This window comes from Malus sylvestris, chromosome 12 (assembly GCF_916048215.2).
Source record: "Malus sylvestris chromosome 12, drMalSylv7.2, whole genome shotgun sequence".
Classification (NCBI taxonomy): domain Eukaryota; kingdom Viridiplantae; phylum Streptophyta; class Magnoliopsida; order Rosales; family Rosaceae; genus Malus; species Malus sylvestris.
Window position 1 is genome coordinate 23,059,591 of NC_062271.1, and position 56,491 is coordinate 23,116,081.

The window sequence follows — 56,491 nt, forward strand, 5'->3', positions numbered from 1 at the left end:
TAATATATATATATATATATAATTATTATAGTTTTTAGGGGTATAAAATTGTTAAATTAATATATATAATTATTATAGTATTTTTTTAGGGTTATAAAATTATTAAATTAATATTCTGCTTATCGTGTATCGTGTTGCCCACGTGTATACCCGAACCAACCCGTTATCTTAACAGGTGCTTATCGGGTTACCTGATAACGACCCGTTTTGTTATCGTGTCGACTCGAATACCTGTTAATTTCGTGTCGTGTCGTGTCGGGTTATCGGGTCGTGTCAGGAATTGCCAGGCCTAGTTCAAGGTAAAGTGAAGCTTAGGCTTATTGTTTAACAAAAAGGAAATATTTGCACAAGTTTAATGTGTTGGGTAAAAATTTGAGGACAAAATTAGAGAATAAGAATCTTTACAAAATGATGGAAGATTGGATCTTTTTATTACCTTAAAGGTAAGGTACTACTAGAAAACGACATGAGAAATATGAAGTTGACCATTCGTATCAAGGTTAGTGTACGAGTTCAATAAGCTATGAAGCCGAGGAAACAATTTGGGGATGAGAATCCGACATTTAGATACCCATATACATTTGTTGAGTAGTTCACTATTCAGTGGAATGCACATGCAGTATAAAGACTGGAAAGTATTAGCTATTTGTTTCTTTTCTTATTCATGTAATTATTGTCATTCACTCGAGTTAAGGGACCGATTGGCTACCAGATCTTTGATACTCTACAGTGGAATGTTCATTGGTTCATGGAATAAGAAATATGATAGATAGCATGATGAGGAAATTGTGCAAAGGTACACACAATTTTCTTGGGATTTTGTGTATTCGACTAAGTACTAGGTATGAGCACTCATAATCACTAGGCTTAAGATTTCGAACTCAACTTGGAGAATTACATGAATCGTTACTCTACATGCAACCATGGATTGACTTGGATATTAGAGTCCGACATGAGAAAGAAAAGTTTGCACTTGTTTGAGTAGCTTGGGTGTGTTGAGTAAATTTCGAGGACGAAATTTTTTTTAAGGAGGGTAGATTGTGAGATCCCGTATTTTAGATATATATATATATATATATATTTATATATTTAAAGAGTTTTTAAGGTTTTCCTCTTAGTATCCACGTGGCAACAATGTTTGAAAGGATGTATGATGTACTCGCAAAGCTACTTGGAGAACACTCCAATCTAGCAGGAGCTGGCTTACAACGAGTTAACAAATAAATTATTTATTAAATATCCTTAGTTAGTCGGCAACTTGCTCGTCATTATCCTTCAACCCAACCGACTGAAGCTATGTATTTATAAGCAGAGACCTTCAGACTGAAACGAGAGGAAGACAAGAAAGAAGAAACCGAGAGAGAGAGAGAGAGAGAGAGAGAGAGAGTAGAGTAGAAGTAGCAAGAAGTTTATATATGTATAAGAGAAAGGAATAAGAAGCTGCAAACTGACAGAAGGCTTGTGGTGTTAACCAATAGCATGTTATGTATGGAGGTATTGATCCCTATATTTTATATCCTTCTCATTCGTAGATTACTCACTGTTATTCAAATTAGTTTTTTGAGCAGATTCCTATTTTGATCACACATAAAGAGATTTAGCTTTGAGTATATAGGGTTTATGGCTGTTATGGTATACTGTACCGTAGGTGGGTTCAAATACCAATAATATCGGGTTCTGTATATTTTGGGATTGTGCGATAAGGAAGGAAGAGAATGGAAAGTTTTCCTACAGGTTTGTATTATAAAACAAGAGGGAACAGAATGTTTCGGATGAGTAGATAAATGGAATGGGTATAAGGAAGAAAGACAATGAAAAATAGAGAGATTAGGGACACTAATATGAGAAATACATCTATTGAGATTTGTTTGGCTAAAGTGCTCTTACTGTTGTTAATTCAGGATTATGGTTTTGTTCTTTGGTTATTGAATGCAGAAATGAATGTGGAAAATAAGAAGAGAACATCGAATTCCATAAGGTATGACCCGTGTGGTTGGTTGGTACATGGAGCTAACTTGTAGTATGACTAGCTTTGGAATCCAGGTAGGGGAAATAAGGCAGACTTTTACAGAAATTGATTTTATTAAATTTCGTAAAGTACTATAATATTCTTGATCTTTTTGGTTGATTTATATGATTGAGTTTAATTCGCTAATTGCTTCAGTTAAGTGTTTACTTGTTATTGGTTATGGAATTATTGCTGGAATGCTATTCGTTGAGAATATATTGTGAAATATGTGAAATATAAAATGACATCATTTGTGCATCATTCATATTGATGTGGTTGGAATTTCAGTGTTCAAATTGAAAGTATGGAAATGAGGGTAGTTGGAAAGGATCTTTTGTGTAGTTGAATCTATTCATTGTGAAATCAGTTCCAGGCGAGCCCGATGTGCACAGTAGAATAGGATATCGACGGGAATTGTCGATGTGGGTGATTTGGGCTGGAGATCAATGAATTAGATAAGATGACTAGCAAAAGGGGTTTATGAACTTGGGATATCATATGGGGGTTAGTTTCTATAATAGAACATTCGAACCACCTCTGCAGGGGTAAAATGCATGGTATGGGACGTGCAGGTTCGCGTGTTTTATTTTATAAATTAACGGGGGTAACTGAAGAGGTTGCATGGCATTCATGCATCGTTATAATTGCTGTTTTGAGATTTGGCTATATGATTTCATGATACTTAATTTAATATTGTCAATTTACTGTGATAAGGTTATGTCCCTACTGAGCTGTTGAAGCTCATCCCTTTATTATTATGCAGGTTTATGAACTAGACATTCAAGAGAATAGGCAAGACGAGATCGGATTAAATTGGAGAATATAAAGTTTATTCATACTTTACTGTAGGTTGTAAAGAATTCTTGAATTGTTTGATAATCATGAATTATTTTTAATAAGAGGAGTTTATTTTCCAACCCGTGTCAATTTCCTTTTATTTATTTCTACTTTTACTCATGTTTCGGATTCGGAGTTATTTTTCCACCAACTCCGGGTCCGGGGCCGTGACAGCTCTATCCCTGCACTTCAGTGTATTGTATAAGCTAGTGAATGATGTGATAATTGGATGGTGTTGGAACGCTTATGTGTGGATGAATGACGAGATGACTACAAAATTATTATTGTGCTTGGTTAAATTTTCCTTGAGGTGCTACATGATTGAATTGTGGTATTATGTTGAGACATAGTGGTCTATGTGATGAATGTTCAAGTGTAGTAAAAAGGTGAACTACGAATGGCTTGATCCCTATTGAGGGTACGTAGGCAGTCTAACGAGGAGGTTAGATGCAGTCATAAAGTAAACGAAAAATTACTTTGCAATTTGATTCTCGAATTGTGATTTGCCATATCCCGGAGGCGGGGTATGTGAGATATACGAGTATTTGGTGACGTCCTGAACGTATGTCGGGATCGGGACGTGACAAAACCCCCCTAAAACAAAAAAAAAAACAACTGAAAAGGAAAAAAAAAGAATATAATCTTCAAGGGAATTTTCGCACAAATACATATCAAATAATTAAAGAAAAAAAATTAAGGAGATAAAAACCGATGGCAGTTAACCGAAGCCAATCCTGCGACTCCACATGAGGGGAGGATGACGCACAGCGCAATTGTGCTTCTCTAGAAAAAAACAAACCAGCCCTCGCGTTACTCCGGAGGAAGAACCCACTAGTGTTTAAGGGAAGATGGGTCCCAGATAATTCCTTTTTTTTTCAAAAAGAAAAAGAAAAGAAAAGATCATCCCCTTTTTCAAGAGATTGGTGGTTTAACTGTGTAACTACAATCCTCTTGGATTATGATTATGTTGTCTAATAGTATTGAGAATTGAGAATGATTGCATATACCCAAACTAAGGTATTCGTGGAGATCTTGAGAGTATTTGTAGAAAAAGTAATCCGTATTAAATCGAGAGAGTATCTAGGATAAGACATAATCCTCTTAGATTATGATTATGTTGCCTAATCACCAAGATATCTTAATTTGACATGAACTAGGGTTTTCCTAGTTGGTAGACAAGTAACATCTATAATGGGCATAAGCCTAGTCTTACTGACTAAGGCTGTTTGACTATGCTTGGTCACTACAGGAAAAGGGGCCTTTGGGCACAAAATTATGGACACAATTGAGGGATTTGTGTGTCTTTCTTTCAACACAAGTAGATAAAAATGCGTTTAGGTACGTGGAATATAGGAACGCATTCTACTCTCTATATTCCACGTACCTAAATGCATTCTACTCTCTATATTCCACGTACCTAAACGCATTCTACTCTTTTGAACTCTCTTGAACACAATTGTGGGCACACGAGAAAGGATAAGATTAGGAATGAGGATATCCGAGGTAAAGTAGGAGTAGCCGAAATTGTAGGAAAGCTGAGAGAAAATCGGTTACGGTGGTTTGGACATGTGCAAAGAAGGCCTACTGACACTCCGGTTAGAAGATGCGACTACGGGACAGAGGTTCAGGGCCGAAGGGGTAGAGGAAGACCTAGGAAAACTTTGGAAGAGACTCTAAGAAAAGACTTACAGTACTTGGATCTAACGGAGGACATGACACAGGACCGAGCACAATGGCGTTCTAGGATTCATATAGCCGACCCTACTCAGTGACTTGGATTTTTCAAGTCTCCAACTGAGAAGTTTTCTTCACTCGAGAAATTAAGGGAACACTACCTCAACCTACATGCTTCACTCACAAAGCTTCAACATACAAGCTTTAACAAAAGAAAAAATTCAAAGAACTTAGTGAAGAAGGCAATGGTGTATTTAACACAATACGTTGAAATGAAGCAAAGCTTATTTATTGATATCTCTGATAAGTTACAAATATGTACATAGTCAAAATAAACAAACAAGAGGGAGCCTTCACAAAGGTAGAGCCCTAAAAAGAGAAGGTACCGGAGGAGGCATCGAAGGTTGATCATTTGGAGTTTCATTACGCGGTACAGCCCCAGAAGACGAAGGTAAATGCCTTTGGAACAAACCCACAAACCTTTGATGATCAAGTAAAATCTGACCATCAAATTCCTGCATCTGGTCAATCTTCCTCTTCATGTTTGTAGCATAGTCATGTGTGAGCCTCTGCAACTGTTTATTCTCATGCTTGAGCCCTCTAATCTCCTGTTTGAGACTCATCACTTCAGCCGCCAATGATTCAGCTTGACGGGTTCGAGCAAATAGGCGTTGGGCCATATTAGACACAGAACCTGCACACTGCACACCGAGAGCCAAAGAATCCTTAACAGCCAACTCATCAGACCGTTTGGAAAGTAGTCTGTTATCTTTGGGAGTGACAAGGTTCCTGGCCACCACCGCAACGGTTATATCATTCTTCATCACCGAATCCCCAACGGTAAGAGGACCAGTAGGGGATATGAAGGATGGGCGCCATATGTTGTCTTGAGGAGGCATGTCCGCCTCTTCACCAAAGTTCAAGTCAAAACGACGGTTGGAGGGGCCAGACATTTTCCTAAGGTGTTGAAGAAAAGGTCAGACAAATCAAGTTTTCAGAAGTGCAAGAAGGGAATTTCTACAGGTGGCAATGCAAGTGTGCTTTGAAACGTAATGCATACCTCTATAAAAAGTAGCACGCGACGGAGCTTCAGAAATTGAAGAGGCACCTGCTTTCTCAGAAGAGGAGTCTGCTCAGAAATCGAAGAGACGCATGCTTTCTCAAAAGCTGGGCCTGCTTAGAAACCCGTCACATGCATACTTAGCTTTGCAGAAATCACGGGCAATTTGTCGAGGAGCTGATCTCAGAAATCGAAGCGGCGCTTGCTTTCTCAAAAGCTGGGCCTGCTCAGAAACCACGAGGGCCGATCTCAGAAATCGAAGAGGCACCTACTTTTTCAGCCTTGTCAGTACCTGTCACATGCATACTCAGCTTTGCGGAAATTACAGGCAATCTGTCGAAGATTTTTGGTGAAGTATAAAGCACGTGACACGCAACATGGACGTTGGTTCAAAAATTGAAGAGGCACCACACGCAACATCAGCTCATGGGTACCACATATAACTTTGCCAAAGATCTCTGACAAAGTTTAGACACGTGAAGCTTGCAGCTCCCACTACATTGCTATGACCAAGAAGGGTAAATGAATAGCAAAGAAAGAGCCACATGGCCGTTGGTTCAAAAATTGAAGAGGCACCACTTTCCACACGCAACATCAGCTCTTGGGGTACCACAAATAACTTTGCCAAAGATCTCTGGCAAAGTTTAGACACATAAATTTTGAAGGTCTAGCTACCATATTATTACCCACAAGGGTAAAGGAACAGCACCACTGCTTGATAACTGGAAAGTCCCTATGTGTGTCAACCTCTGTGCTCCGTGGCAAGGTAGACTAGCAAAAATGCCCAACCTTTACTCACATTCGAGAAAACACTCCCAACAAGATTACTTGCTCTAAAATCGAAGAGACACCGCTCTCCGAATCTCAAGAGCCAGACTCCCAACAAGATTGTTTTCTCAAAAATCGAAGAGGCACTGTTCTCCGAATCTCGAGAGCCAGATTCCCGACAGGATTGCTTGTTCGAAAATCGAAAAGGCACCACTTTCTAAACTTCGAGAGCCAGATTTCCTTGGATAAAGCTTATCTGTAATCTTCACACGCAACATCAGCTTTCCAGATACCACAGACCACTTTTTCAAAGTGCTCTGACAAAGTTAAAACACATGAAGCTTGCAGCTCCCACTACATTGCTATGACCTCAAGAACCAGACTCCCAGCAAGATTGCTTTCTCAAAAATCAAAGAGGCACCGTTCTCCGAATCTCGAGAGCCAGATCCCCGACATGACCACTTTTTCAAAGTACTCTGACAAAGTTAAAACACGTGAAGCTTGCAGCTCCCACTACATGGCTATGACCAAGAATAGTAAAGGAATATCATTACTACTTGTTGTTAGGGAGGCTCCTATATATGTCGACCTCCATCCCCAACGGCCAAGCAGACCTGCAAAAATGCCCAACCCTTTCTCATATCTGAGAAGGCACTCCTAACGAAGCCTCTCGAAATACTCAGCTTTCTTTCCCCCTGATAATATCTCTGCAAACAAGCTACACCAGAGAAAGAATATCTCATATCATCAGGGTTAAAAGCAAAAGTATCCCATATCATGCTTTTTCCCTGTCTTTTCCTTTGGCCTTGTTCTTACCTGCAAGACAAGGAGAAAGAGAGCAATCAGTCAGCACTTGGACTCAAGCTTCCAGTCAGGAACTGACTGCCTGGAACCCCTTACCTGATTACTTACCTGGCATTACTCTCGAGTACTCATCTTCAACATCTTATGCTTCCAGAGAAGATACCACATCTGCCTCAGGAACAGATAGGACAAGTGAGAAGCATACAAGGAAACATGTGGAGATAAGCGTAACAGAACACGTGCCGATACATCCACTACTTTGTCAACAACAAAAGTATCCCATATCATCAGGGTCGAACGTACTCTAGATTTGATGAACTTGTTTTGACCCTCAAATTCTTCATTCGGCCTTATACTTTGGAGGAAACTAGAAAACCCTCCAGCCCAGTTCAAGAATAAGCCTGTGGAAAGTTACTTCTTCAAAAGAAAAAGTATCTCATATCATATCTCCTCCTTTTTCTTCTCTTTATCCTTCATGCTGCCTGCAAGATAGGGAGAATGAGAATAATCAGCCGGAACTCGAAATCGAACTTTTGATCTGGGACTGATTGCTTGGAGCTCTGATTGCTTACCTTGTCTGCCGCCTCTTTTAGCAGATCTCCTAGCTCGGCGACTTAGGGAACTCCTACTACATGGTTTGTATCGCGCTTGACCAAGCCTAAAACTACAAGTAAGCTTCAAGTGAAATTGATACATTACCTTGTGCATCTCCACCGGTTAAAGATACCACCCCTGGATGGAGGAAGAGTACTTCCAGAGAAGATCTTGCAAGTCCCCAACCGAGGAGCTTCCTTCACTCGGGAACGTAGGGGAGCACTGTTTGTACCATACTTGACCAACCCCAAAACTACCGAGCACCGGTCAACGTTATACCGTCAAGGACCCAAAAGAGTTTCCCTCCAACCAGGAGGCCAATCATAGAGTGACACGTGTCGACATCAAAAGCCAATCATAACATGACACGTGTCAACATCGGAAGACAATCACAACACGACACGTGTTAATGTCAAAACAAGGCTAGAAACTCTCTTCTATAAAAGGAGATCATTCTCCCACAATATTTTCTAATGTCATTTGTACTAAATCATTCACTTGTTCTCACTAAAGGAGAGCTTGAACCTATGTACTTGTGTAAACCCTTCACAATTAATGAGAACTCCTCTACTCCGTGGACGTAGCCAATCTGGGTTAACCACGTACATCTTGTGTTTGCTTTCCTGTCTCTATCCATTTACATACTTATCCACACTAATGACCAAAGCAATCTAGCGAAGGTCACAAACTTAAATACTTTCTGTTATACCAAAGTCCTCACTGATTTTGTGCATCAACAATCCTTAAGTCCTTACCTTTTTGCATTGGTAATGGATGAGTTAATAGGACATATTCAAGATGATATTCCTTGGTGTATGCCTTCGTAGACGATATAGTGTTGATAGATGAAACTCAGGAAGGGGTAAATGCAAAGCTTAACCTTTGGAGAGAAGTGTTGGAATCTACAGGTCTTCGCCTAAGCCGATCAAAGACAGAATATATGGAGTGCAAGTTCAGTGCAAATGGAAGCCAAAATGAGTTAGGGGTGAGGATCAGAGATCAGGAAATACCAAAAAGCGACCGTTTTCGCTTCCTAGGATCTATCTTGCAAAAGAACGGAGAATTAGATGGAGACCCTGTATGGCATAGAATGTTAGGCGGTGAAGCATCAACACGTACACAAAATGGGTGTAGCGGAGATGAGGATGCTTTGTTGGATGTGTGGGCACACGAGAAAGGATAAGATTAGGAATGAGGATATCCGAGGTAAAGTAGGAGTAGTCGAAATTGAAGGAAAGATGAGAGAAAATCGGTTACGGTGGTTTGAACATGTGCAAAGAAGGTCTACTGACGCTCCGGTTCGAAGATGTGACTACAGGACAGAGGTTCAGGACCGAAGGGGTAGAGGAAGACCTAGGAAAACTTTGGAAGAGACCCTAAGAAAAGACTTAGAGTACTTGGATCTAACGGAGGACATGACACAAAACCGAGCGCAATGGCGTTCTAGGATTCATATAGCCGACCCCACTTGGTGGGAAAAGGCTTTGTTGTTGTTGTTGTTGTTTACAACTTAGATGAAACCCTAACGATTTCGTTTTGATGTAAGTTGTGGTGCTTTGTTGGCACTTCTATTTTTTTTCTCTCTTGAAAATGGTATGAACTCTGATCACTCTGTCTCGATCAAATCTTACAAAGTTTTCAGCTTTTTCTGATTTTAATTTCTGGGTTACTATTCTTTGCTAACTTCCTCATCTGGGCAATCTCCAATTTTCATTTGTATTTTCATCTGGGAAGAGTTCTTGAATGCTAATTAATCAATGTTAGTAGATTGTTAGCTTTGTTGGGGCTTTCCCGGCTAAAAAGTACTTTGCGTTTTGGTTGCTCAATTAATAAATCTGAGATTTGCTAGCACCTGTGATGCTGCTGGTTATACTTTGGGTACGTTTTCTGTCCTCCTGCTTTTATCCAGTTTGCATATGCATTGATAAGTGTTGGATTAAAATGGATTTGTTTTTTTTTTTGGGAAGAAATGAGAAGAAGAAGAAGATATTGAAAAGGTAAAGCTTCATACTTTGGTGTATAATTAGTTGAAGAAAGAGAAAATTACTTGGTAAAGATTTGAGCTTTAGCTATTGCATGCAGATTCAGCTTTCCTTTGCATTTGAATAAGTTGGAAACTGAGTGGAAAATGTTGAGAGAGAGAGAGAGAGAGAGAGAGAGAGAGAGAATTGTGTTGGGATTTTGGTAAAGATTTGAACTTTGGTGGTAAGCTAGCTGATAGAGATTTTACCACTTGTAAAACAAATGGTTAAACCATAGAAAATTCTTGCAAGAGAACAAGTGTTGTAGTATAAAATGGCTCAAGCAAGGTCGATCTCCTCAGGGACTGGTATAAACAATTTATGAGCTTTTGTGTATTTAACTTAGTTAAATCTAAGAACTACACTAATTCAACAAAACTAAATATTATTGGATGTGAATTAAACAAATATCTAAAATGGGAATTTGCTTATAGGAACAATGATTTAACTTAACAAAACAATTAAAAATATAAACTCAAGATAATACAATTAATTTAAGAAAATTAGATTGACAAGGTAATAGAGTTCAACCTTTACCAACAACACTCCTACGTAGCTCTTCCAATTGCTTAAATAATTGAAAATACCTATTCTTTGAAGGTTGGATTTTCCTTATGTATGTTTTACTTGTGACATTCAAGCTAAAACGCATACCACTACATGCAATTTATCCATGACATTTGGATTAAATATAAACATGAATGATTCATTAATCTTGATGAAAATCCTTTTGTTAAACCATGTAATCCCTAAGAGTATGATATTTACCTTAGGAGAATTTACAATCCTCAATCACAAGAAGCATAACCAATTTTAACGTGACATTCGTTCAAAATTGCATCTAATGACTTTTCTAAACATCTTAACGGTGATCAAGCATCAAGACACATAGATAGTTTAATTTAGAGATTGAAAATATCAAAGCAAACATTTAACAACACTTAAGCAATTGAAAGAGAAATCTACATAATCATGTTGCGGCTCATGACCTCACTCTAGCAAAATAAATTAGTTACACATACTTATATTAATACATAAGAAATTATCCATAAAAAAATAACAAAGAAAGAAAACATCCGTTTTTACAAGACGAGCTTTCCGTTCGTCTGCCTTCCTCTTCCTGCGCACTTCTTTGTCCGTGTGCCTTCTGCTTGCGCACTCCTCTCTTTTTCTGCTCCTCCTGCTTCTTGTTTTTCTTTTTTTCTTTTTTTTTTCGCACTGCCCTCCTCTCTTCTTGTATTCTTTTTTTTCTTTTCCACGCTTCCTTTTCTGCCGTGCCATCTCTTCTCTCTCCATGCTAACTTCTTTTTATTTTTTTCTTTTCTTTATTCCTTCTGTCAGTCCATCCCACTATGTCAGTCTCCATTTCTTTTGTTATTCTTTTCTCCTCTCTTTCTCGTGTGTCCTCTGCTTTCTTCAATCTTTATTATTTTTTTATTCTTATCCACGCTTCCTTTTCTGCCGTGCCATCTCTTCTCTCTCCATGCTATCTTCTTTTTATTTTTTTTATTTTTTTCTTTTCTTTATTCCTTCTGTCAGTCCATCCCACTATGTCAGTCTCCATTTCTTTTGTTATTCTTTTCTCCTCTCTTTCCCGTGTGTCCTCTGCTTTCTTCAATCTTTATTATTTTTTTATTCTTTCCTTTTCTTTTCTGCCGTTCCTACTCTTTGTTAGTCTGCATCTCTCCTCTTACTTGCGCACTGCCTCTCTTTCTTGGACTTGGATCCTCTCCTGAGCCCAAGGAGAGGATCCTCCTGACCCAAAGAGTTGGACCGTACGATGAAAATCCAACGGCTACAATTATTATAACTTTAAATGAATCTCCTGTTTATAACCGTTGAATTTTCATCAAACGGTCCAAGTCCTTTGGTCAGGAGGATCCTCTCCTTGAGCTCAGGAGAGGATCCAAGTCCCTCTTTCTTATCTGTTTTCTGTCCGTTCAGTCCATCATTTCTTCATTTTAATTATTATTTTTTTTATTTCTTTTCTTTCTATCTGTTCTGTGTCTGCCATTTCTTCCTGTGTGCCATCCTCTCTGTCATCCTTGGTCTGTGTCTTCTCTTTTCTTCCTTTTAATTGAAATTGATCCTAAAATAAATTTAACTGCACACTAACACAAGGTAAGGTAAAATACCACAATTTTAACACAAAAACATCACAAAGACTTTAGAAATGGATGGTATAAATACATGAAATATATGAGTGATCAAATACCCCCAAACTTGCATTTTTCCTAGTCCTCTAGGAAAACAAAACACAAAACAAAACCACTCAACTAAGACTGGATTCAACAACTTAGTAGCCAACTTCTCAATTTCGATTTCAGAGATAAGTGCTAATCATGAAACAAACAGCCAAGAACTAAGCAAGAGCTCAAAACATCATCCAATAGTTAACCAAATTTCCTTCAAACAAAACGTTGAAATGTCATATGTGAGCTAGCCATGTCAATGCAATTCCAAGCTCCTTTAAATCATCATATGCAAACATGTGAGCTTCTCACAAGACATACGCTCATTCACTCATCAGTTTTGGTTAATGTGTTTCACTCAAGTGATCTCATTGTACATGCCGCCATATGCTTGCTTGTCCACCTAACTCGATATCAATATTTAAGTAATACCTTGGATCAATAGGACTTTATTACGGTTGTAATGGGGCTAAAGATGATAGGCTAATGAAAGAAAGGATATGGAAATCAAGAATTTTGAGAAAGTACACTTTGGTAGTTTTCCAACACCTCAATATCACACCACCTCAAATTGAAAGCAAAATAATAAAACCTCGAGCACCTGTTACTCTCCAAATTTAACTTCAAAAGGAAATTTATACTCTGCAGACACATTTTCAACAACTCAACACTCTTCATTTATTTTTATTTTTTTGAAACTTAGTTTAAAGAAACAAATCTGCAGATTTCTGCATAAATCTGCAAAAGCTACATCACCCATCAAAATCACTTTTTTTTTTTTTTTTTTTATACACATGCTCCATCTATCTTTCTCATAAATGAAACCCCCAAAAGCACAACCCATGTAATACTTTCTCAAAACAATAAGGAATCGATTTTTGTGTATGGGTTCAACTCCAATATCGGAGCAAAGTAAAGAGATGTGTCTAATAAAGAAATAGCTTAGTTAAAGGCTCAACTGGCTACTACGAATAAACATAGCATATAAGGTAGGCATGAAAGGCTCAAACGATCCAAAGATGGCCTATATCACTTCCAAGTTATTACATGAATTGATGAATGAGATGAGAAGTATAAAGCAAGTTCTAGAGATACATGTACAGTGAGATCATACGCACAAGAAAGAATGAGATTGATGCATAATGGTTCAATCATGTAAAGGCTCAAAAGCTCACAAGGTTTACAAATCTCACATGTTTCACATATGAAAGGTTAAAGGTATGTTTTGAAGTTTCATATTGACAAGACTAGGCATATTTATTTTTCAAGTTGATTGCTGGAAATCACAGTTAACACAAAGACAACGAAAATAACTTAGCCTTCTTGAAAGTAAGAAGGAAATTAAGATCAAATCTCATCATTAAATTGAGAAGTAGCTACAAACAACAACACTATAAACACTTAAACATCCAAACACACTATAAACACTTAAACAGTGAAAAACAACATTGTAAGTGATAGGTGAATAAAACCCACGAAAATCATTCAAAATAGCTTGTTTACCCCCCCCCCCCACACTTAAACTAAACATTGTCCTCAATGTTTCAAACATAGACTAACACTCAAATAAGCAAAGAACACAACTAATCGAACATGACAAGTATAGCAAAGTAAAAACAAGAAAAAGTAGAGTTTAGGAGTGCAAATCTGGTTATGGAGGTCTGTAATTTCTGCAAAGCCGAGTGTGCTTGTGACAGGTGCTGACGAGGCTGAAAAAGCTGGCGCTTCTTCGATTTCAGAGCAGACGTGCTTCGACAAATTGGCCGTGATTTCCGCAAAGCCGAGTTTGCGGATGACGGGTGCTGACGAGGCTGAAAAAGCTGGCGTCTCTTTGATTTCGGAGCAGACGTGCTTCGATTTCTGAGTTGGCTCCTCTTCGATGTCTGAGTTTTTATAAAGCCATGCATGGCGTTCCCGAACACACTTGAATTATTGCCTGTAAAAACTCCCCTCTTGCACATCTTAGATCTTAATTTGCCCAACCTCTTCATTTTCTTCAACACCTTCTGAAATGTCTCTCCCATCTGACCGTCATCTTGACTTGAATATCGAAGAAGATATTGACATGTCTTCTCAAGGTAACATTTGGCAGCCGTCCTTCGCATCCTCTAACGGTCTTCTTACAGTTGGGGACACTGTGATGAGGAATGATGCAACGGCTGCAGTGGTTGCTAGAAATCTTCTTACTCCAAGGGACAGTAGGATGCTTTCCAAGCGGTCTGACGAGCAGGCTGTTCAGGATTCTTTGGCCTTCAGCGTCCAATGTGCAGGCTCATTATCAAACATGGGCCAACGTCTTCTTGCTCGATCGCGTCAGGTTGAGTCGTTGATGGCTGAGGTGGCTAGTCTTCGGCAAGAGATCAAAGGGCTTAGGCACGAGAATAAAGAGCTGCACTTGCTCGCAACTAGTTACTCAACGAGCATGAAGAGGAAACTGGACCAGCTGCAGGAGTCTGAAGTTCGGGCTCGGAGTGATCATCAAAAATTTATGGCGTTACTCCCAAGGCAACTTTTGTCTTCGTCATCTGGCACTTCACCCAGTTTTGAGGCTCCGGAAAATCAAACTCTGGCGCTTCGTCTTTCTGATGTTCCATCGACTGCTGTGGCACCTCTTGACCAATGAAGGCTCATTCTTGTTTGTATGCACATCTTTGAATTTTTCTACCAAATGTTCCTTTTCTACTAAAGATAATGCAAAAACCTTGTTTACCTGTCAATGTTTCAAACAAAAATCCACACAAAAAAAAATAATCAAACAAGCAACAAATAAAAATGACAAATAAAATTTTTTATTTTTTTATTTTTTTATTTTTATTGTTTTTTTATTTTTAAACAAGAAGTAAACTAACGAAATATATTTCCGCCCCAAACTTAATTATAGCACTGTCCCCAATGATAATGAAAGGAATTTTGAACAATACGACATAAAAATGGAAGGAAAGAAATACAAAATAAAATCAAGACACATAAAGAAAAGGAAAGAACACACCAATTTGTATAGGTGAGGAGAGCAGCAGTAAAAATGCATTTTTGTTCCATGATAGAATTCCAAATCATCCCCAAACTTGTTTCAATACGTCCCATTATGCATAACAAATGTGTGAGTAACCCGTGGGATTAAGAAACTTTGCAAGAAGTTGTGGTGGAGACTGCAAAAGCAGTACCTGCATAAGGGAGCAAAAGTAGGATTTAAACACACAAACCAGAAAACAAGAGAAAAATAGAACAAGAACATTTAAAATTATTCAAACTAAAGATGAAAGATAGAAAGCTTGGGTTGCCTCCCAAGAAGCGCTTTAGTTATTGTCTAGAGCTAGACATTCTGTTGACAGTTTGATTCAAATAACAGGTTCCTTCAAAGTGATGGAATCCTTAGCAAGATCATATGGAGACTCTTTGTATAACTTCAAGCGATGTCCATTAACTTTGAAGACAAAACCAGTTTGCATGTTTTGGATATCCAAAGCCCCATGAAGATGGACCTGTACAACACAATATGGACCATTCCAACGTGATTTGAGCTTTCCTGGGAATAGTTTCAATCTCGAATTAAAAAGCAAAACCTTCTGACCCGGTTGAACTCTTTACGAAGGATGTGCGCGTTATGAAATTTCTTGGTCTTATCCTTGTAAATCTTTGCATTCTCATAAGCATCATTCCTTATTTCTTCCAGTTCATTCAACTGCAGCTTCCGCTTCTCTCCCGCTGCTTGGTAGTCAAAATTGAGGTGCTTAATAGCCCAATATGCCTTGTGCTCAAGTTTCATAGGTAGATGGCAAGCTTTCTCATACACCAAACGAAAAGGAGACATCCCAATTGGTGTCTTATAAGCTATCATATATGCCCACAAAGCATCAGTAAGCTTTAAACTCCAATCCTTTCGAGATGAACTGACAGTTTTCTCAAGAATCCTCTTGAGCTCACGATTAGATACTTCAACTTGTCCAGATGTTTGTGGAAGGTATGGGGTGGCTATGCGATGGTGAATATGATATTTGGCACAAAGGGCAGCCATGGTGCGGTTTAAGAAATGCGTACCTTCGTCACTGATGATAGCACGAGGTACTCCAAATCGAGGAAAAATAGTATTCTGCAAGAAACCGAACACCACAGAACTTTTGCATGTTGGAGAAGCTATTGCCTCCACCCACTTAGAGACATAATCAACCGCCACCAAGATGTAAAGATTGCCATGTGAAGAAGGGAAAGGTCCCATGAAGTCTATACCCTAAACATCAAATAATTCAATCACCAAAATACTTTGTTGGGGCATCTCATTTCTCTGAGAAAGATTTCCAACTCTTTGACACTTATCACAAGCCTGGCAGAATAGGTATGCATCTTTGAATAAAGATGGCCAAAAGAAACCACTCTGTAAGATCTTGGCCGCTGTCCTTCTTGGTCCAAAATGACCACCACATGCATAGTGGTGAGCAAACTTCAAAATGCTTTCTTGTTCTTCTAAGGGGACACACCGACGAATGATTTGTTCTTGGCAATGCTTGAAAAGGTATGGCTCATCCTAAAAGTAGTGTTTTACAGTGGAGAGGAACTTCTTCCTCTGTTGGTAGCTGAACTCTGATGGTATTTCTCCAGATGCCAAATAATTTGAGATGTCAGCATACCATGGTACTTGATGAGTAACCGCTAGAAGTTGCTCGTCTGGAAAGCTCTCTTGCAGGGGTAATGAATCTGCCTCATCAGTGCTTGCATTTACTAGTCTTGAAAGATGATCCGCCACAACATTCTCACGTCCCTTTTTATCTAGGATCTCCAAATCAAACTCTTGCAAGAGAAGGACCTATCGAATCAATCGTGGTTTTGCCTCTTTTTTAGACAATAAGTACTTGAGAGCAGAATGATCAGAATACACAATGACTTTAGCACCAACTAAGTACGATCGAAACTTTTCAAGAGCAAATACCACTGCAAGTAATTCTTTTTCTGTAGTGGCATAATTCAGCTGAGCATCATTCAAAGTGCGGCTGGCATAATATATAACATGGGGGAGCTTGTCACGTCGCTGACCAAGGACAGCACCCACAGCGTAATCGGAAGCATCGCACATGAGCTCAAAAGGAAGGGTCCAATCTGGAACTGTTATAATTGGGGCTGATGTGAGAAGATCCTTCAATTTGTTGAAAGCATCATGACAATCTGCATTAAATTCAAAACAAGCATCTTTAGCAAGTAAATTACAAAGAAGACGACTAATTTTGGAAAAATCCTTGATGAATCTTCGATAAAAGCCAGCATGTCCCAAGAAAGATCTCACATTCTTCACAGAAGTTGGTGGTGGTAATTTGGCGATCACCTCAATCTTTGCCTTGTCAACCTCTATCCCTTTGCTTGAAATTAGATGTCCTAGCACAATGCCATGCTTAACCATAAAATGGCATTTCTCCCAATTTAACACAAGATTAGTCTCCCTGCATCTTTCCAAAACCAAAGACAAGTTATCCAAACATATATCGAAAGAATCACCAAAAACAGAAAAATCATCCATAAAAACCTCAACAATATTTTCAACCATTCCGGAAAAAATACTCATCATGCATCGTTGGAAAGTGGCAGGGGCATTGCACAATCCAAATGGCATTTTTCTGTATGCAAATGTACCAAAAGGGCATGTAAACGTTGTCTTCTCTTGATCCTCAGGGGCAATTGGAATTTGGTTGTACCCTGAATAACCATCTAAGAAACAATAGAAAGAATGACCAGCTAGTCTCTCGAGCATCTGATCAATGAATGGCAGCGGAAAATGATCATTTCTAGTGCTGTCATTGGGCTTTCTATAGTCAACACACATTCGCCATCCGGTGGTCATCCTTGTAGGCACAAGCTCGTTGTTATTATTCTTCACCACAGTAATACCAGTTTTCTTTGGAACCACCTAAGTCGGGCTTACCCATTTGCTATCCGAGATTGGATAAATGATACCTGCATCAAGCAACTTCATCACCTCAACTCTTACAACTTCCTTCATGATCGGATTTAGACGTCTTTGAGCTTCAACAGTTGGTTTAGTCCCAGCCTCCATAAAAATCCTATGCATGCACAAAGTTGGACTAATGCCCTTTATGTCAGCAAGTGTCCACCCCAAAGCATCTTGATACTTGCGAAGAACTCTTAGTAATTTGTCTTCCTCCGTGTCATTAAGATCAGCAGCAATAATAACAGGCAAGGTCTCATTCACCCCGAGATGAGCATACTTGAGGTTGCTCGGCAGTAGCTTGAGCTCTAACTTCAGAGCTTGCTCACTTGAAGGAAGAAGAGGCTGCTTAGGCACACCAAGGCTTTCATAAACATGTTGCCACTTTGGATTATGAATTGGTGCACTATCTAATGCAGCAATGATGTCCACCACATTTTCTTCCATAGATAAAGTAGCATCATGGTTGGTGAGGCAAGTTAACAGCTCATCGTTAGATGATCGTGAGGCAAAGTTTGCATGCACAATCCCATCCAAAACATCAACAGGAAAACACTCTTCAGGTTCGAAAGGACGCTTGACAGCTTCAAAGAGTTTGAATACAACTGACTCTCCTTGCACTCTTAAGGTTAAAGTACCTGCTTCCACATCAATAAGTGTCCGGGCGGTGGCCATGAATGGTCGGCCTAAAATGAGAGACACTTCCTTGCCTTCCTCCATGTCAAGTACAATGAAATCAGCTGGAAGATAGAATTTATCCACTTTAATAATCACATCTTCAAGAATACCCAAAGGATAGGTCACGGACCTATCTGCCAATTGAAGACTCACAGATGTGGGCTTGAGTTCTCATTCGCCTAATTTTTGAAAAACAGAATAAGGCATAAGGTTAACACTTGCTCCTAAATCAATCAATACTTTATGAAAATTAAGACTACCAATAGTACAAGAGATAGTGAAACTCCCCGGATCTTTCTTCTTGGGTGGTAGCTTATGTAAGAGGACAGCACTGCATTGCTCAGTTAAAATCACCTTCTCGTATTCCAAGAACTTTTTCTTTTTAGAACATAGCTCTTTCAGAAATTTGGCATATGATGGGATCTGTTTAATAGCATCTAATAGAGGCAAATTAATTTGAACCTTAGCCAACGTCTTCATGAATTCAATGCATTGTTGATCCTTGGAACGTTGTTGCTGCCGTTGTGGAAATGGCAAAGGTGGCTTGTATGGTGGCTTGTCAGAAGGTGCAAATAAACTACCAAAGCCTTTTTCCTTGTTTGCATCAGAGTTGGGTCGAGATTGCATTTTGTCACTTGCACTAGGATCTGGAGTACCTGTTGCAGAAATAGCCTCTAACCGAGACTTTGCAGCTAACGGTGCACTTTCAGTAAGCTCTTCTTCTTCCACTTTGTCTTCATGGTGCACCATTTCTCTGTTGTCATAACTCTTGCCACTTCTCAATGTCCGTATTACTTTGCAATGCTCCATCCCTCTTAGATTTTGCTCAGATTGGCTCGGGAATTTTCCTTTCTCTCTTTCATTGAACATGGTAGCAAGCTGTCCAACTTGAGTCTCCAAATTCCCCACTGATGCCGTGAGATTCTGAATGCTAGTTTGTGTGGATTGGACAAAATTGTTGGTGGTATTAGAGAGAGCAGACATATGTTGAGCTAGTTGTGACATTTGGTCTTCAAGTGATGGTTTCTTAGTCTCACTAATTGATTGGTAAGACTGTTGGTATTGACGTGGCTGTTGGTTGCCACCCCAACTGAGATTGGGATGGTTCTTCCACCCAGGATTATATGTATTGGAATAAGGGTCACTTCTGGGTCCAATGAAATTATTCACCATATTCACATGCTCTTGCACAAGCTCAGGGTAGCTATCCTTGTTGGGGCATTGAGTGATGTCATGAGTTATCTCACTACAAATGATGCAAGCTTCTTGGGCATTGGGCATGGAAGAGACCTGCATTAAGGCAGCAAACTTGGCATTAAAATTCTTTTCCATGTTAGCAATTTGAGCAGAAACATTAGGAGAACTCTGAGAAATCTCAAAAACTCCACTCTTTTGTGTTTGTTCTTCTGTCCATTGTTGGGATTCAGAAGCCATCATATCAAACAACTCAAATGCTTCCCTTGCTGATTTTGACATTAGTGACCCTCCAGCAGATGCATTCACTTGACTCTTGGTGGTGGCATTGAGACCATCATAAAATATGTTCATTTGAAGATTAGAATCAAACCCAGCATGAGGACATTTTATGTACATCTCATTATACCGTTCCCAAGCTTCATGGAAAGACTCGTTTGGCTTTTGAGCGAAAGCCAATATCTCTTTCTTAAGTGCAAGAGTCTTGGAAGAAGGAAAAAACTTAATGAGAAATTTTTCTTGCAATTCTATCCATGTTGTAATGCTATTTGCAGGCAGAGAATACAACCACGCCTTGGCTTTGTCCTTCAAAGAGAACGGGAACAAGTGTAACTTGATAGCTTCAGAAGAGAAACCTCTGATTATGGTGTTGTCACATGCCTCAATAAAATCAGTCAAATGCATGTTGGGATCACTGTTTGGCAACCCATGAAAGGATGGCAATATGTTGAGGATGTGAGGTTTGATTTCAAAGGTTGTCCCATCTTCCACGTCTGGATATATAATGCACCTTGGCACTGCATTGACTCTCGCTGCCAATGAATTCCTTAAAGGTTGACCTGCTGCAGGTAAGGCTAGGGCCATGTGTGCAACTGGTACCAAAGGTTGGAAAATAGATATGCTGCTCTCAGGATCACGGAACAAATCCTTAAGAAAAGTATCACCAAGGTTGCAATCTTGTGCTAAATATTTTTCTCTAGCTAACTTCCTTGCACTTCTCTCTGGTTCAGGGTCGTAAGGAATAAGCACTTGATTCTTGGACCTTGTTCCAATCACCATATACTACACCTGAACAAACAATAGCAATATTAAGCCACAAAAAAAAATAAAAATAAAAATAATAAAAAATAATAAAAAATAAATAAAATAAATAAATAAATAAAAATAAAATAAAATAAAGCTTAACAGAAACTAACTAAACAACAAAAAGGAAAAGAAAGTAAGTAAACCTAGATGAATCAAAAACACAGTTTATGAAAGTTGGCAACCATTAGTTAGTTAAACGAAGACAAAAATCTCCCACTACACATCCACTGCACTTAATCAAAGATAGAAACTTAACTAAATTAATTGCTGTTTTTTTTTTTTTTTTTGGTTTTTTTTATATATATATTTTTTTATTTAATGATTAATAAAAATAAGACATAAACATAAGCATAAGAAAAATAAACACAAAAGCTCGGGAACTGTTGGCACAGTCCCCAGCAACGGCGCCAATTTCTTGATAGCGATTTTACCACTTGTAAAACAAATGGTTAAACCATACAAAAATTCTTGCAAGAGAATAAGTGTTGTAGTATAGAATGGCTCAAGTAAGGTAGATCTCCTCAGGGACTGGTATAAACAATTTATGAGCTTTTGTGTATTTAACTTAGTTAAATCTAAGAACTACACTAATTCAACAAAACTAAATATTATTGGATGTGAATTAAACAAATATCTAAAATGGGAATTTGCTTATAGGAACAATGATTTAACTTAACAAAACAATTAAAAATATAAACTCAAGATAATACAATTAATTTAAGAAAATTAGATTGACAAGGTGATAGAGTTCAACCTTTACCAACAACACTCCTACGTAGCTCTTCCAATTGCTTAAATAATTGAAAATACCTATTCTTTGAAGGTTGGATTTTCCTTATGTATGTTTTACTTGTGACATTCAAGCTAAAACGCATACCACTACATGCAATTTATCCATGACATTTGGATTAAATATAAACATGAATGATTCATTAATCTTGATGAAAATTCTTTTGTTAAACCATGTAATCCCTAAGAGTATGATATTTACCTTAGGAGAATTTACAATCCTCAATCACAAAAAGCATAACCAATTTTAACGTGACATTCGTTCAAAATTGCATCTAATGACTTTTCTAAACATCCTAATGGTGATCAAGCATCAAGACACATAGACAGTTTAATTTAGAGATTGAAAATATCAAAGCAAGCATTTAACAACACTTAAGCAATTGAAAGAGAAATCTACGTAATCATGTTGCGGCTCATGACCTTACTCTAGCAAAATAAATTAGTTACACATACTTATATTAATACATAAGAAATTATCCATAAAAAAATAACAAAGAAAGAAAACACCCATTTTTACAAGACGAGCCTTCCGTTTGTCTGCCTTCCTCTTCCTGCGCACTTCTTTGTCCGTGTGCCTTCTGCTTGCGCACTCCTCTCTTTTTCTGCTCCTCCTGCTTCTTGTTTTTCTTTCTTTCTTTTTTTTTTCGCACTGCCCTCCTCTCTTCTTGTATTCTTTTTTTCTTTTCCACGCTTCCTTTTCTGCCGTGCCATCTCTTCTCTCTCCATGCTATCTTCTTTTTATTTTTATTTTTTTTCTTTTCTTTATTCCTTCTGTCAGTCCATCACACTATGTCAGTCTCCATTTCTTTTGTTATTCTTTTCTCCTCTCTTTCCCGTGTGTCCTCTGCTTTCTTCAATCTTTATTATTTTTTTATTCTTTCCTTTTCTTTTCTTCCGTTCCTACTCTTTGTTAGTCTGCATCTCTCCTCTTGCTTGCGCACTGCCCTCTCTTTCTTATCTGTTTTCTGTCCGTTCAGTCCATCATTTCTTCCTTTTAATTAATTTTTTTTAATTTATTTTCTTTCTATCTGTTAGAGGTCGCACTTGGTGCGATGGCAAGTGCCTTCGTCCATGAGCGGTAGGTTTCGGGTTCGAGACTTGGGAGCAGTCTCTCCATAAAATGGGGGTAAGGCTAGCCGATATTCACCTCTCCCAGACCCTGCGTAAAGCGGGAGCCTTGTGCATTGGGTACAACCTTTATTTGCTTTCTATCTGTTCTGTGTCTACCATTTCTTCCTGTGTGCCATCCTCTCTGTCATCATTTGTCCGTGTCTCCTCTTTTCTTCCTTTTAATTGAAATTGATCCTAAAACAAATTTAACTGCACACTAACACAAGGTAAGGTAAAATACCAAAATTTTAACACAAAAACATCACAAAGACTTTAGAAATGGATGGTATAAATGCATGAAATATATGAGTGATCACTAGCTGCTTTAAACTCGCACAGGAAAACCCAACAGCATGTAGGTAAAATACCAAAATTTTAACACAAAAACATCACAAAGACTTTAGAAATGGATGGTATAAATGCATGAAATATATGAGTGATCACTAGCTGCTTTAAACTCGCACAGGAAAACCCAGCAGCATGTAGATAAGTAGACTGAATTGGCCTTTTGAATAAGTTTGAAATGAGTTGGAAACTGAGTAGAAAAATGTTAGATAGAGAAACAGAGAATGTGATTTGATAATTGGTAATATGATCAATCCTTGGTGACATATATACTATATCAAATTAGATTAGAACTTTTTGATTAAATTAGATCAAAATTTGTTCATATAAAATAAAACAGTTTATACATATTGGAAATAGGCATTAAAAAGTTTAAGTCTGACATTACATGGATTAGAATGACTTTCCTAGATGCTTAAATGCTTTTTGCTGAAGAGTGTTTTGTGTTTCTACTGCTGATAACCAAATGTTATAACGTAGACCTTAATATATATTATGACAAGGATGTGTACATCTTCCGTCCTCTTTAGTTCAATACTCTGCCAGTTGTGAAAACAGCAACCGAGCCACTCAATCCATGTATGCTGACAAAGATGGTGGAAGGACTAAGAAAGATAAGCAAGAATTATACTCTTGCAATCACTAAAGTTGAGGAGTCTGGGGAGAACACGATATTAGGGACAGGAGAACTCTACTTGGATTCAATAATGAAGGACCTAAGAGAGCTTTATTTGGAAGTAGAAGTGAAGGTAATTGTTTGCTCCCAATCCTCATCCTCTCTTCACGTTATTTCTTTTTAAAGTAACTTTTCCACCCCTTAAGAATGTAAATTTAGGGTTTTTGAAATTTAATTTTCGAATTCTAGATTAAGGTTTCTAAATTTAGGGTTTGTGAAATTTAATTTTCGAATTCTTGAAATTTTGGGTTCACAGATTCTATTTAATTGATCTAATAGTTCTTGGGTTTTTGCAGATTGGACCATCTTTGACTCTTGAGGTTCAAAGTATTTGTGAAGGTTTGATGCGAAATATATAAGCACACAAATTAAACCCTCTTTTTATCAAATGTAGTAAAGTATGTAAGTAGGGATCGTTCTAGGCCGGGGATTAGGAGGGATTGCTAAACACTTGAAAACTGACTTAAAAACATAAAAATAAAATTTAAAACACTAACTAGACTCAAAGAATGCAAAACTATACTTTAAAATACTTAAACAAACATAAAACTCAAAACAGCAACCTAATGACTCAAAACTACCTAAAAACCACTTTCTGGGCAGTTTTGAGAACCTAACAAGAACTTGGACGAAGTTGGATAAAAACTTGAATAAAAACACTTAGAAACACAAATCAAAACACTTTCTAACTAATCTAAGACTTCAAAATAAAGGGGGATTTGTTTTGGACGAAAATTGAAAACAAAACAGAAACTTTAAAACAAAACAGATTGTAAAACGTTTTTGGATGAAAAGGATGGATAAAAGGCTAGTTAGGAGGTTCTTCTCCACACATGACACACTTGCAAACAAAATGATTTCCAGTTGTTCTTTCAATAAATTATGAAACTCAACACCCCAAGTTAATTAGATACGCTTAAATTAACCTTCAAGTTCTCCTTAAGTTAATGAATTGGATGGAAAAGCGCATACAACAATTCAAAGCATTCCTCAAAGGTTCCTTACGTGATGAGCACAATAAAGATACAATCAAGAATCATGAAGCACAATGAGAACTATAAGTGTTGACGAGGCATTCGTTACTATGATGAGCATGAAACTAGTGCCAAGAATTCATTCAACGCGATCGTTTTCAAGCGACCTTCACTACTTGTGATTATAAGATTGTAACTATTAGGTGAAACTCCCTCATAATCTAGCATCATATTCATGCATGAAAACTAAGCGTGCACTCTCAATCAACATACACAAATAAGTTATCAATCAAGTAGATGAACGAATTGAATCCGCAACTTATGAAATAACAACTGAATGTAATCAAATCATATTGCAAGCATGTACATGGTTTCAAATCACCCCCCAACTAAGGGGGTTTAGTTCCTCATTCTTGCAATACAAAGATACATAAAATTAGACATTAAAATCAAAGGAAAGAAAACACCTAAAATGCTCCAACTTGGAAAGCAAGTGCATCAATGGATCTCCCTTCCTCCTTGTTGCGGCATGAAGCTTGTGGACAGATTTTTGGGTGGATTTATGGTGTAGAATGGATGGGGAATGATATGGAGGGGTTTAGGGTGAGTGTGGAAGAGTGTTTGATGGTTAGAAGGTGGTGGAAAACTAGGCAAAGAGGGTGGAAGAAGGTGGAGTGGTTGTTATGTTTTCTAGGCACTAGAATGGTGTTTTTGGGGTGTTTTGCTTCCTAGGGTGTGTAAGGACGAATTTCTGTGATAAAATGATGAATATGGGGGATTGTTCTTTGGCCAAGGGGTGTAAACATGTATTTATAGGCCCCAAAAACCTTAGAAAATAAGGTTAGGTTAAGGATGAAATGCATGGCAATTTGTGTGTGTGGTGTGCAATGGTCCAAGGGTGAAAATGAAGTAATGATGCAAAGTGTGAAGGGTAAAATGGAGTGGTGTTGTAGCTAGGGAGCATGAATGATTGTGTACATTGCATAGAGATGGAAAGGGAGGTGAAATGTGTCAACAAATGGGTCAAAGGTGCAACAACATGTGTTGCACATGGCATTGGATTCCAAATGTGAATGATGGAGCATCAATTGGTGCATGTAATGGATGTAAAGGTTGTCTAAAATCTAATGGGTGAAGGGAACAAGAGGTATCAAGCAATTGAGTGAAATAATTAAATGAATTAAAGCATGAAATCAGAAATTATGTAGGGGACAAGAGTGATCAAGCATGGCATGGAATCCAAAGGGAATTCTATGTGGTTTGCATGGCAAGGAATGCAAGTTGGGGTGACAGATTTTTGGGCTGTTTTCTTCATCTTTTGGACCATAATTCTTCATATTCTTGGCCTCTTTAGTTCTCAAATTCGTCCATCCACTTGGCCCATGCATTTGCTATCCATTCCAAGCCCGAAACATGCTCCAAAGGCCTCCAAAATGCATCTTCTTGCATACTTTGTACTTAGAGTCTTTCACTTTGCATGTGGGCTTCTTTGCATGTGTATGAGTTGTCATTATTTATCCTTGCAATTACACACACACACTTGCACACACATATGCCCAAAACGTCCATCCTCATGCATGCAATCCATTTGAGCCCAATATTGATCCAACATGCACCAAAATGCACTTTTCTTGCCAAGGTTGTTATTAAGACCTACAAACAAAAGAAAATGGCTTTAAACACTAAAATAACTAAAGAAACACAACGTAAACGCACAAGAACAAGCCAATTAAGTCGCATAAATATGCTCCTATCAAATTCCCCCACACTTAGCTTTTGCTAGTCCTCGAGCAAAACAAAGAAATAAAACGAAACAAAACAAATAAAACACAACCTAAACCTTCCAACATTTGCCTCAGGGATTTCCAATGCACATGACATGTTAAAAATCATTATCCCCACAGATTTGAGTCATCTTTACACTTAAGCACATACTTAATCATAGTCACCACTTACTAGTTCACAATTAATCAATTAAAACAATGTTTTTGATGTAGTAACATGCCTTAGAGAATTCACTCAATTCCTTACAAGATATGCACTCAATTTTCACTCAGATTTTCCAACTACACACCCTATACTAGTTATATGTGAGAAGATTGATGTAGATATGAAAACGAATGCTCACATATATGTATCACAAAGAAAGCAATTTCTGGAGTTAATAAGCATGTTTAGATATGATCTCATGAATGGAATGCTATTACTTAGACGCGAGAACCAGTGACACCATATGCTCATACCAAATTCAAACTCCACAAATTGAAACACATAACACTCAAGATTGAAGTCAAAGGTTGTAACGGGCTTGGGGTGTTGGCTAACAAATGAAGGATAGGGATAACAAACGTTCTTAAAGCAATAGCAAGAAAAGTAATGAAATGAAAACTTAGAATTCACTTAGATTGCAGTAATCAACTTTTAAACACGAAGGGAAGATTCAAGCAATATTTAGGGCCGAATTCAATGTTTTGGACCCTTTCTTCAATAAGCAACACTTTAAAACTCTTTTTCACATATTTTTCAACTCCTTTTCTCTTCACAGCTCTTCTTCTTTTCATTCTATTTTTCACGAATCTTTCTTTTCTACTCGTGCCTTATGAATGATTTTGGCATACACACACACAAGAATCACTTCCCCCACACTTGTTTTCTGCCATACATTAATCAAAAGGAATTCAATTTGACTCATACTTTACTATGCTTCAAGAACAAGGGTATGGATGGTCCTAAACTAGGCTAGGTAAGGATAATGTGGTTTAACAAAGAATGTAGGCTATCAAGGCTCAATGGGGTTAACTTAAACATATAACGATATGGGATACATGGCAGTTTGGCTTTGGTGGTGGTAACTACACAACTTCATCTTGAATATGTGTTATGCAAATCAATAGCATGCTTTGAATGAAATAGGCATGAGTTCTAGCATTTGGAACTAAATGATGAAACGCCTTCTAAGTAATAACCAAGCAAAGAATAATGAGATCATGCAACGACTTTAGAAAACAATAATGCACAGATTTTAACTCTCCAAATAAATATTTAGGCTCAATTCTCACAAGGTTGTAGCGTTAGTTTGAGTTCTTTCCTTCAAGCATGTTACAAAAAACTAATTTTTTTCTTTTATGATTACATGTGATTTCATAAGTTATAACCACAATCACGCATAAATAAAGAGTAAATCAAACTTTCATCCATGTTTATAACTCTCTTTAACAGTCATGCAATTACAAACTGAATCCTCATCATTGTGTTGGAAGGTACCCTAAGACACAAATAAGCGCACAAAAACAACTCTTTTTTTTTTTATTTTCAAAAACAATTTTTCAAATTTTTATGAATTTTTGGATTTTTATGTCAAAACACACTGAAACACTCCAAAACAGCTTAAAAATACTTAAAACAACAAGGAACAACACTAGAAGTAATGGGTGATAAATTTCTACGAATTTCATGCAAAACAATGGTTACTCCCCCCACACTTAAATCAAACATTGTCCTCAATGTTTCAAGCATATACTCACACCAAAAACAAGCAAATAACAAACGACAAATAAACATGACAAATATGGCAAAGTAAAAACCAGACAGAGTAGAGTTTAAGAACGCAAATCTGGTTTTGGAGATAGTTGATCTTGTTGACTTTCCACAGCTTTGAACTTGAACTGGATTGGAATTGTACGGCGAAGCTTTGCTGTTCATTTCCACGAAGTTTAATGTTAAAATCCTTTGCATATTTGTTAATGTTTCAAAATAGAAAGTCATAACCAAAAATAATTAAACAAGTAATAAAATAGACAATCAAACAGAATAAATGGGTTGCCTCCCTTAAAGCGCTTGCTTTAACGTCTTCCAGCCGGACGATGAACACCTTCACTTCTCCTTGGAACCCACGGCATGCAGTGGGATCTCCTCCACAACATGCTCCACAAAGTTCTCGTAGTATGGCTTCAAGCGATGTCCATTCACCTTGAATTCTTGCCCGGTTCTCAAGCTCTTAATTTGGACTGCACCATGTACAAAAAGATTAGTAACAACAAACGGGCCAACCCATTTGGAACGTAACTTACCAGGGAATAGACGAAGGCGGGAGTTGAACAACAACACTTTCTGCCCAATTTCGAAAGTCTTGCCTCGAAGCATCTTATCATGGAATGCCGTGGTCTTCTCTTTGTAAATTCTAGCATTCTCATAAGCTTCATGCCTTATCTCATCAAGTTCACTCAATTGAAGCTTTCGATGAATTCCAGCTTGGTCCACATTCAAATTGAAGGTCTTGATGGCCCAATGAGCTCTATGTTCTAATTCCACGGGAAGATGGCAAGGCTTGCCATACACAATTCGAAAAGGAGACATACCAATGGGGGTCTTGTAAGCCGTTCGATACGCCCATAGTGCATCATCCAGCCGTAAGCTCCAATCTTTTCTATTTGGCCCAACGGTCTTCTCCAAAATCTGTTTGATCTCACGATTAGATACCTCGGCTTGGCCATTGGTTTGGGGGTGGTAAGGTGTGGAAACCTTATGTGTCACATGATACTTCTTGAGTAATGCCCCAATGGTACGGTTGCAAAAATGAGACCCTCCATCACTGATTAGCACCCTAGGCATCCCAAATCTAGAAAAGATATTAGTTTTCACAAAATCTGCCACAACTTTAGAATCGTTAGTTCGAGTGGCTTTCGCTTCCACCCACTTTGAAACATAATCAACGGCAAGTAATATGTAGGTGAAACCAAAAGATGAAGGAAAAGGACCCATAAAATTGATACCCCAAACATCAAAGATTTCAACAACAAAGATGGGTACCTGCGGCATTTGATCTTTTTGGCTAATATTACCTGTCCTTTGGCAGCGATCACATGTTAAACAGAAGGTTCTAGCATCTTTAAACAAAGTAGGCCAATAAAAACCACATTCAAGAACCTTAAAAGCTGTCCTTTGGGTGCCAAAGTGACCCCCACATGCATATGTGTGACAAAAACTTAAAATTGAGTGAAAATCTGATTCATGCACACATCTTCTTATAACCTGATCTGAACAATATTTCCACAAGTATGGGTCATCCCAAACATAAAATCTAGCATCCTTTTTAAGTTTATCACGTTGGAATTTGTTTAGGGTGCTAGGAACTTGTTTAGTCACCAAATAATTCACCAAATCCGCGTACCAAGGCTCACTTACCTGGATAGACATTAGTTGCTCATCGGGGAAGGTTTCAGAAATTGGCGATGCTTCCTCATGCACCATTCGACTTAGGTGGTCAGCCACCACATTCTCCACGCCCTTCTTATCCCGAATCTCAATGTCAAACTCTTGTAGAAGCAACATCCATCGAATTAGTCTAGGCTTGGCCTCCTTTTTTGTGAGTAAATACTTGAGAGCTGCATGATCAGTAAAAATAATAACTTTAGTACCAAGTAAGTATGATCGGAACTTAGCTAATGCAAATACCACAGCAAGTAATTCTTTTTCAGTGGTGGAGTAATTTAATTGAGCATCATTTAGTGTCCTAGAGGCATAATAAATAACATGAGGTTGTTTGTTCTTTCGTTGCCCCAAAACAGCACCAATCGCATAATCCGAAGCATCGCACATCAACTCAAATGGAAGGCTCCAATCTGGAGGTGTGATAATGGGAGCCGAAGTAAGAGCTTCTTTTAATTGCTTGAATGCCATGGAGCATGCATCATCAAACTCGAAAGCCACCTCTTTTTGAAGCAATCGGCATAGTGGTTGTGAAATCTTGGAGAAATCCTTTATGAAACGCCTATAAAAACCTGCGTGACCAAGAAACGAACGAACCTCTCTAACCGAAGTTGGAGAGGGTAAGTGACGAACAAGGTCTACCTTAGATTTATCCACTTCAATGCCTTCTTCAGAAATAATATGTCCTAGAACAATACCTTGCTTAACCATGAAGTGACATTTTTCCCAATTAAGCACAAGATTCGTTTCAACACAACGTTTCAAAATTAAGGTCAGATTACTCAAGCAATGATCGAATGAATTACCAAACACGCTGAAATCATCCATGAATATCTCAATAATTTTCTCCACATAATCAGAAAAGATACTCACCATGCATCGTTGAAATGTCGCAGGGGCATTGCACAAACCAAATGGCATGCGCCTGTATGCAAAGGTGCCAAAGGGGCACGTGAACGTTGTCTTTTCTTGGTCCTCCGGAGCTATCACAATTTGGTTATATCCGGAATATCCATCAAGAAAGCAATAAAATTTATAACCGGCTAACCTTTCTAACATTTGATCCAGGAATGGCAACGGAAAGTGATCTTTCCTTGTCATGGCATTTAACTTCCTGTAATCAATACAAACACGCCAACCGGTCACCACACGAGTGGGTACAAGCTCTTGTTCTTCATTCTTCACCACCGTGATCCCGGACTTCTTTGGAACAACCTGCACGGGAGACACCCAACGACTATCAGAAATAGGGTATATAACACCACAGTCAAGCAATTTTATAACCTCCTTCTTTACTACTTCCAACATGGGTGGATTAAGGCGACGTTGAGCCTCCCGAGATGGCTTAGCTCCCTCCTCCAAAAGGATGCGATGCATGCACGTGGTGGGACTAATGCCTTTGATATCCGCCAAGGTCCATCCAATGGCAGATTTGTGCTCCTTTAACACCCTTATCAACTTGTCTTCTTCTTGGGCCGTGAGTGAGCTAGATATGATGACGGGTAGTGTTTGATCTTCTCCCAAGAAAACATACTTCAAGTGACTAGGTAATGGCTTCAACTCAAGTGTAGGTGGCTGCACAATGGATGGAAGTAACTTGTTAGCCAAAACCGAATCTAAAATTGAGAGTGAAGACTTACCAGAATGTGATGTCAATGACTCGAGGGCCGCGACCATTTCAAACACTTCACCACAAGGGGGCACGGCAATATGGTCAGATTCCATGCCGTGGGTTGCTTGGATTCCCCCACACTTGTTTCTTGCTCCTATGCCGTGTACTAAGGCTATTTCAAGTGCATCGTCGTTCATTCGATCCAAATGTACCTGTGCCAAAGAATCAACAATGTCAATAGCGAAACAAGAATGGTCCTCCATTGGATATTTAATGGTTTCAGAAAGATTAAAACGAATAATGTCTCCATCAAACTCCATGGTTAATGTTCCTATAAACACATCTATTTTTGTTCTCGCTGTTTTCATGAATGGTCGGCCTAGCAAGATTGGCAATGATGGAGCATGGCTTGAATCCTCCATTTCTAAGACATAAAAATCTGCAGGAAAGATAAGATGATTGACCTGCACTAAAACATCCTCAAGGACTCCCTTGGGATAAGCGTTAGAACGATCGGCCAATTGAATTATCACGCCATCTTGTTTTAACTCACCAAGGTTCATTGATGCATAAATGGAATATGGCATAACATTAATAGAAGCACCTAAATCTAACATGCATTTTTCAAATCTAGTGTTTCCAATTACGCATGGGATAGTAAAGCTCCCTGGATCCTTACACTTTGGAGGTAACTTCCGTTGCAAAACCGCAGATACATTTTCACTTACCTTCACAACTTCTTTGTTTGAAATTCTTTTCCTAGTTGTGCATAATTCTTTTAAAAACTTTGCGTACCTGGGCACTTGCTTAATAGCATCAAGTAAAGGAATGTTCACTTGGACTTTTCGAAAGGTATCCAAAATGTCCTTTTCGCTTTCTTCTTTCTTCGATTGTGCAAATCTACGAGGGAAAGGAACATTGGGCAGATTAGTGTTCGAAATCACAACATTTGGAACATTCTTACCTGAGGTGGACGGATGGGATGTCTTAGATGGCTGCGGCATGGGTGATGGTACCCTTGCCGTGGGGTAGGTGTTCTCATCTTCCTTGAGTTGTATCTTCTCATCTTCCTTGTTTCTCACCTCTTTTCCACTTCGTAATGTGATAGCCTTTGCAGATTCGAAGCCACCCTTTGGATTGACCACCGTAGTGCTTGGTAACTTACCATTTTCACGGAATTGCCCCAAAAATTCGGCCATTTGTCCCATTTGCTTCTTCAGCTCATTAACCTCCTTTGCTTGGTTCTGCATTCCCTGCGCCATGGTGGTTAGTAACTGATATGTTTTATCATCATTCATAGACGTACCTGGGTTGGTTTGGGAAGATTGTGCCTGAGGAGGTGGTTGTGGTTCCATTGGCCTTGGAAAGAAACCCGGGGGTTGTCGGAATCCACTTTGTTGGCCATATTGTGGTGCATCTCTCCATCTGAAATTGGGGTGGTCACGCCATCCCGGGTTGTATGTATTGGAGAAAGGATCATTCCTTGGTTGGTTTTGATTCCCATAACCCACAGCATTGGCCGATTCCCATCCTCCATTCTCAATTAATTGAGGGCATTGATCAGATTGGTGTCCTTGAATGGAGCATACACCACAGATTGTAGTTCCTTGCGTTTTGGGGCCTTCAACCAACTGCGATAACATAGACGTAAGGTTAGCCATTTGGGATTGTAACTCAGAAATAGAACTTACCTCATTGACATGATGTGGCCGTGGGGTGTCTCTTTGCCCAACACCTTCATATTGTTGTGCATTGAGTGCTCGATTCGCAATGAGAGTTTTGGCATCCCTAGGTGTCTTATCCACTAGAGCTCCTCCCGCGGAAGCATCCAACATTTGCCGTTCAAGTGGTAAAAGACCTTCGTAAAAGTATTGAAGAAGTAACTCCTCCTTCATCTGATGCTGTGGACAAGAAGCAACAAGTGATTTAAATCGTTCATAATAAGATGGAAAAGATTCACCTTGGCTTTGCTGAATTCCACTTATTTTTTTACGAAGAAGAATGATACGAGAAGTTGGGAAAAACTTCTCCAGAAACGCCCTCTTCATACTCTCCCAAGATGTAACTGTACCGGGAGCCAACTCGTATAACCAATCCTTGGCTTTGTCCATTAAAGAGAATGGAAAAGCCTTCATCTTTAAAATACTTCCGTCAACGGTAATCGGAGTCATACTTGAGCACACCACTTCAAATTCCTTCAAATGTTTGTTCGGATCCTCCATGGAAAGCCCATGGAACTTTGGAATGTGGTGGAGCAAACTTGACTTTAACTCGAACTCTTCGGTTTTACCTTGAGCAGCCATGGGATATTGGATACACAATGGTGCGGCATTATCCAAACCCGAGGCGGCAAGCTCCTTGAGTGTACGGTTGTCCATGGCTATACCTTGCTCTTCTAATTCAGGCTCGGGACTAAGAGGATTAGACTCTTGCAATTTCTTTTTCCTTCTCAAAGTCCTCTCAAAATCACCGTCAAAGTCGGAGATATGCTCACGAACAGGTTGTGAGCTACGGGTCATAAACTAGTACCTAAAAACAAAGAAAACAAAACAAATCAGCAACTTAAACAGAAACTTAAACAAAATACAATAATTCGAAAGAAAACAATCCAAGAGATTAGCAAAGTTGCTAATCCCCGGCAACGGCGCCAAAATTTGATGCGAAATATATAAGCACACAAATTAAACCCTCTTTTTATCAAATGTAGTAAAGTATGTAAGTAGGGATCGTTCTAGGCCGGGGATTAGGAGGGATTGCTAAACACTTGAAAACTGACTTAAAAACATAAAAATAAAATTTAAAACACTAACTAGACTCAAAGAATGCAAAACTATACTTTAAAATACTTAAACAAACATAAAACTCAAAACAATAACCTAATGACTCAAAACTACCTAAAAACCACTTTCTGGGCAGTTTTGAGAACCTAACAAGAACTTGGACGAAGTTGGATAAAAACTTGAATAAAAACACTTAGAAACACAAATCAAAACACTTTCTAACTAATCTAAGACTTCAAAATAAAGGGGGATTTGTTTTGGACGAAAATTGAAAACAAAACAGAAACTTTAAAACAAAACAGATTGTAAAACGTTTTTGGATGAAAAGGATGGATAAAAGGCTAGTTAGGAGGTTCTTCTCCACACATGACACACTTGCAAACAAAATGATTTCCAGTTGTTCTTTCAATAAATTATGAAACTCAACACCCCAAGTTAATTAGATACGCTTAAATTAACCTTCAAGTTCTCCTTAAGTTAATGAATTGGATGGAAAAGCGCATACAACAATTCAAAGCATTCCTCAAAGGTTCCTTACGTGATGAGCACAATAAAGATACAATCAAGAATCATGAAGCACAATGAGAACTATAAGTGTTGACGAGGCATTCGTTACTATGATGAGCATGAAACTAGTGCCAAGAATTCATTCAACGCGATCGTTTTCAAGCGACCTTCACTACTTGTGATTATAAGATTGTAACTATTAGGTGAAACTCCCTCATAATCTAGCATCATATTCATGCATGAAAACTAAGCGTGCACTCTCAATCAACATACACAAATAAGTTATCAATCAAGTAGATGAACGAATTGAATCCGCAACTTATGAAATAACAACTGAATGTAATCAAATCATATTGCAAGCATGTACATGGTTTCAAATCACCCCCCAACTAAGGGGGTTTAGTTCCTCATTCTTGCAATACAAAGATACATAAAATTAGACATTAAAATCAAAGGAAAGAAAACACCTAAAATGCTCCAACTTGGAAAGCAAGTGCATCAATGGATCTCCCTTCCTCCTTGTTGCGGCATGAAGCTTGTGGACAGATTTTTGGGTGGATTTATGGTGTAGAATGGATGGGGAATGATATGGAGGGGTTTAGGGTGAGTGTGGAAGAGTGTTTGATGGTTGGAAGGTGGTGGAAAACTAGGCAAAGAGGGTGGAAGAAGGTGGAGTGGTTGTTATGTTTTCTAGGCACTAGAATGGTGTTTTTGGGGTGTTTTGCTTCCTAGGGTGTGTAAGGACGAATTTCTGTGATAAAATGATGAATATGGGGGATTGTTCTTTGGCCAAGGGGTGTAAACATGTATTTATAGGCCCCAAAAACCTTAGAAAATAAGGTTAGGTTAAGGATGAAATGCATGGCAATTTGTGTGTGTGGTGTGCAATGGTCCAAGGGTGAAAATGAAGTAATGATGCAAAGTGTGAAGGGTAAAATGGAGTGGTGTTGTAGCTAGGGAGCATGAATGATTGTGTACATTGCATAGAGATGGAAAGGGAGGTGAAATGTGTCAACAAATGGGTCAAAGGTGCAACAACATGTGTTGCACATGGCATTGGATTCCAAATGTGAATGATGGAGCATCAATTGGTGCATGTAATGGATGTAAAGGTTGTCTAAAATCTAATGGGTGAAGGGAACAAGAGGTATCAAGCAATTGAGTGAAATAATTAAATGAATTAAAGCATGAAATCAGAAATTATGTAGGGGACAAGAGTGATCAAGCATGACATGGAATCCAAAGGGAATTCTATGTGGTTTGCATGGCAAGGAATGCAAGTTGGGGTGACAGATTTTTGGGCTGTTTTCTTCATCTTTTGGACCATAATTCTTCATATTCTTGGCCTCTTTAGTTCTCAAATTCGTCCATCCACTTGGCCCATGCATTTGCTATCCATTCCAAGCCCGAAACATGCTCCAAAGGCCTCCAAAATGCATCTTCTTGCATACTTTGTACTTAGAGTCTTTCACTTTGCATGTGGGCTTCTTTGCATGTGTATGAGTTGTCATTATTTATCCTTGCAATTACACACACACACTTGCACACACATATGCCCAAAACGTCCATCCTCATGCATGCAATCCATTTGAGCCCAATATTGATCCAACATGCACCAAAATGCACTTTTCTTGCCAAGGTTGTTATTAAGACCTACAAACAAAAGAAAATGGCTTTAAACACTAAAATAACTAAAGAAACACAACGTAAACGCACAAGAACAAGCCAATTAAGTCGCATAAATATGCTCCTATCAAGGTTCTGGTTCAGTGCAATAGGAATAAGGTAGAAGCTAGTTGAGAGAATTTCTGGCATTTTTGTATAAGATTTGTGAAGTAAGATTCTTCCCCTTTTTTCTACTTCAAAGTTTGAATTTTGTGAGAGGTTCAAATATTGCACATGTTATCTTCATTAATTTGTTTCTGGAGCAGCAAAGGTTTGATGAAGTGCAAGGCTTGTTGGGGAAGATGCATATGTCCAAAATTGTTTGTTTTCAAGTCTTTTTGTAGTGGAGATCACACTACTACAATATTAGCTTTAGGTGTCGGACGATCCTGACGGTTAATAAGTCATTCTGACAGATAAAAGATTTTCGACACATAATTTATTTACTGTCGGATTAAAGTTACTTTCTGTCGGATATAGCCGACATAAATTCCTGACGGATTTTTCCTGGCGGATTTAACCGCCATAAAATTATTATAACCCTCAGTATTTTTGAATTCTTTTTTTTTAATATTTTAAAATTAATCTGATGGTTTCTAAGTTAATTGTGGCGGTTATAACCAACATAAATTGACTATTTTATTATTTTAGATTCTGGTGGTTATTATTTTAGAATTCTGCCGGTTATAACCGACAGAAATTGACTATTTTATTATTTTAAAATGTTACATTGATTAAAAATAAATAAACAAATGGTGTGAATATTTTTTTTTCACTCACGGTCCCATTACCTAATCTCTGAATGTTTTTTTTTTTTTTGCGATTTTTTACACATGCTATCTCGGAGTATATACAAACATATTTGGCAGTTGAATCGTTGAAACTAGTTTCGTAGAATGCATATCCTATCAAATTGATAGATTTAACAAACACTTAAGAGTTAATGTTAGAGTTCCATTAAGTATAAAAAATTATCCACTAGTGCAAATATTTTAAATTGAAGATTGAGGAGTGTAGCTGTAAAAAATCATCAAAATCGAAGCTAAAATAACTGTTAAATTGTGATTTTTTGTTTATAACCATCGAAATTTTTTGTTTCGTTACCTAATCTCTGAATGTTTGTTTTTTACAACTTTTTACGTATGCAATCTCGGAGTGTGTAAAAATAAGTTTGACGTTTGGATCGTTGAAAAAAGTTTCATAGAATGCATATTGCATCAAAACTATAAATTAAACAAACTTTAGTTAATATTATACTTCTATTAAGTATAAAATAAGATTTTGTGGTATCTACTAGTGTAGATATTTTAAATTGAAGATCAAATTTATTCATTACATTCTTATAGGGTTCTGGAGTGTAGCTGTAAAAACTCATCAAAATCGGAGCTAAAATAACTGTTAAATTGTGATTTTTCTTTTATAACCGTCGAAAACTTTTGTTCCGTTACGTAATCTTTGAATGTTTGTTTTTTACGATTTTTGACGTATGCAATCTTGGAGTGTGTATAAATAAGTTTGATGGTTGGATCGTTGAAAAAAGTTTTGTAGAATGCATATTGCGTCAAAACGGTAGATTAAACAAACACTTAGTTAATATTATACTTCTATTAAGTATAAAATAAGATTTTGTGGTATCCACTAGTGTAAATATTTTAAATTAAAGATCAAATTTATTCATTACATTCTTATAGGGTCGAGGAGTGTAGCTGTAAAAATCATCAAAATCGGAGCTAAAATAACCGTTAAATTGTGATTTTTTGTTTATAACCGTCGAAAACTTTTGTTCCGTTACGTAATCTCTGAATGTTTGTTTTTTACGATTTTTTACGTATGCAATCTCAGAGTGTGTACAAATAAGTTTGACGGTTGGATCGTTGAAAAAAGCTTCTTAGAATGCGTATCACATCAAAACAGTAGATTAAACAAACACTTAGAGTTAATGTTATACTTCCATTAAGAATAAAATAAGATTTTGTGGTATCCACTAGTGTAAATATTTTAAATTAAAGATCAAATTTATTCATTATATTCTTATAGGGTCGAGGAGTGTAGCTGTAAAAAAATCATCAAAATCGGAGCTAAAATAACCGTTAAATTGTGAATTTACTTTTATAACCGTCGAAAACTTTTGTTCCGTTACCTAATATCTGAATGTTTGTTTTTTACGATTTTTTACGTATAAAATCTCGGAGTGTGTACAAATAAGTTTGACGGTTGGATCGTTGAAAAAAGCTTCTTAGAATGCGTATCACATCAAAACAATAGATTAAACAAACACTTAGAGTTAATGTTATACTTCCATTAAGAATGAAATAAGATTTTGTGGTATCCACTAGTGTAAATATTTTAAATTGAAGATCTAATTCATTCATTACATTCTTATAGGGTCGAAGAGTGTAGTTGTAAAAAATCATTAAAATCAAAGCTAAAATAACCGTTAAATTGTGAATTTTCGTTTATAACCGTCGAAAACTTTTGTTCCGTTACGTAATCTTTGAATGTTTTTTTTTTACGATTTTTTACATATGCGATCTTGTAGTGACGGTTAGATCATGGAAACTAATTTCGTAGAATGCATAAATTTGCCAAAATTTTGTGCTAAATTTGTGCTGAATTGAAGTGGGAAAAGTAATTTGTGCTAAATTTTTATTTATGTTTTTCAAGTATTAATTAGACAATATTTAGTTCGTGTGAAGACATTTTCATTGTACAATTCTCTTTTTGTTTATTTATCGCATATTTTACATGGATTATTATGACACACCCCGATCCTAAAATCAAGGCGCTCACGTGACGGCCAGCATGCCTTGATTTTAGGATCGGGGTGTGTCATATTATCTATTAAACTAAAAATGTAAAAATTATCTATTAAACCAAAGAATTATTTATTTAATTTTGAAAAACATATTCTATTTAAATACATATTATTTATTTATTTATTAAACCAAACAATTATTATTTTATTTTTTAAAATTGTAACAAAATTTGGGGGTGGGGGGGGGGGGAATTTAAAATTTGGGGGAAAGTTTAAAATTTTTGCCGCCATTTTGTTTCTGTCGGTTATAACCGACATTAATGAAAGTTTCTGTCGGTTTTTATTAAAAAAATTTTTGTCGGTTTTTATTAAAAACACTTCTGTCGGTTTTAACCGACAGTAATGAAACATTTCCACGTTATAACCCCTCCATCTCTCCCTGCAGTCGGTGCTTCTCCCTTCCCTATTTTCTCCCTTCCCTATATGTGACATTATTGAGACTTAAACTTTACAAATTTTGGAATTATCTTAAGTTGGATTGTTTGTGTGGTTAAGGATCTAAGATGTTAATGGATGGTGAGGATTTGGTGTTGGACCACACATACACTCCCTGCTTTCTCCCTCTCCCTCGTATCTCTCTCTCTCTCCTCCCTCACGACTCTCTCACTCTCTCTCACCCTCGGACGTACGGACATCACCAAAACCCTCCAAAACTTTGTGGATCGAAGCAAATAAGGTATGATTCTTCATCCTTGTGATGTTCTGAGTCGATTGGTGCTAGTTTTAGGAAGTGAAACCCTCGGAATCGTCGTGAAACCCTAACCCCGAAAATATGCACTGTTCATGCACACGTGAAATCTTGCATTTCAGGGAATTTCAAGCTCACAGTGAGCTTAAGGACATCCTCACGAGCTTCGGGGTGATTCGTTGGTGATATTTGGACGTCGGAGGACCGAGAACGGAGGTTCTCAAAATTCCCGAACTATCGTGCTTCCCCAGGTAAAATCTAGTGAATTTTAGACCTTGAAACTTGTCTATCGTGATTCTACATGTTGAGGGCTTCAAATTGATATAAAATTCGAAGAAAACGGTTAAGAAACGAAGGAGAACAAGGAAGTACAAAACTCGCCGGAATCTGGCCACCGGAAAAACCAGTCCGGCGACTGGCTGAGGAAGATGGTGCGCGTGGGGGTGCGTAGACCCGTGCCACCCACGGCGCGTGGGGGCGCGTGGCAAGCCTAAAAATTTTTCTAAAAATTTCTCGACGTCCGTGACGTCGAGTGGGTCGCTGTGGTATATTTATTTACCCAAATTGAGCACCGTATGAGAAGTTGTTACGAATTGTTGGTGATGTGCTTTAAATAATGTTATTTTAGTTGTTTCGCATATAGGTGACACCTATCCCAAGGACAAGCGTATCCAGGGACGTCACGGGGGTTACGACCCATCGACTTACCAGAGAGTGGGCAGTTTTGTTTTCGTATTACCTATATACTACTGTTTTTCCCAGAAAATGCATTTATATGAAAATATGTTTTTAAATGCCATGCATGCAATTGATGAGATATTTGAATTGATAATTGATACATATATATGTGAATTGACGCGGTGGACGCACAGGTGAGTTTTTACATTATTCATACGATTTATTTATGTGAATTGCATTGAAAGCTCATAACCTGCACCCTAGGTGTTAGTGCTTATATTATTCACCACACCGCACGCTCGTCTTGGATCCAAGTAGGTGGATGTCGTACATACCATGTGAGGGTTCCGACATGCTAGTCGCATAGATCACTAGATGTGATTCCGACTAGTGGGTGACCTTAGTTATGCGCGCTGATGATTGATGAAAGAAGCACTAGAGCGTATTTTTACACCTTTCATCGTACAGACTACCTTACGTAGTTCCGAGTGATGTGCAGAGTAGGGCCGTATAAGTCACTGTGGTGACTCCGGCTGAGTGGGATATTGAGCTATAGAATTAACCGTACAGGACCAACTGCAGGGTCTCCGGTTGATTCATTATGTCACCTGTTATATTGATGCATCCATATTCTGTTATTGACATTTATGGCATGGCATATTTTCTGGTTTTGATAAAGATGGATGATTTGAGATATTTGAGGATTTATATACTATTATGTTATTTTCTGGGAAAGTATACAGGTTTTACGGTGAGGGGTTAGAAATGTTTTAAATGAAATGTTTTGGAAAATCTTTGGTTTTACTGACCCACTCATCTTTGTTTTGCGCCCCTCCAGGTTCTAGTTAGCAGTTGGTGGCTCACGAGGTCTTTTTCGGCATTCTGACAGACGTACTGCATGTAGGACTCACCTGCGGGTGTTGTACTTTTAATTATGGTCCTACTTGACTGCATTTATACCTACGCTCTGAATTCGTGTGTTTTACTTTATAACTCTCTTTTTTATGCTAGTAGGTTATTACTGCTAGTAGTTGGTTCGAATTCATTCGTATTTCTGTTGTATCTTGCTTCCGTGTCGCACTTTTGGCTACGTCACGTTCACGTGATGGTCAGCACGCCTTGATTCTAGGATCGGGGTGTGTCATTTTTATAATAAATTCTCTGTCGGATATAACCGACAGAATTCCTGGCGGTTTTAGTATTTTCTGTCAGTTTTATGCGACAGAAATTATAATAAATAAATATATATCCTGTCGGTTATAACCGACGGAATTTCTATCGGATAAAACCAACAGTAGTTCTGTCGGTTTTATAGTATTTTCTGTCGGAAAATTTATTTCCTGACACGAGCAATGCTGTCGCTTATTATATCCGCCACTGCAACCATTTTCTGTCGGATTTTGCTTAAAATCCCTCAGTAATAACCTTTTCTTGTCGTTTTTATTTGTGCCAATAATGGGTAGTTTTGTAGTAGTGTCAAATATGTAACATTATAATATATGTTTGTGAGATTGGGAAAGTGAAAGTTGGTTTCATGGTTGTAGGCTGTTTTCATTTTATGAAAATTTAAATTTTTGCATTTCCTCAATTCAGTTTCAGTTTTTTAAATTTTGATTTTTTTTATATTTAATTCTTGTTGGCACAATTATAATATAAGTGTCAATATGGTTGGAAAAGGTCATCAAATAAAGTTGTCAAAAACAGGCACAAAAAGTGGTCCATTTGTGCCTGCCTCTTTGAGCACCAAACAGTGTATTGTGCCATTTTAGCAATGGTGATGCCCATAGAGGGTACAAACACAAAGATAGTAGCCGCATTGTTACTATTGGTCTATGAGCACAATTGTTGGTGCTCTTTGGCCTCAAAGGGCATAGATAATTTATTGTGCGCAGTGGCCATTTTTGTTGTAGTGAGTGTTCTGGCTAGTCATTCCTTGAGAATAGCCTAACTACTCTGATCAAACTAGCTTACTCTTATCTAAACTAAGTATTCTGACTACTCCGATCAGAGTAGCTTACTCCGACCAGACTAAGTTCATTAGAGTAGCTTACTCCAATATGAATTCAATCAAGGATAATGTAATATTACACAGATAATACACATTGGCTAGCAGCTACTAATAAAATGTGTATGACATGTTCGAGAAATGTATAATATTTCGTTAATACAAATATTATATAGATAAAAGTTGACATGTAAGTTTATGAGCACGTACGACACAATAATTGTACGAGTGATATGTAAGTTCATTGTGCGAGTGATATGTAAGTTCAATTAAAAATCGATTCTAGTAAATACATAGACTGTTCATAATACTTTTATCAATTCCGTTCATTTGTTTTCTTTACTGTTCGATGACTAAACGACCTTACTTTTAATTGACTTTTTGCAAATAAGATCTTTATAGGGTGATTTATAATATGAACGGTTCTGATTACAAAACCAAAATTCTATAAAGTAACAACAAATGATTTTGAGTAAGAATTTCTACTCATTATTTGAGTAGCCAAGAATTGTTCATATTTAAATTGTAGTGAAATAGTAACATGATTTACCTATTTAGGGTGTGTTTACATATAGGGAATGGATATGGTAGAATGGGAGTCATTCCCCATTCCTGATTATTGCTCCGTTTACCAACTTCAGCGGAATGAACAGTTATGCGGGCCCCACGTAAAATCAGGAATTCAATTTCTAATATTGTCGGAATTGGATTACCTAGAAGAAGGTAGTATTTGGATTTAGGGGAAAAGGCTCCATCCGGAATCAAATTTTCCTTCCCAAAATACCCTGCACCTTCAGTACTCATTTCCATCTTCTTGTTGTCCTCCGTCATCCGATCTCCAGCAGCTCTCTGATAGGAGCATATTTATGCGACTTAGTTAGCTTGTTCTTGTGCATTTACGTTGTATTTCCTTAGTTATTTTAGTGTTTAAAGTTATTTTTGTGTGTTTTCAGACTCTAAGAACAAAGTATGCAAGAAGATGCATTTTGGAGGCCTTTGGAGCAATTTCGGGCTTGGAATGGATAGCAAATGCATGGGCCAAAGTGGATGGACGAATTTGAGAACTAAAGAGGCCAAGAATATGAAGAATTATGGTCCAAAAGATGAAGAAATCAGCTCAAAAATCTATCACCCCAACTTGCATTCCTTGCCATGCAAACCACATAGAATTCCCTTTGGATTCCATGCCATGCTTGATCACTCTTGTCCCCTACATAATTTCTAATTTCATGCTTCAATTCATTTAATTATTACACTCAATTGCTTGATACCTCTTGTTCCCTTCACTCATTAGATTTTAGACAACATTTACATCCATTACATGCACCAATTGATGCTCCATCATTCACATTTGGAATCCAATGCCATGTGCAACACATGTTGTTGCACCTTTGACCCATTTGTTGACACATTTCACCTTCCTTTCCATCTCTATGCAATGTACACAATCATTCATGCTCCCTAGCTACAACACCACTCCATTTTACCCTTCACACTTTGCATCATTACTTCATTTTCACCATTGGACCATTGCACACCACACACACAAATTGCCATGCATTTCATCCTTAACCTAACATGATTTTCTAAGGTTTTTGGGGCCTATAAATACATGTTTACACCCCTTGGCCAAAGAACACAATCCACCCATCCACCCTTCACCATAACTCACCTATATCCATCCACCACCATAATTTACCACTCATCCATCAAACCACACCTTGTGCCGCTACAAAGAGAAGAAGGAGGACCCTTGGACGTGCTTGCCATTCAAATTGGATTGTTGGAGCGTTTTTAGGTGTTTTCTTTCTTTTGTTTTCAATGTTTAAATTTGTTTATCTTTGCTTTGTAAGTATGAGTGGCTAAACCCCTATTTAGTTAGGGGGAAGTTTGAAGCCATGAACATGCTTGAGATTTAAATTGATTTCTTCCAATTGTGATTTGATAAGTTGTGATTGCAATTCAATTATCTATTTTATTCATAACTGATTCTTGTATGTTTATTAAGGATGCATACTTAGTTTTCATGCATGAATTAGATGCTAGAATATAAATGAGTTTCACCTAATCGTTGCAAGTTTATATTCATGAGTAGTGAAGGTTGTTTATCACAATCGCGTTAATTGAATTCTTGGCATAAGTTTCATGCAATTCATAGTTACAAGTGTTTCGTCAATGCTTATGATTTTCATAGAACTTAATGATTCTTGCTTGTATCTCTATTATGCAATTCATGTAGGGAACTTGTGGGGAATGCTTTGGGTTGTTGTATGCAATCATCCAATTCAATGAAATTAGGAAAATCTGAGGATTAATTTAAGCGTACCTAATTAATCTGGGGTGTTGAGCATCATAGTTTATTGAAAAGCAATTGGAAATCAATTCATATATAAGTGTCATGTGTGAAGAACGGACCTCTAACTAATCCATCCATCATCTTATTTCTTAAATTTGTTTTACAATCTGCCTAGTTTTATAACTTGTTTGTTTGTTTCAAATTCATCAAAACTAAAATCCCCCTTTTACTTTCTTGTTTCAAAGTGTTTAAAATCTGTTTGTTTGTGTTTTAGAGTGTTTTGAGTCAAGTCAAAACCCAAATTTCGTCCAAAGTTGTTTTAGAGTTAGAAACTGCATAGTTTGTGTTTTTAGGCAGTTTTGAGTGTCTTTAAGTTATTTTGAGTCTTGTGAACCTGTTTTAAGTTCTCTAAGTCTATTCAAACGTTTTTAACTTTGTTTTTTTATGTTTTTGAGTTAGTTTAGAGGTTTTAGCAAGCCCTCCTAATCCCCGGCCTAGAACGATCCCTACTTACATACTTTACTACAATTGATAAAAAGAGGGTTAATTTGTGTGCTTATATATTTCGCATCACTCTCTGCTCCTCCGCCACCTCCTCTCGCTCCACCACCTCAAAGTCTTCCACACATTTTGTGCTTCCCACATTTTTCTCAGCAACCGAACAACAGAAATCCAAACCAATTCATGAAATGCCAACACCCAAGTCAATCATCGAATAGTTTCATGATTCAGAGCTCGGATTACTACCCAAACTACATTATTCAGCAATCCAAACAGAGTCGAAGTAAGAAAATCCAGAAGCAATCAAAGCTACAGATTGCAGATTACCTCTCATTCTGTTCCTGAATGTTCTTCATCTGAGCTCGTCAAGCTCGACCCCAACACCTCCTCCTCCTGCTCCTCCCGACCCTCCATTTTTTCTTACTCTTCACTTTCACGGTATCGTCTCTTTCGATTTGGGGCTCGGCTGCTATTCAACCCAACAAACCCATCGCTCCCTGCGCTTCATCTTCATCGTTTGCGCCACACCTTTCACCTCCCAGTGTAGCCATGCCTTACTCCCCTGCCACTGCCTCACAAAACCCAACTACATATCCCCAAATCGGATTCAAGAATTTATCACCCAAATCCCAGATAATAAACCCACAAATCCGTTGAAGAAATCACTCAAAACCTAGAAAATCTTGAAATTGAAATACTTGGCAGGGAGGAGGGGTGGTGATTATGGGGTAGGGTGAGTGGGAAATATGAAAGCGAGGGGGAAAAGGGGAGGGAGAAGTTCTTATTTTCTGCTAGGGAAGTCTGATAGATGAAGGTTTACAATAATGACATTTTGTAAAAATGTTATTAAAAAAATATGGGAAAGAAATAAAACAAAAATAATAAGGGCATTTTAGTAATCATATTGATTTTTATTCTAATTCAGGTAAATTAGTAAACAATTTATATGAATTTCGTTTCATTTTCACTCTGATTCCAGAACATTTAAGTAAACAACTTCAACAGGAAACCAATTATGATTCCTCCTCAATCGAATTCCTCTATTTTGATTACGGTTACGTAAACGAGCCCTTAATGGAATAAAGTTTCATTGGTGTTATTGTGACGTCACCTTTGACATAACTGTTTTCGCCTATACAAAAAATTGATAAAGAAATAGAGAAGTCGTTGTTTATAATGGGCACCGGCTACTGGCATTTGTATTGTACGGAATGGACACGTATCGGTTGGCATGATTCTCTGCTTGGTTTCCGAATTTCTTTCACCAAATCTATCAAGTCAATCAATTCGGACTTTTAAAATTTGATCAAACTGTTAAAAACAGAAAATCTTCTTAAAAATTATAATAACTTAAGTCATTTAATCAAATTTAAATAATCTAGATTGATTGATTGGATGAATTTAGTAGAAATGTTTCATTCCCTCGGCTTGGTACGTGGTGCTCTGTAGGGACCCATGTGTTTTGCATCTTCGAACTCTCAACGAAAATTGGCCCGATCCCCTCATATATAATATATGGTTCTCACACAGTGTCCAACTGTCGGTGCTGAGACTTCTGAGCCTGCCATGTCACCCTTCAAAAGTTTGAGTGTCAATCTACAAGTCCAGCACAGTACCAGATAGACTTTGTATATTCAAGGGCCAGTTTTGAATTTTCAATTCAAGGCAGAAATTTGTGTACTCTACGTTAAGCCAAAAGATGGTCATTTACGAAAGTATTGTGTTTGGATTTTTGAGGTTGAGAACGAGCAGGAAAAATGCATTCAGTCAATGTTAGAGTATTATATGGAATCTTTTAATATAGATGTCTCAGTTTTGAATTCTCTACATCAAACATTTATGTTTTTTAATGATTTGATTAGACTTTTTTTTTGTCATAACTTTTGTGCTATATGAACATTATATTGTAACAAATTTCCTATAATCTAGCCTTTTGATTATACTCTCCTTCATTAGAGATAATTGTTCAAAAAAAAAGGTTGGTTAGATTCAATTTATTTTAACAATAATGCTACAATTTAGCAATAATTACCTACGATTTAAGATATTTTCTTTCCAAAATAGTTTAAAATATTTTTAAATCCCCCCAAAAACAAATGTCCGAAATAAGTTTTTCTTTTAGTACTTTAACAGAAAATAGGATTGAGAATAATATAAACGTGCCAATACACAATGTGTACAAAATAAAATAATGTACCAATATTAACAATATGTATCAAATCAAACGTACCAAAATTGCAAATAAACGTATCAATTAATGATTTTTTTTAAATTCAAACGTACCCGCAGATAATATATACGTAATGTATTGTACCTAATAATAATTTGTCAACAACTATACTTAAAAAAACAGCAAAAAAATGTAATTTCACAAAAAAATTGAAAACAATTACACGCAGCTTTTATGTTGATCACCAACTATTTGAAAAAGAAAAAACCATTTGGAAAAAGAAATCATATTAAATGTTTGCATTTAAAAAAAAAAAACTGATCGAAAAAACATATTTGGAAAAAGAGAAAATATAGTTTAATTACTAATATGTCCACTAAATAAAGAAAAGTGCATCATGCAGATAAAAGGATAAATTCAAAAATTATTTTAATTTTAAAAAATAGAGATGACTATTGGTCAAAGCACTTTAATCAAAATTTAAAAAGGCACAGATGTTTAATCTAAATTATATAGAAAAACTGTAGGGAATTCTAATTTTGATATTGTCTTGAATACGGGTCAGCAACTATCACTATATCACTTCGATTTCTTAAAGAAAGGAAATTGGGTAAATTATCTAGAGTTTAACTTTTGGTCTCAAATTTTGATTAACCAACAACATTTTTCAAATACTCAACCAATATGCTGATAGAGATCGGTGATGACGTAAAAAGTTAACAGCAAGTTAATGGAATTATGATTCAGCATTTGGACGAGTGTTACTTGAGCAAATTGTATGTCTTGTGATGTCCCAATCAAAATGTGTAACTTTGACTCATTTTTTCAGAAGCTCATAGGTAAAGAATTTTTTTATTGTGATAAGAATACGGATGCTACATCACGTGATTTTACGTAAGTGGTGAAAAATTTTATTTTTTAAGTTTGTTGATGCACAAAACCGGAGAGGTCTTGGAACAACATAAATCCGACTATGAATCTGCAAGAAAGTAAATAACACAAGATGTATCATGGTTCACCCCAATGTTTGGGCTACGTCCACACTGATGTTGATTGTATTTCTCTGTATGAATGTATGGATCACAAGTGTGAGGGGGAGTCCCCCAGAGAAAGAGAGAATTTGAGAGTGTTTCTCTGTTTGTGAGAGGATTGTGAGGGTGAGAGCTTGAGGATTGTGAGGGTGAGGAGGCCCTTTTATAGACTAAGGGCTCCTCCTCTTTTTACATATTTGCCCATTCATTTATTACATAATTACACTCGAATCCCCCGAGTATTTGTACGAGATCTAAATATGGAGGTCCTAAGTATGGTACAAACAGTAGTCCCCCAAGTATTCAGTTAAGAGAGTCTTTTGGCTGGAGACTTGAAATTCAGTCCATGTGTGGGCCGAAGTAACTAGATGTCGTCTAGAACTGATGCTCGATATGAGGCGGTGCCCAATCTGAAATGATGCTCAACTAGAAGTAGCACATGTTGCGAGGCTGCTCTGTTTGTGGCTTATGTTGCCTTGGTTGGCTCGGCTTGTGTCGTTTAAGGTGAGGGAGTCCTTTTTATAGAATAAGGGCTCACGCCTCAATACATAAATGATGGGCTAGAGTTGTTACTTTAGAAGCTTGGCTACTAGCAAGACACCTCATTCGTCAACTCCCTCGACCGGAGACTTGGGGGACTCCTACCATATGCTACTGCACCTTGATACTCGGAAGTCTCACGACCACTTAGTGACTTAAATTTTTCAAGTCTCCAACCGAGAAGTTTTCCTCACTCGGGAAATTAAGGGAACACTACCTCAACCTACATGCTTCACTCATAAAGCTTCAACATACAAGCTTCAACAAAAGAAAAAATTCAAAGAACTTAGTGAAGAAGGCTTTGGTGTATTTAACACAATACGTTGAAATGAAGCAAAACTTATTTATTGATATCTCCGATAAGTTACAAATATGTACATATACATGAGTCAAAATAAACAAACAAGAGGGAGCCTTCACAAAGGTTGCTTAGGAGAAGTCTCAGCAGTCGGTAGAGCCCCAGAAAGAGAAGGCACCGGAGGGTGATCATTCGGAGCCTCAGTACTGGACAGAACCCCAGAAGGAGGAGGCATTGGAGGTTGATCATTTAGAGCTTCATTACGCAGTACAGCCCCAGAAGACGAAGGCAATAAATGCCTTTGGAACAAACCCATAAACCTCTGATGATCAAGTAAAATCTGACCATCAGATTCCTGCATCTGGTCAAGCTTCCTCTTCATGTTTGTAGCATAATTATGTGCGAGCCTGTGTAACTGTTTATTCTCATGCTTGAGCCCTCTAATCTCCTGTTTGAGACTTATCACTTCAGCCGCCAATGATTCAACTTGGTGGTTCAAGCAAATAGGCGTTGGGCCATATTAGACACAGAACCTGCACACTGAACACTGAAAGCCAGGGAATCCTTAACAACCAACTCATCAGACCGTTTGGAAAGTAGTCTGTTATCTTTGGGAGTGAGAAGGTTCCTGGCCACCACCGCAGCGGTCATATCATTTTTCATCACAGAGTCTCCAACGGTAAAGGGACCAGTAGGGGATAAGAAGGATGGGCGCCATATGTTGTCTTGAGAAGACATAGCTGCTTCTTCACCAAAGTTCAAGTCAAAACGACGGTCGGATGGGCCAAACATTTTCAGAAATGATGAAGGAGAAATGAGGTCCAATAAATCTCTGAAGTACAAAAATAAGGGGAAAATTCCTACAAGCAATAACTCTCTGAATGTACTTCTTGCACACAATTGGTGCCCTTATAAAAGAAAGGGCAACATGGCCGTTGGTTCAAAAATCGAAGAGGCACCACTTTCCACACGCAACATCAGCTCATCGGGTACCACAGATAACTTTGCCAAAGATCTCTGACAAAGTTTAGACACATAAATTTTGAAGGTCCAGTTACCTTACTATTACCCACAAGGGTAAAGGAACAGCACCACTCTCCAGATTTCGAAGAGGCACCATTTTCCACATGCAACATCAGCTCCTCGGGTATCACAGATAACTTTGCCAAAGATCTCTGACAAAGTTTAGACACATAAATTTTGAAGGTCCAGCTACCCTACTATTACCCATAAGGGTAAAGGAACATCATCACTGCTTGATAACTGGAAAGTCCCTATGTGTGTCAACCTCCGTGCTCCGTAGCAAGGCAGACTGGCAAAAATGCCCAACCTTTACTCACATTCGAGAAAACACTCCCAACAAGATTGCTTGCTTAAAAATCGAAGAGGCACTGCTCTCCGATTCTCGAGAGCCAGACTCCCAACATGATTACTTGCTCAAAAATCGAAGAGGCACCGCCCTCCGAATCTCGAGAGCCAGACTCCCAACATGATTACTTTCTAAAAAATCAAAGAAACACCGCTATCTGAATCTCAAGAGCCAGACTCCCAACAGGATTGCTTTCTCAAAAATTGAAGAGGCACCGTTCTCCGAATCTCGAGAGCCAGATCCCCGACAGGATTGCTTGTTCGAAAACCGAAGAGGCACTGCCCTCAGAACTTCGAGAACCAGATTTCCTTGGATAAAGTTGTTTGCAATCTTCACATGCAACATCAGCTTTCCAGATACCACAGACCACTTTTTCAAAGTGCTCTGACAAAGTTAAAACACGTGAAGCTTGCAGTTTCCACTACATTGCTATGACTAAGAAGGGTAAAGGAATAGCATTACTACTTGTTGTTAGGGATATTCCTATATATGTCAACCTCAATCCTCCACGGATAGACAGACCTGCAAAAATGCTCAACCCTTCCTCATATCTGAGAGGGCACTCCCAACGAAGCCTCTCGAAATACTCAGCTTTCTTCCCCCCCCAATAATACCTATGCAAACCAGCCACACCAGAGCAAGAGTATCTCATATCATCAGGGTCAAAAGCAAGAGTATCCCATATCATGTTTTTTCCCTGTCTTTTCCTTTGCCCTTATTCTTACCTGCAAGACAAGGAGAAAGAGAGCAATCAGTCAGCACTTGGAATCAAGCTTCCAGTCAGGAACTGACTGCCTGGAACCTCTTGCCTGATTACTTACCTGGCATTGCTCTCGAGTACTCGTCTTCAACATAGATACCACATCTGCCTGAGGAACAGATAGGGCAAGTGAGAAGGATACAAGGAAGCATGTGGAGACAAGCGTAACAGAACACATGCCGATACATCCACTACTTTGTCAACAACAAAAGTATCCCATATCATCAGGGTTGAACGTACTCTAGATTTGATGGACTTGTTTTGACCCTCAAATTCTTGAGTCGGCCTTATACTCTGGAGGAAACCAGAAAACCCTCCAGCTCAGTTCAAGAATAAGCCTGTGGAAAGTTACTTATTCAAAAGAAAAAGTATCTCATATCATCTATTCTCCTTTTTCTTCTCTTTATCCTTCATGCTGCCTGCAAGATAGGGAGAATGAGAACAATCAGCCGGAACTCGAAATCAAACTTCTGATCTAGGACTGATTGCTTACCTTGTCTATCACCTCTTTCGGCAGATCTCCTAGCTCGAAGACTTGAGGGACTACTGTTTGTACCATACTTACGGCCCCCGTATTTAGATCTCGTATAAATACTCGGGGGACTCAAATGTAATTATGTAATAAATGAAGGGGAAAATATGTAAAAAGGGGAGGAGCCCTTAGTCTATAAAAGGGCCTCCTCACCCTAACAATCCTCAAGCTCTCACCTCACAACTCAAATTCTCTCTTTCCCTGGGGGACTCCCCCTCACACTTGTGATCCATACATTCATACAGAGAAATACAATCAACATCAGTGTGGACATAACCTAAACATTGGGGTGAACCACGATACATCTTGTGTTATTTACTTTCTTGCAGTTCACGGTCGAATTTACGTTGTTCCAAGACCCCTCCGGTTTTGTGCATCAACAAAGTTATTAACTTTTTTACAAACATATCTTATCATTTGTATAATGACAAATTCTGTACCATTCCATGTATCGGTCACATTGAAAAATCTCTCATAGTTGAGATGTGAAGTCACCAAACCTGAAGACAAATGTGATGCGACTCAAGCACATATTTGTTGCATTGGAAAATTAAAAGAGAATGCATGTGAAGGAATAGAAACACGAATCTCTCTAGGTTTGACTTTGACGAATGGTTCGCATGGAACTCCATTCCACACACCTTTCCTTGTACAAACACGTTAGGCCCAAAGGTTTGAGTGCATGTGTACATGAAGATTAGGCAAGCAATGATAGGTGCAATTGTAGTCAAAACTGAGAAATAACAAGTTACCTTAACCAATGAGTTATTGTATAAGACAATAAAACTACGTGACATGCTGATTTGACGTTGCAAGTTACATATGCATGCACATTTTCTTCGTTCGTTGGATCTTTATGTCATGTTGCTTGAGCTATTATTTGGTTAATTGCAAGAGAAATCAAAAGCTGAAAGATTTACTATTAGCTCTACGACATACAAAAGTATTGTGTGTGAGACCTCTCGTGACATTCACTGCACCAATATACAATGTTCTGTATATGATTGGAAATCGCCATGCCCAAAATCAGTCAAAAAAGGGGAAAAGAAAATTGAAAGACAATTACATCACCAAAACAATAATCATTGTGGTCTAGTTTTCCTGCGGATGTTAATAATGTGAGAGAGGCAGCAAAGTGCATATCTAATTTAGTCGCAACTAAATCTACAGATCATGTAAGCAGATATTTATTATAATACTTTAGATTGTTTGGTAATATTCATATATGCACCTCACATACATTTTAATATATTATATATCTATATACACACACACACTAGTATATATATAACCCTAGAATATATTATATGTGTGACATTCATATATGCATGATAATGTTTTGCTTTAGAATATTATGCAGCAGTTTTATAGTTTCTGTGTGGGGTGAGAGAGACCTGGGAAATAAGGCAACGCATTAATATCTTATTTCTTACGTTTTGTGTTCAGAAAAAATGGGAGTTTAAAAAATAGAATTGTGTACCAACTAGTAATATTGGATAATATATTTTTCTCTATCTGAGTCAGATATCTTATTTTCGACTCTCAAGAATGATTTTTCATAGTTCGTGTTGTGTTTGATATATTAATTTAGTTATATAACTGTCATTTGTGGTTTAAAACAGTCTTCCACTCTTCAGAATAAAAAATGGAATCGCGTTTCAAGTGAGACTGTATATTATAATCTGATATGCTGCTTCCAATTACGACTATGCATTAAAAAACGAGGATGGCTAGTTGGGCACACAAAGTGTCATTTTCCCCAAACTCTCAAGACCAATTGGGTTGCATGTAATCTGATCTCTCCCTCTATCTGTTTCTGGGGATCATTAACCAAATTAGCCCACGCGTATTAGGCATGCGAAGCACCACTTAGAGGCAATGATCATCTTTTCTCTGTAACAAAGTGGAGTGAAGGCTCTATTACAGCACTATAAACACACTAATCCATGTCCATCCCCAGCTCCCAAGCCAATGGCAATCTTTTCATGTTGCTAACTTGTTATACATTCCTCACCTTAGAAATGAAAGCCAATGGCAAGCTTTTGTACGAGTTGTGGTTGAACTCCTTTGATGAAGCTCTTGTTGGCACCATAAATTGGTTTTGCTTCACACCGTCTTGATCAAGAGTGTGTGAAGCTTTCTACGAATTGTAGTGTTTGCATTGTTACACAGGAGAAATGTCTGAAGCAGATGCAAGAGAACTGAATAGCTTGATCTTCGTATGCCATGCACTGAAGTTGTTGTTGGCTTGCAATAAGACTTTGTTGGTGACTATAACTCTTGTTGGGCATAAGTGCTCCCCTAGTTGAGTTGTCAAGCTTGAGGGTTTTTGATTATTTGTGAATGCTAGGAGTTCACATGTACAAGTTGTACCACTTGTCTTCTGGTAGGTGGAATGAATGGTGAGTTGCTTTTTGTTGATGCACAAAACCGGAGGGGTCTTGGAACAACGTAAATCCAACCGTGAATCTGCAAGAAAGTAAATAACACAAAATGTATCGTGGTTCACCTCAAGGTTTGGGCTACGTCCACACTGATATTGTATTTCTTTGTTTGTGAGGGAGAGAGAGCTCTGAATATAAGAGTGAGAGCTTTGAGAGGATGAGGGGCTTAAGAAATGGCTTTTGAGGGTGAGAGTGATGCCCTATCCAATTGTGAGGGTAAGGGGTCATTTTATAGAATAAGGACTCATCACTTATTACATATTTGCCCCTTCCTTTATTACATAATTACATTTGAGTCCCCCGAGTATTTATACGAGATCTAAATATGGACGCCCAAAGTATGGTATAAACAGTTGTTCCCCAAGTCTTCAATCAAGAGAGTCTTTTGGTTCGAGACTTGAAATTCAGTCCATGTGTGGGTGATAGGAGCATATTTATGCGACTTAATTGGCTTGTTCTCGTGCATTTAAGTTGTGCTTACTTAGCTATTTTAGTGTTTAAAGTCACTTTTGTGTGTTTTCAGATTCTAAGGCCAAAGTGTGCAAAAAGAAGCAAATTGGAGCCTTTTGGAGCAAAAGGAATGGATAAATTGAAGTCTTGAAGAAAGTTGGTTTCCTAATCCAAGAAGGATTCCTAATCAACAAAGGATTCCTACTCATTTGAGGATTCCTAGAAGAACAAGGATTCCTACTCCAACAAGGATTCCTACTTGAAGTAGGAAAGTTAAGCCAAAGTTTCGTATTTTGGTTGACCTTCCCTATTCCTAAATGTCCTTAATTTCCAGCCACTTTGAATACCTTTTAAGCACTTTGGGACACCGAACAAAGGCCCTAAACCACTCTAGGACCTTTGCCGCACCTCCCTCATCCTTTCCTCTTCCTTGCCGTGCAAGGGAGAGGGTTTCTTTCCCAAAATCTGACTTAAAACACATTCCTTTTGTGTTTGAAGTAATTGCCGCATATCCTTGCCTATTTCCTTTAAGTTTCTGATTTTATTTCCTAATTCTAGAATCCTTAGACTTAATTTCTGATTTCCTAATCAACCTAGGGTTTTAATTTCTGTTTTCCTTTAAATAATCTTCCTTGTTGCAGCCACAAAACATACCACACACACCCATTCACATCCATTCACGCCAGAAATCTTTCCCCTACCTTTGCCGTGCCCAACCTTCACCCAAATCCATATTTTCTGACCCCAAACCTTCCTAGCGTGCCATACACCCATCCTAGACACCTTCCCACCATTCTCCATCATCCAAAACCCATCCAAACCATCTCCATACCTTGTGCCGCAGCAAGAAGGAACAAGGAGTGCTCTTGAATGTGCTTGCTAGTCTATTGCAGATTGCTGGAACTTTTAGGTGTAATCTTTCTTATGTTTTCAATGTTTCAATTCAATAAACTTTGTGTTGTGAGTATGAGGAACTAAACCCCCTTAGTTGGGGGGTGATTCGAAACCATGTACATGCTTGCAATATGATTTGATTACATTCAGTTGTTATTTCATAAGTTGTGGATTCAATTCGTTCATCTACTTGATTGATAACTTATTTGTGTATGTTGATTGAGAGTGCACGCTTAGTTTTCATGCATGAATATGATGCTAGATTATGAGGGAGTTTCACCTAATAGTTACAATCTTATAATCACAAGTAGTGAAGGTCGCTTGAAAAAGATCGCGTTGAATGAATTCTTGGCACTAGTTTCATGCTCATCATAGTAACGAATGCCTCGTCAACACTTATAGTTCTCATTGTGCTTCATGATTCTTGATTGTATCTTTATTGTGCTCATCACGTAAGGAACCTTTGAGGAATGCTTTGAATTGTTGTATGCGCTTTCCCATCC

At 37.9% G+C, this 56,491-nt stretch overlaps 1 protein-coding gene and 2 pseudogenes across 1 annotated transcript; 1 reads left to right on the plus strand and 2 right to left on the minus strand.

Moving 5' to 3' along the window:
- Nucleotides 1-15,296: 15,296 nt before the first annotated feature.
- Nucleotides 15,297-20,821, minus strand: LOC126592269 (uncharacterized; annotated as a pseudogene).
- Nucleotides 20,133-20,239, plus strand: LOC126594661 (small nucleolar RNA R71; annotated as a pseudogene).
- Nucleotides 20,822-30,074: 9,253 nt separating the features above from the next.
- LOC126593391 (uncharacterized) lies at nucleotides 30,075-34,390 on the minus strand. Its single transcript, XM_050259445.1, has 3 exons — nucleotides 33,526-34,390; nucleotides 30,827-33,423; nucleotides 30,075-30,129 (listed from the first exon to the last, which is right to left on the minus strand). The coding sequence occupies exons 1-3, from the start codon at nucleotides 34,082-34,084 to the stop codon at nucleotides 30,085-30,087; spliced, it is 3,201 nt and encodes a 1,066-aa protein (XP_050115402.1). The 5' UTR covers nucleotides 34,085-34,390; the 3' UTR covers nucleotides 30,075-30,084.
- Nucleotides 34,391-56,491: the final 22,101 nt, after the last annotated feature.

Bases quoted from the DNA above. Each gene is read 5' to 3' on its own strand.
- LOC126593391 (XM_050259445.1), bottom strand. From the start codon at position 34,084: ATGACCCGTAGCTCACAACCTGTTCGTGAGCATATCTCCGACTTTGAC. The intron at 33,424-33,525 runs GTGAATCTTTTC...ACTTTTACGAAG, and splicing joins TGGAATTCAGCAAAGCCAAG to GTCTTTTACCACTTGAACGG. The intron at 30,130-30,826 runs GTGAGTATCTTT...CTGATCATGCAG, and splicing joins CGACATTTCAACGATGCATG to CTCTCAAGTATTTACTCACA.